The sequence below is a fragment of the Oncorhynchus keta genome, chromosome 25 (assembly GCF_023373465.1).
Source record: "Oncorhynchus keta strain PuntledgeMale-10-30-2019 chromosome 25, Oket_V2, whole genome shotgun sequence".
Lineage (NCBI taxonomy): Eukaryota > Metazoa > Chordata > Actinopteri > Salmoniformes > Salmonidae > Oncorhynchus > Oncorhynchus keta.
The window spans coordinates 44,652,789-44,724,877 of record NC_068445.1 but is presented as its reverse complement, the minus strand read 5'-3'; the positions used below and the strand labels follow the sequence as shown (position 1 = coordinate 44,724,877).

General features: G+C 42.8%; 1 protein-coding gene and 1 long non-coding RNA gene across 4 annotated transcripts; both read left to right on the top strand.

Moving 5' to 3' along the window:
* The first annotated feature begins 12,492 nt into the window (after nt 1-12,492).
* On the top strand, nt 12,493-48,839 carry LOC127911844 (uncharacterized). Its single transcript, XM_052479728.1, has 9 exons — nt 12,493-12,865; nt 25,054-25,099; nt 26,110-26,259; nt 26,763-26,883; nt 28,198-28,410; nt 28,629-28,712; nt 33,495-33,636; nt 44,201-44,363; nt 45,866-48,839. Coding segments are annotated over exons 2-9 (1,119 nt in total). The 5' UTR covers nt 12,493-12,865; nt 25,054-25,097; the 3' UTR covers nt 46,110-48,839.
* Nucleotides 48,840-67,913: 19,074 nt separating this feature from the next.
* On the top strand, nt 67,914-70,854 carry LOC127911944 (uncharacterized). 3 transcript variants are annotated; one of them, XR_008079848.1, is made up of 5 exons: nt 67,914-68,016; nt 68,155-68,263; nt 69,324-69,624; nt 69,734-69,788; nt 70,640-70,854. It is a non-coding gene; the product is annotated as an uncharacterized LOC127911944 (long non-coding RNA). The 3 variants fall into 3 exon arrangements; XR_008079849.1 differs by lacking the exons at nt 67,914-68,016; nt 68,155-68,263 and adding an exon at nt 68,870-69,104 and having other exon boundaries at nt 69,351-69,624; XR_008079847.1 differs by lacking the exons at nt 67,914-68,016; nt 68,155-68,263 and adding an exon at nt 68,870-69,104.
* Nucleotides 70,855-72,089: the final 1,235 nt, after the last annotated feature.

Below are 72,089 nucleotides of genomic sequence, written 5' to 3'. Positions count from 1 at the left end.
ATGATTTCCATTCCATTTACTAAATCAATTACACACAGCATAGTAAATGTTTGCTTTAATACATTTTACATAGTAGAATATTAGGGTATGCGTAATCATATGAAATTAATGATGTCACTAAATTACTTTTCGGGTCCTCAATTCCAATTGGACCAGGGTGTGTGTAATCATAGGTCCTCAATTCCAATTGGACCAGGGTGTGTGTAATCATAGGTCCTCAATTCCAATTGGACCAGGGTGTGTGTAATCATAGGTCCTCAATTCCAATTGGACCAGGGTGTGTGTAATCATAGGTCCTCAATTCCAATTGGACCAGGGTGTGTGTAATCATAGGTCCTCAATTCCAATTGGACCAGGGTGTATGTCCCTAAGGGTAGCACACCCTCACGCACACCCACATGCATACCCACACACATATCCACACGCATACCCACACACATATCCGCACGCATACCCACACACATACCCACACGCATACCCACACACATATCCACACGCATACCCACACACATATCCACACGCATACCCACACACATATCCACACGCATACCCACACGCATATCCACATGCATACCCACACACATACCCACACGCATACCCACACACATATCCACACGCATACCCACACACATATCCACACGCATACCCACACGCATCTTGCCCAATTCTACACATTTCGACATAGGGTGAAGAGAAATGTTTTCAGTTTTAAATATGACATCTGGGTGCGACTGACTCACAAAATTAATGTGTACCCCCGGCTGGTAAATTCGACCATGATTACTACGTTTAGATAGCTGGCCACTAGAGTCACGTACCAAATGTTAGGTGACAATGGGCTAATTTAGTGACTGACTATCAATGACTAACGTATCAATATAAAAACCAGGGGCACAACTTTCACTGGGGACCCCCCACATTCTGAAATTACATTTTGACCCAATCCCCCCCAGATCTATCATTGCATTGTTATACCAAAAATGTCAACGGCGTGCTTTAGGACCATGCGGACGCCTTCGAGTGGTCGGGTTGGCTATTTGGAGGTCTCAGACGGCTGGATTTAAGGCAGTGAGGACACCACAGAGCGGGGCGGACAGGCTGTGTGAAGGCAAAGCTTCTGAAAGGATAGCTGGACCAGCAGGGAGAGTTGAACAGAGGCAGCTGCTGTCAGTTGTATATGTGTTCTGCTCATTCTCTGAGTTATAAAAGCAAGCACAGCAGAAACTGGCTACTCTTTAGTTGACTGATGTAGCTGGTAAGGTATCTGCTGTTAACATAACAGAAACCAATTCTAAACTAGCTTTTATTCCCAAGTGCTGAGCTAGTAGTGACACTGACATGTAACATTAGCTAATGTTCCATCCCCTCTCGACTAAGGTGAATGAATAAGCTAGACTAGCTATTAGCTACCACAGTCAGTTCAGCTCTAGCCTCTAGTTATCTGTCAGAAAATGATATGAGGTGGCTAGTATTACAATCTAACAGCTCGATGTATGGAAATGTTATGTAGCTTTTTTGTCCCATTTCAACAGAAGTAAATTAATTAGCTAGCTTTTGCCAGTTGATGTGCCGTTAGAGAGAGAGCTTGCCGAAAGTAGGTATTCTTTATAAGTCAGTATAACAACGTAATGTCAAGTGCTTTTTAATCCTTGTCGTATGAAGAGAAATAATGAGGAGAAATTACAGATAAAATGTATATCGGTGTTCATCGTCCACTGGACATAAATATTACACAACAAGTTGGGAATAGCAAATTTAACAATGAGTCGGTTGGAAGGAATCAGTGGCTAACTGCAAGCATTGCAAAGCAATCACTAACTTTAGCCTGCTATTCAATGGAGTGGATGTGTGTGTGTGTCCCCCAGAGTTCCCACCATAAATTCCAGACTTTGATGACAAAGTTTGATGACAAAATTTTCTCACAAAGGACCGCCATGCCACCTTCACAAGGTGAGTCCAAAAATGTATTGTATGCTGCTGCCTAAATTATGTAATATGCCAGGGAGATATGTATACTGTAGCTAAGAAGGTAATACTAAATGTGTGTTGTGTAGTAAGCTGTTAGTAGCCCATGTGCCTCCACCTAATAATTTGGTCTATTGTCACCAACGCGGTATAGTAAACACATTGTTCGTGGCCCGGTGTGTGCTTGTTTCGCCAACTTTTTGTTGTACAGCCTTTGACAGTGCTACTGATAGTAGTGGTGGCGCTACGCTTGCGCGTGCAAATTCAGCACACACAACGTTCTATAATAGAATTGTGTCATTTGATGTGCATCTTTTGTGACACGCAAAGACCCAAACAGGGTTCAATGTGCCTCACCCTAACGACTTCTATTTTCACCTCTTAATTTCACCTACTGTTCTGACTTGGTGGTGCACATGTAGCCTATAACCTGTTTTAGAGAAATGTAATAATCAAATATTGTAAGAGCTTTCATTGACTGTTATGCCCCCTTTATTTATCCTACAGTTCTGACTTGTTGTACAGGGAGAACCCTAAGAACTGCCCATGTTCTGAATTCTGTCGCTGTACATTTCAAAAGTGCTGAACAAATAGTTATTGACTACATCCGTCGTCTCTCTACATCTCAATTGTCAGTTGAAACCACATTTGTTTAAGCAAGTTAGCCAGCTGGGGCAGTAGGTAGCCTATTGGTTAGAGCATTGGACTTGTAACCAATAGGTTGCAAGAGAATATCCCCAAGCTGACAAGGTAAAAAAAATAATAATAATCTGTCGTTCTGCCCCTGAACAGGCAATTAACCCCACTGTTCCTAGACCAGTTAACCCACTGTTCCTAGACCAGTTAACCCACTGTTCCTAGACCAGTTAACCCACTGTGCCCCTGAACAGGCAATTAACCCACTGTTCCTAGACCAGTTAACCCACTGTTCCTAGACCAGTTAACCCACTGTTCCCCTGAACATGGCAATTAACCCACTGTTCCTAGACCAGTTAAACCACCCTGAACATGCAATTAACCCACTGTTCCTAGACCAGACCCACTGTTCCCCTGAACATGGCAATTAACCCACTGTTCCTAGACCAGTTAACCCACCCCACTGTTCCTAGACCAGTTAACCACTGTTCCTAGACCAGTTAACCCACTGTTCCTAGACCAGTTAACCCACTGTTCCTAGACCAGTTAACCCACTGTTCCTAGACCAGTTAACCCACTGTTCCTAGACCAGTTAACCCACTGTTCCTAGACCAGTTAACCCACTGTTCCTAGACCATTTAACCCACTGTTCCTAGACCAGTTAACCCACTGTTCCTAGACCAGTTAACCCACTTTTCCTACACCCGTTAACCCACTATTCCTCGACCAGTTAACCCACAGTTCCTAGACAAGTTAACCCACTCTTCCTAAACCGGTTAACCCACAGTTCCTAGACCAGTTAACCCCACTGTTCCTAGACCAGACCAGTTAACCCCACTGTTCCTAGACCAGTTAACCCACTGTTCCTAGACCAGTTAACCCCACTGTTCCTAGACCAGTTAACCCACTGTTCCTAGACCAGTTAACCCACTGTTCCTAGACCAGTTAACCCACTGTTCCTAGACCAGTTAACCCACTGTTCCTAGACCAGTTAACCCACTGTTCCTAGACCAGTTAACCCACTGTTCCTAGACCAGTTAACCCACTGTTCCTAGACCAGTTAACCCACTGTTCCTAGACCAGTTAACCCACTGTTCCTAGACCAGTTAACCCACTGTTCCTAGACCAGTTAACCCACTGTTCCTAGACCAGTTAACCCACTGTTCCCCTGAACATGGCAGTTAACCCACTGTTCCTAGACCAGTTAAGACCAGTTAACCCACTGTTCCCCTGAACATGGCAATTAACCCACTGTTCCTAGACCAGTTAACCCACTGTTCCTAGACCAGTTAACCCACCCTAGACCAGTTAACCCACTGTTCCTAGACCAGTTAACCCACTGTTCCTAGACCAGTTAACCCACTGTTCCTAGACCAGTTAACCCACTGTTCCTAGACCAGTTAACCCACTGTTCCTAGACCAGTTAACCCACTGTTCCCCTGAACATGGCAATTAACCCACTGTTCCTAGACCAGTTAACCCACTGTTCCTAGACCAGTTAACCCACTGTTCCCCTGAACATGGCAATTAACCCACTGTTCCTAGACCAGTTAACCCACTGTTCCCCTGAACATGGCAATTAACCCACTGTTCCTAGACCAGTTAACCCACTGTTTCCCTGAACACGGCAATTAACCCACTGTTCCTAGACCAGTTAACCCACTGTTCCTAGGCCGTCATTGAAAATAAGAATATGTTCTTAACTGACTTGCCTAGTTAAATAAAGATAAAATATCAGCTATGTGTTTTTTAAAGGCAGGAAATGAGGCTGAATGAACTGTTTTGCTACCAGACGAGGCTCCGCTGAAAACCAGGTGTAGCAGTGTCGGGACTCTGCTGTTGGGACAGCTTTAGGCCCTAACAGTTTGTGGGCACTGTTTGTCACCGTTATAGTGAAATTCATGTATTGTTTAGTGTTGTGTTGTTGCTTTGCAAAATGTTCTGTCTGTTTGTTTGTTTGTCCCACCAAGATTTACATGCTAAAATCGCCACTGGATACTGATATGTTTGAATGCCCAGTCATGTTCATATCATCTCAGACATAAATGACTGCAGTTTGAGACCATCCATAGTGTCACGGCCGTCCTCCTCTTCATCTGAAGAGGAGAGGCGAGAAGGATCAGAGGACCAAAATGCGACGTGGTTTGTGTTCATCATGAATATTTAATAAAGAAAACGCTGAACACTGAAACACACTATATAAAAACAATAAACGAAATAACGACCGTGACGCTAAATGAGAACAGTGCTGACGCAAGCAATCAACATAGACAATCACCCACAAACAAACAGTGAAGCCCAGGCTACCTAAGTATGATTCTCAATCAGAGACAACCAGGCTACCTAAGTATGATTCTCAATCAGAGACAACCAGGCTACCTAAGTATGATTCTCAATCAGAGACAACCAGGCTACCTAAGTATGATTCTCAATCAGAGACAACCAGGCTACCTAAGTATGATTCTCAATCAGAGACAACCAGGCTACCTAAGTATGATTCTCAATCAGAGACAACCAGGCTACCTAAGTATGATTCTCAATCAGAGACAACCAGGCTACCTAAGTATGATTCTCAATCAGAGACAACCAGGCTACCTAAGTATGATTCTCAATCAGAGACAACCAGGCTACCTAAGTATGATTCTCAATCAGAGACAACCAGGCTACCTAAGTATGATTCTCAATCAGAGACAACCAGGCTACCTAAATGATTCTCAATCAGAGACAACCAGGCTACCTAAGTATGATTCTCAATCAAGACAACCAGGCTACTAAGTATGATTCTCAATCAGAGACAACCAGGCTACCTAAGTATGATTCTCAATCAGAGACAACCAGGCTACCTAAGTATGATTCTCAATCAGAGACAACCAGGCTACCTAAGTATGATTCTCAATCAGAGACAACCAGGCTACCTAAGTATGATTCTCAATCAGAGACAACCAGGCTACCTAAGTATGATTCTCAATCAGAGACAACTAACGACACCTGCCTCTGATTGAGAACCATACTAGGCCGAACACATACAAATCCCCAAATCATAGAAAAACAAACATAGACTGCCCACCCCAACTCACGCCCTGACCATACTAAATAATGACAAAACAAAGGAAATAAAGGTCAGAACGTGACACACGTGAACGTTCTATATGCCAGAGAAACAGATTATCATGCCCTCAGAAATGTCAATCCTCTGCTTGGAGGTGTAAAACACAAAGGGACATATTTACATGTACTACAGTTGTTTTGCGAAGGCTGACGGAATTTGTGTGTTCTTTAATCTCAACATGAATTCAACAGATACTCCTTTCTTCCTGTTGTTGTTTGTTGTGTTTGCTTGTACTGTAAATGTTGATGCTGGAGACTGTTATCGAAACGAAGAAACTGTGTAACCAAGTATCGAAGAAATGCATTTCCATTCATTGGAAGGTTTGTGATCCTCCCACAATGTCACAATGGATAGCACAAATGTCAAGTTGTGTATCACTAGATGTGATTTATTACCAGATTAAGGGTTTACTGGGCAACTTTCATAAGGTCTGGAAGCCTTATATGGAATACTGTACGACAAAAGGAGTCTGTATTGAAAACAGGCTGGCTGGGGGTCTGGCTGGGGGGTCTGGCGGGGGGCCTGGCTGGGGGGTCTGGCTGGGGGGGGGGTCTGGCTGGGGGGTCTGGCTGGGGGGGTCTGGCTGGGGGGTCTGGCTGGGGTGGGGTCTGGCTGGGGGGGTCTGGCTGGGGGGGGGTCTGGCTGGGGGTGGGGTCTGGCTGGGGGGGTCTGGCTGGGGTTCTGGCTGGGGGGTCTGGCTGGGGGGTCTGGCTGGGGGGTCTGGCTGGGGGGGTCTGGCTGACATTTGATATAGAGGATGTCTTAATAAAGCCAATCAAAAGTCAGATTTTTGTTGTTAGAATTGTTAGGTTATTGGTTAAAGGTGGAGCACAATATTGATTATTGAATTACCTTTGATCTAGTTGAGTCTTATCAATCACTGGAATTTTTTTAGAAATAATTTGCCAAGTTAAATAAATACAAATATATATATATTTTTTTTTACCTAACTTGAGGATTAGGGACATTTTTGCTTATTTTTTGTTGTTCTGAATAGATACGGCTATGGGTCATATTGTATTGTGTAGATTATGCAGGAAATTAGCTTGTACTAACATTGTATAGGCTAAGCAGCGAAGGCAGTGATTTCCCCGATACACCGGGAGAAACTGGTGTGCATAATAACGTTTGCCAAAACCCAAATGAATGAATTACAGTATCAATAGCATAGACACACACAAAAACACACACATACAACAGGCTACAGAATAAATAGCGAACAATCTCGCCCGCGAGATGTCCCAACTTTCAGAGATATCTTACCTCCCAGTGTTAGTTGGCTAACAAGTGACCACAACAGCGCGTAAAAACACCGCTTCTTGCTGTTTCTTATAGGGAATTCCATGTTTTCCATTCAATAATATTCTTCAAGGTGTAGTCCGGTCCGTTTACATATTTACAGATTGGTTGGTCTTGAGATTTTGGTCACGTACTTCATTCAATCATTCGTTAACCACTTCCATTCGAATCATTCAGAAGCTCTAACTCTAGCGTTATATAGCTCTCAGTCCACTTGTGTCACTCTGAGCGTGAGTCAGAGCGTTATATAGCTCTGCCCGCAGTCACTCTGAGCGTTATATAGCTCTGCCCGCAGTCACTCCGGGCATTATGTGGCTCCGCCAGCAGTCACTCCGGGCATTATGTGGCTCCGCCTTGTGTGCGAGTGGACCCTCCTTATACCATCCTGCAAGATGTCTTAGCAGTGAACACAGGGCTACTTTGAAAATAAATACAAATATATATATTTTAGATTAGCTAGCCCATGAAAGATTGTTCCATCCTATCTGGTATCCTTGGGAAGTCTCTACCCCATTGAAGTTGAAATGGTCAAGGTACGATAAAATATTAGTTATGAGTTATGGTTATTAGGGTAAGGGGAGGGACATCCCAACGTCGCTGGATTGCACTGACAATAAAATATTAGGGCTTACTCATCTGAACCTATTCTATTCATATGTAGCAGATGCTCTTATCCAGAACAATTTACAGGAGCAATTAGGGTTAAGTGCCTTGCTCAAGGACACAGACAGATTTTTCACCTAATCGGCTCAGGGATTTGAACCACGGGGATTTGAAACAGCGACCTTTTGGTTACTGGCCCAAAGCTCTTAACTGCTAGGCTTCCTGCCACACTACACATCTATAACCACCACTCCATCAAACTACACCTCTGTAACCATGACTCCATCACCCTACACCTCTATAACCATGACTCCTGCCACACTACACCTCTATAACCATGACTCCATCACCCTACACCTCTATAACCATGACTCCTGCCACACTACACATCTATAACCATGACTCCATCACCCTACACCTCTATAACCATGACTCCATCACCCTACACCTCTATAACCACGACTCCATCAACCTACACCTCTATAACCATGACTCCTGCCACACTACACATCTATAACCATGACTCCTGCCACACTACACCTCTATAACCATGAATCCTGCCACACTACACATCTATAACCATGACTCCATCACCCTACACCTCTATAACCATGACTCCATCACCCTACACCTCTATAACCATGACTCCATCACCCTACACCTCTATAACCACGACTCCATCACATTACACCTCTATAACCATGACTCCATCACACTACACCTCTATAACCACGACTCCATCACATTACACCTCTATAACCATGACTCCATCACCCTACACCTCTATAACCACGACTCCATCACATTACACATCTATAACCATGACTCCATCACCCTACACCTCTATAACCACGACTCCATCACATTACACCTCTATAACCATGACTCCATGACACTACACCTCTATAACCACGACTCCATCACATTACACCTCTATAACCATGACTCCATCACCCTACACCTCTATAACCACGACTCCATCACATTACACCTCTATAACCATGACTCCATCACCCTACACCTCTATAACCACGACTCCATCACATTACACCTCTATAACCATGACTCCATCACACTACACCTCTATAACCACGACTCCATCACATTACACCTCTATAACCATGACTCCATCACCCTACACCTCTATAACCACGACTCCATCACATTACACATCTATAACCATGACTCCATGACACTACACCTCTATAACCACGACTCCATCACATTTACATTTTTACATTTCTATTTAGACGCTCTTATGACTTACAAATTGGTGCATACACCTTATGACAACCAGTGGAACAGCCACTTGCATCTAAATCCATGAGAAGGATTACACCCTCTATATCCAGGACTCCATCAGGTGTCCCTGATTGACCTCTGTCCCGTCGTGACTTGTTCACATTTAGCACATCTATAACCATGACTCCGTTCCTCACAGCTCCGTGCACCATGGTCTTGTAGCTCACCCTACACCTCTATAACCTGATCAGAGCCTCCAGGTCACCCTACACCACTATAGCACCATGTCTCGGATCACCCTACTGGAAGCCAGTGGATAAGCGGAGGACTCCATCACATTACACCTCTATAACCATGACTCCATCACCCTATACCTCTATAACCACGACTCCATCACATTACACATCTATAACCATGACTCCATCACCCTACACCTCTATAACCATGACTCCATCACACTACACCACTATAACCATGACTCCATCACCCTACACCTCTATAACCATGACTCCATCACCCTACACCTCTATAACCATGACTCCATCACCCTACACCTCTATAACCATGACTCCATCACCCTACACCTCTATAACCATGACTCCATCACCCTACACCTCTATAACCATGACTCCATCACACTACACCTCTATAACCATGACTCCATCACACTACACCTCTATAACCATGACTCCATCAAACTACACCTCTATAACCACGACTCCATCACACTACACCTCTATAACCACGACTCCATCACCCTACACCTCTATAACCACGACTCCATCACATTACACCTCTATAACCACGACTCCATCACCCTACACCTCTATAACCACGACTCCATCACACTACACCTCTATAACCATGATCCATCACTCCATCACCCATCACACCTCTATAACCATAACTCCATCACCCTACACCTCTATAACCATGACTCCATCACCCTACACCTCTATAACCATGACTCCATCACACTACACCTCTATAACCATGACTCCATCACCCTACACCTCTATAACCACGACTCCATCACCCTACACCTCTATAACCACGACTCCATCACACTACACCTCTATAACCACGACTCCATCACACTACACCTCTATAACCATGACTCCATCACACTACACCTCTATAACCATGACTCCATCACACTACACATCTATAACCATGACTCCATCACCCTACACCTCTATAACCACGACTCCATCACATTACACCTCTATAACCACGACTCCATCACATTACACATCTATAACCACGACTCCATCACCCTACACCACTATAACCATGACTCCATCACCCTACACCTCTATAAGCATGACTCCATCACCCTACACCTCTATAACCACGACTCCATCACATTACACCTCTATAACCATGACTCCATCACCCTACACCTCTATAACCACGACTCCATCACACTACACCTCTATAACCATAACTCCATCACCCTACACCTCTATAACCATGACTCCATCACCCTACACCTCTATAACCATTACTCCATCACATTACACCTCTATAACATGACTCCATCACACTACACCTCTATAACCACGACTCCATCACCATACACATCTATAACCACGACTCCATCACACTACACCTCTATAACCACGACTCCATCACCCTACACCACTATAACCATGACTCCATCACACTACACCTCTATAACCATGACTCCATCACACTACACCTCTATAACCACGACTCCATCACCCTACACCTCTATAACCACGACTCCATCACCCTACACCTCTATAACCACGACTCCATCACACTACACCTCTATAACCACGACTCCATCACCCTACACCACTATAACCATGACTCCATCACACTACACCTCTATAACCATGACTCCATCACACTACACCTCTATAACCATGACTCCATCACACTACACATCTATATGCACCAATTTGTAAGTCGCTCTGGATAAGAGCGTCTGCTAAATGACTTAAATGTAATGTAAATGTATAAGAATGACTCCATCACCCTACACCTCTATAACCACGACTCCATCACATTACACCTCTATAACCACGACTCCATCACATTACACATCTATAACCACGACTCCATCACCCTACACCACTATAACCATGACTCCATCACCCTACACCTCTATAACCATGACTCCATCACCCTACACCTCTATAACCACGACTCCATCACATTACACCTCTATAACCATGACTCCATCACACTACACCTCTATCACCATGACTTCATCACACTACACCACTATAACCATGACTCCATCACACTACACCTCTATAACCATTACTCCATCACCCTACACCTCTATAACCATGACTCCATCACCCTACACCTCTATAACCACGACTCCATCACCCTACACCTCTATAACCATGACTCCATCACCCTACACCTCTATAACCACAACTCCATCACCCTACACCTCTATAACCATGACTCCATCACCCTACACCTGTATAACATGACTCCATCACACCACACCTCTATAACCATTATTCAATCACACTACACCTCTATAACATGACTCCATCACCCTACACCTCTATAACCATGACTCCATCACACTACACCTCTATAACATGACTCCATCACCCTACACCTCTATGACCATTACTCCATCACCCTACACCTCTATAACCATGACTTCATCACACTACACCTATATAACATGACTCCATCACACTACACCACTATAACCATGACTCCATCACCCTACACCTCTATAACCATGACTCCATCACAGTACATATATATATATATAACCATGACTCCATCACCCTACACCTCTATAACCATTACTCCATCACCCTACACTTCTATAACCATGACTCCATCACCCTACACCTCTATAACATGACTCCATCACCCTACACCTCTATAACATGACTCCATCACCCTACACCTCTATAACCATGACTCCATCACCCTACACCTCTATAGCCATGACTCCATCACACTACAAATCTATAACCATGACTCCATCACCCTACACCTCTATAACATGACTCCATCACACTACACCACTATAACCATGACTCCATCACACTACACCACTATAACCATGACTCCATCACCCTACACCTCTATAACATGACTCCATCAACCTACATATATATATATAACCATGACTCCATCACCCTACACCTCTATAACCATGACTCCATCACCCTACACCTCTATAACCATGACTCCATCACCCTACACCTCTATAACCATGACTCCATCACACTACATATATATATATATAACCATGACTTCATCACACTACACCACTATAACTATGACTCCATCACCCTACACCTCTATAACATGACTCCATCAACCTACACCTCTATAACCATGACTCCATCACACTACATATATATATATATATAACCATGACTCCATCACACTACACCTGTATAACATGACTCCATCACACAATACTACAGGTAACTGCCAAAATAATTAATCTACTTTACAAATATTCCGATCCTAACGCCAATTCTCATAAATCCATGACGTATTGCAGACGCGAATATTGAATAAAACAGTGTGCAGAATGACAACTAACCCAGCCAATCAAACCTCAAAGTACACCAACTAGTAGTCCTGCCTTCTAAGAATAATAACCAATGGGAACGAATCATGTGGCGTACGGCGGACATCGAATACCCTAACACCCGGCTCCTGTTGTTATAAAATCTGCAATTATGATGATGGAGAAGAAAAAAAACCTGTTTCTTTTCCGAAACCTGTAATGACAAGATAATACTTCGGATAGTGAAATAATTAGGACAAATACGAGTTAAATTGTGACGTATTTGGGAACATTTTTCGTTCTGTTTTGAGACGCTTTCCTGCCTTGATAGATGATCAATGAAGTCGGTCATTTGGGGATTCAATACGAAACTATTTTCTTACCTTAGTTTGACATTTTACAAACACCACCCCCCTTTCTATTCCTACATCAATAGGCCGAAGAAGACACATTGTAGCCTAGTACAATAACCCGTCTAAACGGTAAGTTGTTTCTAGAATTTAAAAAAAATGCTGATATATCTAACGGTGCACAACACAGACTTACATGTTGTCTGGTAGGTTACTGTATTCATTAATATGTGCCACTATTCGGTCAGTTAGTTGTGTAGCAACATAAGGGAGAGAATAGCTGATATCTTCTGAATAAAACATTGTCGTTAGCTGCAGTATTGTGTTAAACTGCATATCCATCGCGGATTAGTAAGATCATGCAGTTACGTCGACTTTACAGTAGAGGTCGCAGTAAATAGCAGCTGCGAACGAAGCTTATTTCCGCATGTTTGGTCTACAGTCAGTACTGCGTGCTACGATGTGGTGTTCATCGGACACAGACACTGTTTTATAACACTACGTTTTTGACCTGAAGGATTTAACATGTTACTATTGCAATGATAACAAGACCATTGAAATTATTGTGATTTAAAAAAATAATGTATTCTTGTTGCCAAATACTTTATACACAAACAAAAATTCCAGAATTCTATACCAAAAATGTCTAAATAATTTTGATTGAATTTAATCATCTTGTTAAGACATTATCCATAGTGAATAACATCTTCGTTAATCATTATAATGATAATTTCTTGAATACAGTGAATACAGTTGCACTTGAATTTGTATGTATTCAATATTTTCTAGTTTTACCTGTTTTGTTTTGTTAGACATGAATGATGTAAGGATGTAAATTGTTGATAATTTTGTATAATATATATATATATATATTTAATCTAAAATGAATACAAATTAAACAAAAATAATTCTAAAATCATCAGACACAGACTGAATTTACCATCTTTTGTTGGCTGTCAATCCAACAAAAAGACTCCCAGACTGCCCACGGGTCCATTTCATTCTATTTCATGCACTATAATGCATTTAGCTGCTATGACAATCACAAGATAACCTACAGATAGTAGGGACGTTCAGCCTACAGCACAGACACTATGGAGGCTCTAGCCTAGAGCGCCAGGTTAAATTGTGTTTGAGAGGATTTTTAAACTCTAAATTGTTAAATGATAAAAAAACATTTTTTTAAATAACCTTTATTTTACTAGGCAAGTCAGTTAAGAAAAAAAATCTTATTTTCAATGACAGCCTAGTGGGTTAACTGCCTGTTCAGGGGCAGAACGACAGATTTGTACCTTGTCAGCTCGGGTATTCGAACTTGCAACCTTTCGGTTACTAGTCCAACACTCTAAACACTAGGCTACCCTGCCGCCCCACTGAGAAGTAGATGTGATTGTTGCAATAGTTTGTGAGTGGGCAACGTACACCTGAGTGGAAAAAACATTAAGAACACCTGCTGTTTCCATGACATAGACTGACCAGGTGAATCCCGGGTGAAAGCTACGATCCCTTACTGATGTCACTTGTTAAATCCACTTCAATCAGTGTAGATGAAGGGGAGGAGTCGGGTTAAATGATTTTTAAGCCTTGAGACAATTGAGAATATGTGCCATTCAGAGGGTGAATGGGCAAGACAAAATATTTAAGTGCCTTTGAACAGGGTATGGTAGTAGGATCCAGGCGCACCGGTTTGTGTGAAGAACTGCAACGCTGCTGAGTTTTTCACGCTCAACAGTTTCCCGTGTGGATCAAGAAAGGTCCACCACCCAAAGGACATCCAGCCAACTTGACACAACTGTCGGAAGCATTGGAGTCAACATGGGCCAGTATCCCTGTGGAACACTTTCCACACAGTGTAGAGTCCATGTTTGAGGATGTTCTGTTCTGGTTGCAACTCAATATTAGGAAGGTGTTCCTAGTGTTTTGTACACTCGGTATATACTATCGTGTTGAATTATTTTGGCTCCGCCTCATCCTGCTTCGGCGTCCATTATTTCAAATCAAATCAAATCAAATGTATTTCTCACATACAGATGGTTAGCAGATGTTAATGCGAGTGTAGCGAAATGCTTGTGCTTCTAGTTCCGACAATGCAGTAATAACCAACGTAGTGAATCTTTGGATTGGTGGCGTTGGTGGCGTAAAGTGACACCCTTTTTAGATTATGGCGTTAGTGGCGTATATACGTTGGTGACATCGTATTTTGAATTGGTGGCGTTGTAAACACCCTTTTTGTATTAAGAAGCATTGTTTATTGGCGTTAGTGATATGGCGTTTTACATCAATTTGATATTAAAGTGGCTGGATTGGTGATGTTGGTGGCGTTTGGCAGCTTTTGGAGCCACGTTGGTGATGTTAGTGATGGCTGTTTAACAGTCTTTTGGATGGCGTTGGTGGCGTTGATGGCGTTGGTGACATCCTTTTCAGTGGCGTTGGTCGTTGGTGAGTCCTTTGATTGGCACGTTGGTGATGTCCTTTTGGATTCTGCGTTGGTGGCGTTGGGCGTTGGTGATGTCCTTTTGGATTGGTGGCGTTGGTGGCGTTGGTGCGTTGGTGATGTCCTTTTGATTGGTGATGTTGGTGATGTTGGTGGCGTCCTTTTGGATTGGTGGCGTTGGTGATGTCCTGGATTGGTGATGTTGATGGCGTTTGACATCCTTTTGGATTGGTGGCGTTGGTGACATCCTTTTGGATTGGTGGCGTTGGTGACGTCCTTTTGGATTGGTGGCGTTGGTGGCGTTGGTGGCGTTGGTGGCGTTGGTGACATCCTTTGGATTGGTGGCGTTGGTGGCGTTGGTGATGTTGGTGACATCCTTTTGGATTGGTGGCGTTGGTGGCGTTGTGGCGTTGGTGATGTTGGTGATGTTGGTGGCGTTGGTGACATCCTTTTGGATTGGTGGCGTTGGTGATGTTGGTGACGTTGGTGATGTTGGTGGCGTTGGTGATGTTGGTGCGTTGGTGGCGTTGTGACATCCTTTTGGATTTGGCGTTGGTGCGTTGGTGGCGTTGGTGATGTTGGTGACATCCTTTTGGATTGGTGGCGTTGGTGGCGATGGCGTTGGTGATGTTGGTGGCGTTGGTGATGCGTTGGTGACATCCTTTTGGATTGGTGGCGTTGGTGATGTTGGTTTGGATTGGTGGCGTTGGTGATGTTGGTGATGTTGGTGACATCCTTTTGGATTGGTGATGTTGTGGCGTCCTTTTGGATTGGTGGCGTCCTTTTGGTTGGTGACGTTGGTGGCGTTTTTGGCGTTGGTGACGTTGGTGATGTTGGTGACGTCCTTTTGGATTGGTGGCGTTGGTGACGTTGGATTGGTGACGTTGGTGACGTTGGTGACGTTGGTGGCGTTGGTGATGTCCTTTTGGATTGGTGGCGTTGGTGAGTGGCGTTGGTGACGTTGGTGATGTCCTTTTGGATTGGTGGCGTTGGTGATGTTGGTGACGTTGGTGGCGTCCTTTTGGATTGGTGGCGTTGGTGATGTTGGTGACGTCCTTTTTTTGGCGTTGGTGATGTTGTGGCGTCCTTTTGGATTGGTGACGTCCTTTTGGATTGGTGGCGTTGGTGACGTTGGTGACATTGGTGATGTCCTTTTGGATTGGTGGCGTCCTTTTGGATTGATGGCGTTGGTGGCGTCCTTTTGATTGGTGACGTTTGGATTGGTGGCGTTGGTGGCGTTGGTGATGTCCTTTGGATTGGTGGCGTTGGTGATGTTGGTGGCGTTGGTGATGTCCTTTTGGATTGGTGGCGTTGGTGATGTTGGTGGCGTTAGTGGCGTCCTTTTGGATTGGTGGCGTTGGTGATGTTGGTGGCGTCCTTTTTTGTGGCGTTGGTGCGTTGGTGGCGTCCTTTTGGATTGGTGACGTTGGTGGCGTTGGTGATGTTGGTGACGTCCTTTTGGATTGGTGCGTTGGTGGCGTTGGTGACATCCTTTTGGATTGGTGGCGTTGGTGATGTTGGTGGCGTTGGTGACGTCCTTTTGGATTGGTGACGTTGGTGATGTTGGTGATGTTGGTGGCGTTGGTGGCGTCTTTTGGATTGGTGGCGTTGGTGACGTCCTTTTGGATTGGTGGCGTTGGTGACGTGGTGACGTCCTTTTGGATTGGTTGACGTTGGTGACATCCTTTTGGATTGGTGACGTTGGTGACGTCCTTTTGGATTGGTGGCGTTGGTGATGTCCTTTTGGATTGGTGATGTTGGTGCGTCCTTTTGGATTTGCGTTGGTGCGTTGGTGGCGTTGGTGACATCCTTTTTTGGATTGGTGGCGTTGGTGGCGTTGGTGATGTCCTTTTGGATTGGTGACGTTGGTGACGTCCTTTTGGATTGTGACGTTGGTGGCGTTGGTGATGTTGGTGACGTCCTTTTGGATTGGTGGCGTTGGTGACGTTGGTGATGTCCTTTTGGATTGGTGATGTTGGTGGCGTTGGTGGCGTCCTTTTGGATTGGTGGCGTTGGTGATGTCCTTTTGGATTGGTGATGTTGGTGGCGTTGGTGACATCCTTTTGGATTGGTGGCGTTGGTGACATCCTTTTGGATTGGTGGCGTTGGTGATGTTGGTGGCGTCCTTTTGATTGGTGACGTTGGTGACATCCTTTGGATTGGTGGCGTTGGTGGCGTTGGTGATGTTGGTGACATCCTTTTGGATTGGTGGCGTTGGTGGCGTTGGTGGCGTTTTTGCGTTGGTGATGTTGGTGACGACATCCTTTTGGATTGGTGGCGTTGGTGATGCGTCCTTTTGGATTGGTGGCGTTGGTGGCGCATCCTTTTGGATTGGTGGCGTTGGTGATGTTGGTGACATCCTTTTGGATTGGTGGCGTTGGTGGCGTTGGTGATGTTGGTGGCGTTTGATTGGTGGCGTTGGTGGCGTTGGTGACATCCTTTTGGATTGGTGGCGTTGGTGATGTTGGTGGCGTTGGTGATGTTGGTGGCGTTGGTGATGTTGGTGCGTTGGTGATGTTGGTGACATCCTTTTGGATTGGTGACGTTGGTGGCGTTGGTGATGTTGTGGCGTCCTTTTGGATTGGTGATGTTGTGACGTCCTTTTGGATTGGTGACGTCCTTTTGGATTGGTGACGTTGGTGACGTCCTTTTGGATTGGTGACATTGGTGGTTTTGTTGTGGCGTCCTTTTGGATTGGTGGCGTTGGTGGCGTCCTTTTGGATTGGTGGCGTTGGTGATTGGCGTTGGTGGCGTTGGTGATGTCCTTTTGGATTGGTGGCGTTGGTGGCGTTAGTGGCGTGACGTTGGTGATGTCCTTTTGGATTGGTGACGTTGGTGATGTTGGTGACGTTGGTGGCGTCCTTTTGGATTGGTGCGTTGGTGATGTTGACGTCCTTTTGGATTGGTGGCGCGTTGGTGACGTTGGTGGCGTCCTTTTGGATTGGTGGCGTTGGTAGCGTTGGTGATGTTGGTGACGTCCTTTTGGATTGGTGGCGTTGGTGGCGTTGGTGACATCCTTTTGGATTGGTGGCGTTGGTGATGTTGGTGGCGTTGGTGGCGTCCTTTTGGATTTGACGTTGGTGCGTTGGTGATGTTGGTGACGTTGGTGGACGTCCTTTTGGATTGGTGACGTTGGTGATGTTGGTGACGTCCTTTTGGATTGGTGACGTTGGTGACGTTGGTGACGTCCTTTTGGATTGGTGACGTTGGTGATGTTGGTGACGTCCTTTTGGATTGGTGGCGTTGGTGCGTTGGTGGCGTCCTTTTGGATTGGTGACGTTGGTGGCGTTGGTGACATCCTTTTGGATTGGTGACGTTGGTGACATCCTTTTGGATTGGTGGCGTTGGTGGCGTTGGTGACATCCTTTTGGATTGGTGGCGTTGGTGGCGTCCTTTTGATGGCGTTGGTGGCGTCCTTTTGGATTGGTGGCGTTGGTGATGTTGGTGGCGTCCTTTTTTGGACGTTGGTGACGTCCTTTTGGATTGGTGACGTTGGTGGCGTTGGTGCGTCCTTTTGGACGTTGGTGCGTTGGTGACATCCTTTTTGTTGGTGCGTTGGTCCTTTTGACGTTGGTGGCGTTGGTGCGTTGGTGATGTTGGTGACGTCCTTTTGGATTGGTGACGTTGGTGATGTTGTGCGTCCTTTTGGATTGGTGGCGTTGGTGATGTTGGTGATGTTGGTGACGTCCTTTTGGATTGGTGACGCGTTGGTGGCGTTGTGGCGTCCTTTTGGATTGGTGGCGTTGGTGCGTTGGTGGCGTTGTGGCGTCCTTTTGGATTGGTGACGTTGGTGATGTTGGTGACGCCTTTTTTTGTGATGTTGGTGACGTTGGTGGCGTCCTTTTGGATTGGTGGCGTTGGTGATGTTGGTGACGTCCTTTTGGATTGGTGGCGTTGGTGGCGTTGGTGACGTTGGTGACATCCTTTTGGATTGGTGATGTCCTTTTGGCGTTGGTGATGTTGGTGACGTCCTTTTGGATTGGTGACGTTGGTGATGTTGTGGCGTCCTTTTGGATTGGTGACGTTGGTGCGTCCTTTTGATTGGTGCGTCCTTTTGGATTGGTGGCGTTGGTGATGTTGGTGGCGTCCTTTTGGATTGGTGGCGCGTTGGTGGCGTTTGGCGTTGGTGATGTCCGATTTGGTGATGACGTTGGTGACGTCCTTTTGGATTGGTGGCGTTGGTGACGTCCTTTTGGATTGGTGACGTTGGTGGTGCGTTGGTGGCGTCCTTTTGGATTGGTGGCGTTGGTGATGTCCTTTTGGATTGGTGGCGTTGGTGGCGTTGGTGGCGTTGTGACGTCCTTTTGGATTGGTGACGTTGGTGGCGTTGGTGGCGTTGTGACGCCTTTTGAATTGGTGCGTTGGTGACGTTGGTGACGTCCTTTTGGATTGGTGATGTTGGTGACGTCCTTTTGGTGGCGTCCTTTTGGATTGGTGGCGTTGGTGATGTTGGTGACATCCTTTTGGATTGGTGACGTCCTTTTGGATTGGTGACGTTGGTGATGTTGGTGACATCCTTTTGGATTGGTGGCGTCCTTTTGGATTGGTGGCGTCCTTTTGGATTGGTGACGTTGGTGATGTTGGTGGCGTCCTTTTGTTGGTGACGTCCTTTTGGATTGGTGACGTTGGTGATGTTGGTGACGTCCTTTTGGATTGGTGACGTTGGTGATGTTGGTGATGTTGGTGACGTCCTTTTGGATTGGTGACGTCCTTTTGGATTGGTGACGTTGGTGATGTTGGTGACGTCCTTTTGGATTGGTGACGTTGGTGATGTTGGTGATGTTGGTGGCGTCCTTTTGGATTGGTGACGTTGGTGACGTTGGTGACGTCCTTTTGGATTGGTGACGTTGGTGACGTCCTTTTGGATTGGTGACGTTGGTGACGTTGGTGACGTCCTTTTGGATTGGTGACGTTGGTGACGTCCTTTTGGATTGGTGACGTTGGTGATGTTGGTGACGTCCTTTTGGATTGGTGACGTCCTTTTGGATTGGTGACGTTGGTGATGTTGTGACGTCCTTTTGGATTGGTGACGTTGGTGACGTCCTTTTGGATTGGTGACGTTGGTGACATCCTTTTGGTTGGTGGCGTCCCGTTGGTGACGTCCTTTTGGATTGGTGACGTTGGTGATGTTGGTGACGTCCTTTTGGATTGGTGACGTTGGTGACGTCCTTTTGGATTGGTGACGTTGGTGACGTCCTTTTGGATTGGTGACGTTGGTGATGTTGGTGACGTCCTTTTGGATTGGTGACGTTGGTGACGTCCTTTTGGATTGGTGACGTTGGTGACGTTGGTGACGTCCTTTTGGATTGGTGACGTTGGTGATGTTGTGACGTCCTTTTGGATTGGTGACGTTGGTGATGTTGGTGACGTCCTTTTGGATTGGTGACGTTGGTGATGTCCTTTTGGATTGGTGACGTTGGTGATGTTGGTGACGTCCTTTTGGATTGGTGACGACATCCTTTTGGATTGGTGACGTTGGTGATGTTGGTGACGTCCTTTTGGATTGGTGACGTTGGTGATGTTGGTGATGTCCTTTTGGATTGGTGACGTTGGTGATGTCCTTTTGGATTGGTGACGTTGGTGATGTTGTGACGTCCTTTTGGATTGGTGACGTTGGTGATGTTGGTGACGTTGGTGACGTCCTTTTGGATTGGTGACGTTGGTGATGTTGGTGACGTCCTTTTGGATTGGTGACGTTGGTGATGTCCTTTTGGATTGGTGACGTTGGTGATGTTGTGACGTCCTTTTGGATTTGGCGTTTGTGATGTTGGTGACGTTGGTGATGTCCTTTTGGCTTGGTGACGTTGGTGATGTTGGTGACGTTGGTGACGTCCTTTTGGATTGGTGACGTTGGTGACGTTGGTGACGTTGGTGACGTCCTTTTGGATTGGTGACGTTGGTGATGTTGTGACGTCCTTTTGGATTGGTGACGTTGGTGACGTCCTTTTGGATTGGTGACGTCCTTTTGGATTGGTGACGTTGGTGATGTCCTTTTGGATTGGTGACGTTGGTGACGTCCTTTTGTTGGTGACGTCCTTTTGGATTGGTGACGTTGGTGATGTTGGTGACATCCTTTTGGATTGGTGACGTCCTTTTGGATTGGTGATGTTGGTGACGTTGGTGACGTCCTTTTGGATTGGTGACGTTGGTGATGTTGGTGACGTCCTTTTGGATTGGTGACGTTGGTGATGTTGTGACGTCCTTTTGGATTGGTGACGTTGGTGACGTCCTTTTGGATTGGTGACGTCCTTTTGGATTGGTGACGTTGGTGACGTCCTTTTGGATTGGTGACGTTGGTGATGTCCTTTTGGATTGGTGACGTTGGTGATGTTGGTGATGTTGGTGATGTTGGTGATGTCCTTTTGGATTGGTGACGTTGGTGATGTTGGTGACGTTGGTGACGTCCTTTTGGATTGGTGACGTCCTTTTGGATTGGTGATGTTGGTGACGTTGGTGACGTCCTTTTGGATTGGTGACGTTGGTGATGTTGGTGACGTCCTTTTGGATTGGTGACGTTGGTGATGTTGTGACGTCCTTTTGGATTGGTGACGTTGGTGACGTCCTTTTGATTGGTGACGTTGGTGACGTTGGTGATGTTGGTGATGTTGGTGATGTCCTTTTGGATTGGTGACGTTGGTGATGTTGTGGCGTCCTTTTGGATTGGTGGCGTTAGTGGCGTCCTTTTGATTGGTGACGCCGTTGGTGGCGTTGGTGATTGGTGACGTCCTTTTGGATTGGTGGCGTTGTGACGTCCTTTTGGATTGGGATTGGTGCGTTGGTGATGTTGTGACGTCCTTTTGGATTGGTGACGTAGGTGATGTTGTGACGTCCTTTTGGATTGGTGACGTTGGTGATGTTGTGACGTCCTTTTGGATTGGTGACGTTAGTGTAAAAGCGTATAGTCATCACGATGACATAATATTAATTGGTTGCGTACCGTTCATTTTATCACATGCTTGGAGAGCCCAGAATTTAGAATCACTTAGAATGGGGGGTCTCCCTATAAAAGGCGCTTGCCACACACAAATACATTGATTTGACACTCAAACTATCACTTAAATAGCAGCCAACCGTTGTCACTGTTGATATTCTATGTTACACGGTGATTCGTTTGAGTAATAGATCAAGTGGTTTATGGCAGCAGGCCTGGCTCTAGCCCCACCCCCCGGTCGCTAGGGAACAGTCCCTTGACACAACTTACTGTGTTAGTAAAATACACATGGTGCAAAGTTCCAACAAAATGTGGTTGTGACTCAGCAGTTTTTCTCTTGTTGTTTTTGTTGTCGTTGTCCGTCACTGACAGTCACTCAATTAGCACATGTCAGCTAACATGTCTTAGAATGCTAAGTTAGTCTAGCCAGTTATTTAAATGTGTAGTAATCAGGGCTGAATACCGACCGGGCACTCAGTGTACGTTCCCAGTGGCTCTGACCTCCAGGGGTTGTTGATTTTGTTAGTCACTCTCAGATATCATTAACATGGCATAGGTTCATGGGAAAATGTGTAGAATTGGAGGACATTTTACCTACGCCCAATGGCAAAATGTGTAGATGCCAAACAGTGTCCCCCTGCCTAATATTGTCCCCCTGCCTAATAGTGTCCCCCTGCCAAATAGTGTCCCCCTGCCAAATAGTGTCCCCCTGCCAAATAGTGCCCCCCGTGTCACAATGGGATTCGATGAGTTCTAGCTTCCGTTGCTAAGGCTGTTGCTAGAAAGTGTTTGTGCTCTATCATACTGGGCACGTAATACTGTATGTGAGATCCACAGATGAACTAAAAACACTAGCACTGCAAACACTCAGAACAAAGAGAATAGCGGTGCCGGGACATTGCAGTCTCCCTCCTTAAGTCCCCCTTTCTGAGACTGACTGTCTGTTGAGAACAAGTGACAGCCAGGACCTCCCACCCACACACACACACATCACCCACCTCCTCTCTATTCCACACGCCAAAATTCACTATTTCAGTCTGACTTACAAAAACAAGTGACAATAAATTAATGACACAACCCCACCTCTTTAAGGAATACCTAGGATAGGATAAGTAATCCTTCTCACCCCCCTAAAAGATTTAGATGCACTATTGTAAAGTGGCTGTTCCACTGGATGTCATAAGGTGAATGCACCAATTTGTAAGTCGCTCTGGATAAGAGCGTCTGCTAAATGACTTAAATGTTAAATGTAAATGTAAACAACTATACCAAGAAAAGATCAAACGTTATATATTTAAGTCTTAAATATTGTCCGGTTGGTTTTCACAGCTGTTTCACAAGGTGTTCATTGTTGTAAATTGTAACATATCCTTTGATGGGGTTTGTTAGTTCAACAGTAGTCATTGTTTTATCCTGGGACCTACAGTAGATACATATATATATATATTCAACCACAAGGGGGTGCTAATGAGCTATAAGAGATAGAACAAAACAATGAATCATAATAGAGGATTTACTAAAAATGATTTAATTTCAGTGAAGATGAGGGAAGGGCAGGTTAAAATATAAACATGACAGTGTATGAATCAAATTGATTTATACTTTATGGCAGGGGGACATTAATTGGCATGACAGGCCCCCAGCCAAATCTCGCCGAGGGCCCCAAAAATGCTAGAGCAGGCCCTGCATGGCAGCCTTCCGGAATCAACATCCGCCATTCCAAAATATAGATATAAGCCTCCTGTTGTCATCTAACCAACCATGTATAGGTTGTTCCTGGTTTCCCTGTGGCCTTTGAATAGTGTTATTTTAAACAGCGCGACAACGTTCTCTTTATTTCAGCGTAATATCTAAAATAACAAACAGAAACGTGTTGCCTTTTACACTTTTACAGCGTTTGGTGGCCCAGCGAGCTGCCTTCTACAAACTGTCCTCTGACCAGTGATGTACACATTATTCACATTATCGCTGGATTCCGTGTGTTTGTTTGAGGAGCTGTGTTAGTTTCAACAGGACGTGCAGCCTCGTCTCCCCCTCTCGTGTAATTGATTTCAGCGTGATATATCGATATGAGTTATTATTGACTAAATAAGTGTTGCGTTTCTATTTCCGATTTTGCCGATCAAAATTGCATCACTGTAAAACTGTATCTCAGTGTCTTCTGCTGGTTGTTCTCCAACTATATGTTTTTTCAACAGCACGTACAACCTTATCCCCCCCCCCCCTAATCGATATCAGTTATTTATTGCCAATTGTCAAAACAATAGGATTTTTGGTATGTGTGCAGGTCATAAGGTGCTCGTTTAAAAAATAAATAATAATAATAATAAGTATCATATAATTTAATATAATTGTTAAATATAATTTTTTATATGTTTTCAATATATCACAAATGGGTTCTACATATTGGTTATTGATTGGGTCACCTTAAAACTGTGTTTTGACATTTATCAAAATAGCTTGTCAACATGAAGCAGGACAGTATCATTTTCAACTTAAAGTTTTAGTAATATAAATTTCCAATGGTATTGTACTTAAATCAGGGGAAAAAAACTGCTGAATGAGGCCTAAAACGTGCTGCGATTTATTTATTTTGATCATATACCAGAAATCACCAAAAACGGGGTTTGCCCTGCCTTCAGTTTGGTTGGCTCTGGTTCAGGGCAACTTGACCCAGAGCTAGTCCACAGATAACCTATCATAGTGGAATGGAATTTGGAATTTTGCAACTTCAGAACTCATTGCATAGTAGAACCTCGGAACAGTATTTGTTCCAGTCTCCCTCTGCTTACTGTGGAGCAGCCAGCTTTTTGTTCCACCCTAGCACTAAGACACCTGCTCCAAAGAATGAACTAATCATGGTCTTAGGTCTGAACCTTGGTGATCTGACTCATCTATGGATCAGTTGGTGTAATAGTCTAACGTTGTCTGTCCTGCTTGGCCTTCCTCTAACAGGAAACACTCCTGCAGATACAGCGTCTCAACTTGGATCACTAAATATGTGAGTACAAGCACACTCAAAATAACACTTCTATACCAGTGCCATTCAATACTGTACATGACTATTTTCAGCAGTTTGCTAACTCTTCATTAACATGTGAGGAAGGATATTCAGCATGTTTTACTTACCAGTGCCATTCAATAGCTTATCTTGATTCTTTTTTATTAGTTTAACCTTTATTTAACTAGGCAAGTCGGTTAAGAACAAATTCTTATTTTACAATGACGGCCTACCCCCCCTGGGCCAAACCCGGACGACGCTGGGCCAATTGTGCGCCACCCTACGGGACTCCCTATCGCGGCCAGATGTGATACAGCCTGGATTCGAACCAGCGACTGTAGTGGCGCCTCTTGCATGGAGATGCAGTGCCTTAGACCACTGCGCCACTCAGGAGCTACGAACTGGCATATTATTATGCAACAGTGATTACTAACCCCCCCCTCTGTCTCTCTCTCTCCTTCTCTGTCTCTCTCTCCTCTCTCCTCCCTCTTTCTCTCATCTCTCCTCCCTCTGTCCCTCTCTCTCTCCTTCTCTGTCTCTCTCTCTCTCCTCCCTCTGTCTCTCTCTCTCATTCTCTGTCTCCCTCTCTCATCTCTCCTCCCTCTGTCCCTCTCTCTCTCCTTTTAAGTCCCTCTCTCCTCTCTCCTCCCTCTCTCTCTCTCTCCTTATCTGTCTCTCTCTCCTCTCTCCTCCCTCTGTCCCTCTCTCTCCTCTCTCCTCCCTCTGTCCCTCTCTCTCCTCTCTCCTCCCTCTGTTCCTCTCTCTCTCCTTCTCTGTCTCTCTCTCTCCTCCCTCTGTCTCTCGCTATGTGTCTCTCTCTCCTTCTCTCTGTTTCTCGCTCTCTCTCTCTCCCCCTCTCTCCTCTCTGTGGCTCTCTCCCTCATCTCTCTCCTTCATCTCTCTCCTCTCTGTCTCTCGCTCTGTGTCTCTGTCTCTCTCTGTCTCTCTCTCTCTCTCCCTCTCTCTCCCTCCTCTCTCTCCCTCCTCTCTCTCCGTGTGTTGTTCTCTAGGATTGGACTGAAGTACAACATGTCTCTACCCATGGCTGCAGGGGCATTGTTAGTGGGCATCCCCTACTCCATCTCTCTCGTAGCTCAGTGGATGTATGGCTGGCCTAACAAGCCAGGCTATAAAAAGTACATTGAGGCTCTGAAGCCAAGGTAATTTAACAATCCAGCGCTACTATAATCTTCACTGATATATTGTGTGTGTCCCCTGAATGCCACCCTATTCTCTACATAGAGCACCAGAACCCTATGGGCCCTGGTCAAAAGTAGTGCACTATATAGAGGATAGGGTACCATAGGGCCCTGGTCAAAAGTAGTGCACTATATAGGGAATAGGGTACCATAGGGCCCTGGTCAAAAGTAGTGCACTATATAGGGAATAGGGTACCATAGGGCCCTGGTCAAAAGTAGTGCACTATATAGGGAATAGGGACATAAACATTGTTATGAGGTTCTGATTTTTATAGTCTCTTCCCACGCCATGAGTCTGGCAAGCAGGGCTCATATTTATTTAGCGGTTCTGAGATGTACTTGCTTGTGTGTGTGTGTGTGTGTGTGTGTGTGTGTGTGTGTGTGTGTGTGTGTGTGTGTGTGTGTGTGTGTGTGTGTGTGTGTGTGTGTGTGTGTGTGTGTGTGTGTGTCCTTCCTCTCCCCAGGAGGATATACTGTCTGACTAGAGCTGTGCTGGAGATGCTGAAATACTTCCAGTACGGCAAACTCTACTTCCAGTGGAAGTCCTGGTACAAGAATGTAGAAAACCACAAGCATTATGAAAAGGTAATGTAGAAAACCACAAGCATTATGAAAAGGTAATGTAGAAAACCACACGCATTATGAAAAGGTAATGTAGAAAAACCCCAATCACTATGAAAAGGTCATGTAGAAACCCCCAATCATCACGAAAGGTCATGTAGAAAACCCCAATCATTATGAAAAGGTAATGTAGAACCCCCAACCAGAATGAAAAGGTAATGTAGTAACCCCCAATCACCATGAAAAGGTAATGTAGAACCCCCCCCAATCATTATGAAACGGTAATGTAGAACCCCCCAATCATTACGAAAAGGTAATGTAGTAATAATAATAAAAATCATCATGAAAGGTCATAGGTAGAACGCCCCCAATCATTATGAAAAGGTAATGTAGAACCCCCAACCATTCCGAAAAAGGTAATGTAGTAATAATAATAAAAATCATCATGAAAAAAGGTAACCCCCCAACCACGATGAAAAGGTAATGTAGTAACCCCCCAATCATCACAGGTAATGTAGAACCCCCTCCCTAACCACTATGAAAAGGTAATGTCGTAACCCCCTCCCCCCTCCCCCAATCATCATGAAAAGGTCATTATGTCCCAGTTTTCCAACATTGCTGGTCTTGCGCTGCTGTCTTCTCCACAGACGTGGGAAATAGGGTGCTGAAGCACCAACTGATAAATGGAAAATATATATGTATGTATACAGTATCAGACAAATGTTTGGACACACCTACTCATTCCAGGGTCTTTCTTTATTTTTACTGTTTTCTACATTGTAGAATAATAGTGAAGACATCAAAACTATGAAATAACACAGATGGAATCATGTAGTAACCAAAAAAATGTTAATCACAAAATCAAAATATATGTTATATTTGAGATTCTTCAAAGTAGCCATCCTTTGCCTTGACGACAGCTTTGCTCACTATTGGCATTCTCTCTACATGATTCCATCTGTCTTATTTCATAGTTTTGATTTCTTCACTATTATTCTACAATGTAGAAAACAGTAAAAAAATATAAAGAAAAACCCTGGAATGAGAAGGTGTGTCCAAATGTTTGACTGGTACTGTATATTATATTTGACTGGTACTGTATACTGTATAAAAAATGTATATATATATAATATTAGTGAACTAGGCCTTTATTGGTCTTGTATGAGTGGAGAAAAATACTCATCGCCCTGACTGTGTATAGCTGATTATTAGTGCCTTTCTTTGAAATATTTTACAAAACCGTTTGGTACTGTACCTCATTATAAATTAATGTGAAACCTCACTGCACGGCACTCTTCTTCTCCTCCCTCTCTCCTCCTCCTCCTCCTCCTCCTAAAGGGAATCACGTTTGGGCGTCGTAGTAACAAGCTGGATTTGTATTATTCTCCCACGGTGGGCCAGCCAGGCAGTGGACCGGTGCCTGTGGTAGTGTTTATATACGGGGGAGCCTGGGGTTCAGGGGAGAGGTCCATATACTGTCTACTGGCCATGCAGATGGCTAAGGAGCTCAGCGCAACGGTGATCTGTCCAGACTATTGCACCTACCCAAAGGTAAGACTCCCTCCGCGATCATAAAATAAAACAGCTGCAGCAAGCACACAAATATTCCTTAGAAAATGTACCGTTTCTAGTTTCAAATTTATATATATATATATATATATTTTTTTTTTTGCATAGGGACAGACAGAATAGACCAAAACACCATGCAGTCCCTGTTGTATTCAGTGAGCCAGCGTTCACATTGCATTTGACCCTAATCTTCTTTCCAGGGTAATGTTTTGTGTATGGTTCAAGATATTGCGGACTGTCTCATTTGGGCGAGGGACAGCGGCCATAGATTCAATTTCGACAAAGTAAGTCTGCACATCTATCACTCCAGTGTTAATTTGCTACATTCTAATTACTTTGCTACTATTGGCCTATTTATGGCCTTTACCTCCTTACTCCATTTACACACACTGTATACGGATTCTTCTACTGTGTTATTGACTGTATGTTTGTTTATTCCATGTGTAACTCTATGTTGCTCTTTGTGTCACAATGCTTTGCTTTATCTTGGTCAGGGTCACAGTTGTAAATGAGAACATGTTCTCAACTGGCCTCCCTGGTTAAATTAAGGGTTATATATATAAATACCTGGTTAAATAAAGGGTTAGGGTTATATATATTAATACCTGGTTAAATAAAGGGTTAGGGTTATATATATTAATACCTGGTTAAATAAAGGGTTATATATATAAATACCTGGTTAAATAAAGGGTTAGGGTTATATATATAAATACCTGGTTAAATAAAGGGTTAGGGTTATATATATAAATACCTGGTTAAATAAAGGGTTAGGGTTATATATATTAATACCTGGTTAAATAAAGGGTTAGGGTTATATATATAAATACCTGGTTAAATAAAGGGTTAGGGTTATATATATTAATACCTGGTTAAATAAAGGGTTAGGGTTATATATATTAATACCTGGTTAAATAAAGGGTTATATATATTAATACCTGGTTAAATAAAGGGTTATATATATAAATACCTGGTTAAATAAAGGGTTATATATATTAATACCTGGTTAAATAAAGGGTTATATATATTAATACCTGGTTAAATAAAGGGTTATATATATTAATACCTGGTTAAATAAAGGGTTAGGGTTATATATATTAATACCTGGTTAAATAAAGGGTTAGGGTTATATATATTAATACCTGGTTAAATAAAGGGTTATATATATTAATACCTGGTTAAATAAAGGGTTAGGGTTATATATATAAATACCTGGTTATATAAAGGGTTAGGGTTATATATATTAATACCTGGTTAAATAAAGGGTTAGGGTTATATATATTAATACCTGGTTAAATAAAGGGTTAGGGTTATATATATTAATACCTGGTTAAATAAAGGGTTAGGGTTATATATATAAATACCTGGTTAAATAAAGGATTAGGGTTATATATATAAATACCTGGTTAAATAAAGGGTTAGGGTTATATATATAAATACCTGGTTAAATAAAGGGTTATATATATTAATACCTGGTTAAATAAAGGGTTAGGGTTATATATATAAATACCTGGTTAAATAAAGGGTTAGGGTTATATATATAAATACCTGGTTAAATAAAGGGTTATATATATTAATACCTGGTTAAATAAAGGTTTAGGGTTATATATATAAATACCTGGTTAAATAAAGGGTTAGGGTTATATATATAAATACCTGGTTAAATAAAGGGTTAGGGTTATATATATTAATACCTGGTTAAATAAAGGGTTAGGGTTATATATATAATACCTGGTTAAATAAAGGGTTAGGGTTATATTATAATACCTGGTTAAATAAAGGGTTAGGGTTATATATATAAATACCTGGTTAAATAAAGGGTTAGGGTTATATATATTAATACCTGGTTAAATAAAGGGTTAGGGTTATATATATATAAATACCTGGTTAAATAAAGGGTTAGGGTTATATAATAATAATAATAATATAATAATAATATATGCCATTTATCAGGCGCTTTTATCAGCGACTTACAGTCATGTGTGCATACATTCTACGTATGGGTGGTCCCGGGATCGAACCCATTACCCTGGCGTTACAAGCGCCATGCTCTACCAACTGAGCTACAGAAGGACCACATATTATAATACCTGGTTAAATAAAGGGTTAGGGTTATATATATAAATACCTGGTTAAATAAAGGGTTAGGGTTATATATATTAATACCTGCTTAAATAAAGGGTTAGGGTTATATATATAAATACCTGGTTAAATAAAGGGTTAGGGTTATATATATTAATACCTGGTTAAATAAATGGTTAGGGATATATATATTAATACCTGGTTAAATAAAGGGTTAGGGTTATATATATAAATACCTGGTTAAATAAAGGGTTAGGGTTATATATATTAATACCTGGTTAAATAAAGGGTTAGGGTTATATATATTAATACCTGGTTAAATAAAGGGTTAGGGTTATATATATAAATACCTGGTTAAATAAAGGGTTAGGTTATATAATTAATACCTGGTTAAATAAATGGTTAGGGTTATATATATAAATACCTGGTTAAATAAAGGGTTAGGGTTATATATATTAATACCTGGTTAAATAAAGGGTTAGGGTTATATATATAAATACCTGGTTAAATAAATGGTTAGGGTTATATATATTAATACCTGGTTAAATAAATGGTTAGGTTATATATATAAATACCTGGTTAAATAAAGGGTTAGGGTTATATATATAATACCTGGTTAAATAAAGGGTTAGGGTTATATATATAAATACCTGGTTAAATAAATGGTTAGGGTTATATATATTAATACCTGGTTAAATAAAGGGTTAGGGTTATATATATTAATACCTGGTTAAATAAAGGGTTAGGGTTATATATATTAATAACTGGTTAAATAAAGGGTTAGGGTTATATATATTAATACCTGGTTAAATAAAGGGTTAGGGTTATATATATTAATACCTGGTTAAATAAAGGTGAAATAAATCAAACTTAAAAAGTGATGCCTACAGTGGTTGAAGTCCAGGTCTACAGTTATAACACATTGGTTGATATCATAGGGGCCAATCCTTACTTCTTGTAGATTATACTCCTTACTTCTTCTAGATTATAATCCTCACCTCTTCTAGATTATAATCCTCACTTCTTCTAGATTATAATCCTTACTTCTTCTAGATTATTCTTCTAGATTATAATCCTCACTTCTAGATTATAATCCTCACTTCTTCTAGATTATAATTGTCACTTCTAGATTATAATCCTCACTTCTTCTAGATTATAATCCTCACTTCTAGATTATAATCCTCACTTCTTCTAGATTATAATTGTCACTTCTAGATTATAATCCTCACTTCTTCTAGATTATAATCCTCACTTCTAGATTATAATCCTCACTTCTTCTAGATTATAATCCTCACTTCTAGATTATAATCCTCACTTCTAGATTATAATCCTCACTTCTAGATTATAATCCTCACTTCTTTAGATTATAATCCTCACTTCTTCTAGATTATAATCCTCACTTCTAGATTATAATCCTCACTTCTAGATTATAATCCTCACTTCTAGATTATAATCCTCACTTCTAGATTATAATCCTCACTTCTTCTAGATTATAATCCTCACTTCTAGATTATAATCCTCACTTCTTCTAGATTATAATTCTCACTTCTAGATTATAATCCTCACTTCTTCTAGATTATAATCCTCACTTCTTCTAGATTATAATCCTCACTTCTAGATTATAATCCTTACTTCTTCTAGATTATAATCCTCACTTCAGGATTATAATCCTTACTTCTTCTAGATTATAATTGTCACTTCTAGATTATAATCCTCACTTCTTCTAGATTATAATTCTCACCTCTAGATTATAATCCTCACTTCTTCTAGATTATAATCCTCATTTATTCTTATTCTTATTTATTTATTTATTTTACCCCAATTTCGTGGTATCCAATTGTTTAGTAGCTACTATCTTGTCTCATCGCTACAACTCTCGTACGGGAGAGACGAAGGTTGAAAGTCATGCGTCCTCCGATACACAACCCAACCAAGCCGCACTGCTTCTTAACACAGCGCCATCCAACCCGGAAGCCAGCCGCACCAATGTGTCGGAGGAAACGCCGTGCACCTGGCAACCTTGGTTAGCGCGCACTGCGCCTGCCACAGGGGTCGCTGGTGCGCGATGAGACAAGGATTTCCCTACCGGCCAAACCCTCCCTAACCCGGACGACGCTAGGCCAATTGTGCGTCGCCCCACGGACCTCCCGGTCGCGGCCGGTTACGACAGAGCCTGGGCGCGAACCCTGAGTCTCTGGTGGCACAGCTGGCGCTGCACTACAGCTCCCTTAACCACTGCGCCTAATCCTCACTTCTTCTAGATAATTCTCACTTCTAGATTATAATCCTCACTTCTTCTTGGTTATGAACCTCACATCTTCTAGATTATAATCCTCACTTCTTCTTGGTTATAATCCTCACTTCTTCTAGATTATAATCCTCACTTCTTCTAGATTATAATCCTCACTTCTTCTAGATTATAATCCTCACTTCTTCTAGATTATAATCCTCACTTCTTCTAGATTATAATCCTCACTTCTTCTAGATTATAATCCTCACTTCTTCTTGATTACAATCCTCACTTCTTCTAGATTATAATCCTCACTTCTTCTAGATTATAATCCTCACTTCTTCCAGATTATAATTGTCACTTAGTCTTGCATTGATATTAGAAAAATTAGACTTTAGTGGAAGTTTTTGTATTCGCCCCTTTACTGAAGACTGTTCATAAATGCAATGTTGATACTAACGTTCCTGTGCTTGTTCTCTCTTTGTGCAAGGATAACATTCTGTTAATAGTCCCTATATATGATTTATCAAAGGCTTATTATAGATATAGATCATAAATACTACATTATTAGTTCATATATATGAATGTGTAGTAAGCACTTATAACACACTGGATGATATTCACGCCCCTGTGCCTACCTGTTGTCTACGTGCAGGATAACATTGTGTTAGTCTTTCATAAACTGTTAATTTTTTGTTTGTAAAGTGGGTAATAAAACAGTTAACAGGTATTGATATCCACTATGTTGTCTTTTCAGGATAACATTGTGTTAGTCGGCCACTCCGCTGGGGCTCACCTAGCAGCTCTAACCGTGTTGTTCATGGTCGAGGGACGAGACGAGCTCTTTATAGAAGCCAAGAAGCAGACAGAGATCACCATGGCAATCAGAGGAGTTACAGGTCAATATGTGGTTTATAGTTACAGGTCAATATGTGGTTTATAGATACAGGTCAATATGTGGTTTATAGATACAGGTCAATATGTGGTTTATAGATACAGGTCAATATGTGGTTTATAGATACAGGTCAATATGTGGTTTATAGATACAGGTCAATATGTGGTTTATAGATACAGGTCAATATGTGGTTTATAGATACAGGTCAATATGTGGTTTATAGATACAGGTCAATATGTGGTTTATAGTTACAGGTCAATATGTGGTTTATAGATACAGGTCAATATGTGGTTTATAGATACAGGTCAATATGTGGTTTATAGATACAGGTCAATATGTGGTTTATAGATACAGGTCAATATGTGGTTTATAGTTACAGGTCAATATGTGGTTTATAGTTACAGGTCAATATGTGGTTTATAGTTACAGGTCAATATGTGGTTTATAGTCACAGGTCAATATGTGGTTTATAGTTACAGGTCAATATGTGGTTTATAGTTACAGGTCAATATGTGGTTTATAGATACAGGTCAATATGTGGTTTATAGTTACAGGTCAATATGTGGTTTATAGATACAGGTCAATATGTGGTTTATAGATACAGGTCAATATGTGGTTTATAGATACAGGTCAATATGTGGTTTATAGATACAGGTCAATATGTGGTTTATAGTTACAGGTCAATATGTGGTTTATAGTTACAGGTCAATATGTGGTTTATAGTTACAGGTCAATATGTGGTTTATAGATACAGGTCAATATGTGGTTTATAGTTACAGGTCAATATGTGGTTTATAGATACAGGTCAATATGTGGTTTATAGTTACAGGTCAATATGTGGTTTATAGATACAGGTCAATATGTGGTTTATAGATACAGGTCAATATGTGGTTTATAGATACAGGTCAATATGTGGTTTATAGTTACAGGTCAATATGTGGTTTATAGATACAGGTCAATATGTGGTTTATAGATACAGGTCAATATGTGGTTTATAGATACAGGTCAATATGTGGTTTATAGATACAGGTCAATATGTGGTTTATAGATACAGGTCAATATGTGGTTTATAGATACAGGTCAATATGTGGTTTATAGATACAGGTCAATATGTGGTTTATAGATACAGGTCAATATGTGGTTTATAGATACAGGTCAATATGTGGTTTATAGTTACAGGTCAATATGTGGTTTATAGATACAGGTCAATATGTGGTTTATAGATACAGGTCAATATGTGGTTTATAGATACAGGTCAATATGTGGTTTATAGATACAGGTCAATATGTGGTTTATAGATACAGGTCAATATGTGGTTTATAGTTACAGGTCAATATGTGGTTTATAGATACAGGTCAATATGTGGTTTATAGATACAGGTCAATATGTGGTTTATAGATACAGGTCAATATGTGGTTTATAGATACAGGTCAATATGTGGTTTATAGATACAGGTCAATATGTGATTTATAGATACAGGTCAATATGTGATTTATAGATACAGGTCAATATGTGGTTTATAGTTACAGGTCAATATGTGGTTTATAGATACAGGTCAATATGTGGTTTATAGATACAGGTCAATATGTGGTTTATAGATACAGGTCAATATGTGGTTTATAGATACAGGTCAATATGTGGTTTATAGTTACAGGTCAATATGTGGTTTATAGATACAGGTCAATATGTGGTTTATAGATACAGGTCAATATGTGGTTTATAGATACAGGTCAATATGTGGTTTGTAGATAGAGGTCAATATGTGGTTTATTTTCGTTACAGGTCAATATGTGGTTTATAGATACAGATCAATATGTGGTTTATAGTTACAGGTCAATATGTGGTTTATAGATACAGATCAATATGTGGTTTATAGTTACAGATCAATATGTGGTTTATAGTTACAGGTCAATATGTGGTTTATAGATACAGGTCAATATGTGGTTTATAGATACAGGTCAATATGTGGTTTATAGATACAGGTCAATATGTGGTTTATAGATACAGGTCAATATGTGGTTTATAGATACAGGTCAATATGTGGTTTGTAGATAGAGGTCAATATGTGGTTTATTTTCGTTACAGGTCAATATGTGGTTTATAGATACAGATCAATATGTGGTTTATAGTTACAGGTCAATATGTGGTTTATAGATACAGGTCAATACGTGGTTTATAGATACAGGTCAATATGTGGTTTATAGATACAGGTCAATATGTGGTTTATAGATACAGGTCAATATGTGGTTTATAGTTACAGGTCAATATGTGGTTTATAGATACAGGTCAATATGTGGTTTATAGATACAGGTCAATATGTGGTTTATAGATACAGGTCAATATGTGGTTTGTAGATAGAGGTCAATATGTGGTTTATTTTCGTTACAGGTCAATATGTGGTTTATAGATACAGATCAATATGTGGTTTATAGATACAGGTCAATATGTGGTTTATAGATACAGGTCAATATGTGGTTTATAGATACAGGTCAATATGTGGTTTATAGATACAGGTCAATATGTGGTTTGTAGATAGAGGTCAATATGTGGTTTATTTTCGTTACAGGTCAATATGTGGTTTATAGATACAGATCAATATGTGGTTTATAGTTACAGGTCAATATGTGGTTTATAGTTACAGGTCAATATGTGGTTTATAGTTACAGGTCAATATGTGGTTTATAGTTACAGGTCAATATGTGGTTTATAGTTACAGGTTAATATGTGGTTTATAGTTACAGGTTAATATGTGGTTTATAGTTACAGGTCAATATGTGGTTTATAGTTATAGGTCAATATGTGGTTTATAGATACAGGTCAATATGTGGTTTATAGATACGGGTCAATATGTGGTTTATAGATACAGGTCAATATGTGGTTTATAGTTACAGGTCAATATGTGGTTTATAGTTACAGGTCAATATGTGGTTTATAGATACAGGTCAATATGTGGTAACAGGTCAATATGTGGTTTATAGATACAGGTCAATATGTGGTTTATAGATACAGGTCAATATGTGGTTTATAGATACAGGTCAATATGTGGTTTATAGTTACAGGTCAATATGTGGTTACAGGTCAATATGTGGTTTATAGTTACAGGTCAATATGTGGTTACAGGTCAATATGTGGTTTATAGTTACAGGTCAATATGTGGTAACAGGTCAATATGTGGTTTATAGTTACAGGTCAATATGTGGTTTATAGTTACAGGTCAATATGTGGTTTATAGTTACAGGTCAATATGTGGTTTATAGTTACAGGTCAATATGTGGTTTATAGTTACAGGTCAATATGTGGTTTATAGTTTACAGGTCAATATGTGGTTTATAGTTTACAGGTCAATATGTGGTTTATAGTTACAGGTCAATATGTGGTTTATAGTTACAGGTCAATATGTGGTTTATAGTTACAGGTCAATATGTGGTTTATAGTTACAGGTCAATATGTGGTTTATAGTTCCAGGTCAATATGTGGTTACAGGTCAATATGTGGTTTATAGTTACAGGTCAATATGTGGTTTATAGTTACAGGTCAATATGTGGTTACAGGTCAATATGTGGTTTATAGATACAGGTCAATATGTGGTTTATAGATACAGGTCAATATGTGGTTTATAGATACAGGTCAATATGTGGTTTATAGATACAGGTCAATATGTGGTTTATAGTTACAGGTCAATATGTGGTTTATAGTTACAGGTCAATATGTGGTTTATAGTTACAGGTCAATATGTGGTTTATTTTCGTTACAGGTCAATATGTGGTTTATAGATACAGATCAATATGTGGTTTATAGTTACAGGTCAATATGTGGTTTATAGTTACAGGTCAATATGTGGTTTATAGATACAGGTCAATATGTGGTTTATAGATAAAGGTCAATATGTGGTTTATAGTTACAGGTCAATATGTGGTTTATAGTTACAGGTCAATATGTAGTTTATAGATACAGGTCAATATGTGGTAACAGGTCAATATGTGGTTTATAGTTACAGGTCAATATGTGGTTTATAGTTACAGGTCAATATGTGGTGTATAGATACAGGTCAATATGTGGTTTATAGTTACAGGTCAATATGTGGTTTATAGATACAGGTCAATATGTGGTTTATAGTTACAGGTCAATATGTGGTTTATAGATACAGGTCAATATGTGGTTTATAGATGCAGGTCAATATGTGGTTTATAGTTACAGGTTAATATGTGGTTTATAGTTACAGGTCAATATGTGGTTTATAGTTATAGGTCAATATGTGGTTTATAGATACAGGTCAATATGTGGTTTATAGATACGGGTCAATATGTGGTTTATAGATACAGGTCAATATGTGGTTTATAGTTACAGGTCAATATGTGGTTTATAGTTACAGGTCAATATGTGGTTTATAGATACAGGTCAATATGTGGTAACAGGTCAATATGTGGTTTATAGATACAGGTCAATATGTGGTTTATAGATACAGGTCAATATGTGGTTTATAGTTACAGGTCAATATGTGGTTACAGGTCAATATGTGGTTTATAGTTACAGGTCAATATGTGGTTTATAGTTACAGGTCAATATGTGGTAACAGGTCAATATGTGGTTTATAGTTACAGGTCAATATGTGGTTTATAGTTACAGGTCAATATGTGGTTTATAGTTACAGGTCAATATGTGGTTTATAGTTACAGGTCAATATGTGGTTTATAGTTACAGGTCAATATGTGGTTTATAGTTTACAGGTCAATATGTGGTTTATAGTTTACAGGTCAATATGTGGTTTATAGTTACAGGTCAATATGTGGTTTATAGTTACAGGTCAATATGTGGTTTATAGTTACAGGTCAATATGTGGTTTATAGTTACAGGTCAATATGTGGTTTATAGTTACAGGTCAATATGTGGTTACAGGTCAATATGTGGTTTATAGTTACAGGTCAATATGTGGTTTATAGTTACAGGTCAATATGTGGTTTATAGTTACAGGTCAATATGTGGTTACAGGTCAATATGTGGTTTATAGATACAGGTCAATATGTGGTTTATAGATACAGGTCAATATGTGGTTTATAGATACAGGTCAATATGTGGTTTATAGTTACAGGTCAATATGTGGTTTATAGATACAGGTCAATATGTGGTTTATAGTTACAGGTCAATATGTGGTTTATAGATACAGGTCAATATGTGGTTTATAGTTACAGGTCAATATGTGGTTTATAGATACAGGTCAATATGTGGTTTATAGTTACAGGTCAATATGTGGTTTATAGATACAGGTCAATATGTGGTTACTGTAATGAACTTCGTCTGTTGTTTGTAGAGAGTCAGACCGAAATGCAGCGTGTAGGTTACTCATGACTTTTAATGAAGATAATGCGGTACATGAAATAACTGAAAATACAAAAACAACAAACGAGTGAAACTAATACAGCCTATCTGGTGACTAACACTAAGACAGGTACAATCACCCACGAAATACAACGCGCACTCAGGCTGCCTAAATACGGTTCCCAATCCGAGACAACGAGAATCAGCTGACTCCAATTAGGAATCGCCTCAGGCAGCCAAGCCTAACTAGACACACCCCTAATAATACACACTCCCAATTAATACAAACCCCAATACGAAATACAACATATAAACCCATGTCACACCCTGGCCTACCCAAACATATAACAAAAACACAAGATACAATGACCAAGGCGTGACAGAACCCCCCTAAGGTTCGGACTCCGGGATGCACCTCAAGAGCATAGGGAGGGTCCGGGTGGGCGTCTGTCCATGGTGGCGGTTCTGGCTCGGGACGTGGACCCCACTCCATAAATGTCCTAGTTCCTCCCCTACGCGTCCTAGGATAATCCACCTTCTCCGCCGACCATGGCCTAATAGTCCTCACCCTGATCCCCACATAACTGAGGGGCAGCTCGGGACCGAGGGGCAGCTCGGGACCGAGGGGCAGCTCGGGACCGAGGGGCAGCTCGGGACAGAGGGGCAGCTCGGGACAGAGGGGCAGCTCGGGACAGAGGGGCAGCTCGGGACAGAGGGGCAGCTCGGGACAGAGGGGCAGCTCGGGACAGAGGGGCAGCTCGGGACAGAGGGGCAGCTCGGGACAGAGGGGCAACTCGGGATAGAGGGGCAACTCAGGATAGAGGGGCAGCTCAGGACAGCAGGGCAGCTCAGGACAGAGGGGCAGCTCAGGACAGAGGGGCAGCTCGGGACAGAGGGGCAGCCCGGGACAGAGGGGCAGCCCGGGACCGAAGCAGCCCAGTACTGAGGGGAAGCCCGGTACTGAGAGGGAGCCCAGTACAGAGAGGAAGCCTAGTACTGAAAGGAAGCTCAGTACTGAGAGGAAGCTCAGGCAAGTAGTAGGCTCCGGTAAATCCTGGCTGGCTGGTGGACCTGGATGATTCAGGTTGTCTGGCCGATCTAGAAGATCTAGGTTGACGGGCAGATCTGGAAGAGACTGGTTGTCGGGCAGATCTGGAAGAGACTGGTTGTCGGGCAGATCTGGAAGAGACTGGTTGTCGGGCAGATCTGGAAGAGACTGGTTGTCTGGCAGATCTGGAAGAGACTGGTTGTCTGGCAGATCTGGAAGAGACTGGTTGTCTGGCAGATCTGGAAGAGACTGGTTGTCTGGCAGATCTGGAAGAGACTGGTTGTCTGGCGGCGCTGGGAGGACTGGCGGCACTGGCGGCGCTGGGCAGACTGGCGGTACTGGCGGCGCTGGGCAGACTGGGAGCACTGGCGGCGCTGGGCAGACTGGGAGCACTGGCGGCGCTGGGCAGACTGGGAGCACTGGCGGCGCTGGGCAGACTGGGAGCACTGGCGGCGCTGGGCAGACTGGCGGCACTGGCGGCGCTGGGCAGACTGGGAGCTCTGGCGGCGCTGGGCAGACTGGCACTTCTGGCGGATCCTGGCAGACTGGCACTTCTGGTGGATCCTGGCAGACTGGTGACGCTGGGCCGACTGGGAGCACTGGCGGCGCTGGACAGACAGGAGACTCCGGCAGCGCAGGAGAGGAGAAAGGCTCTGGCTGCGCTGAACAGGCTGGAGACTCCGATAGCACAGGAGGGGAGAAAAGCACTGGCTGTGCTGAACAGGCGAGGCGCACTGGAGGCCTGGTGCGTGGTGCTGGAACTGGTGGTACTGGCGCGAGGACACGCACAGGAAGCCTGGTGCGGGGAGCTGCTACCGGAGGACTGGTGTGTAGAGGTGGCTCTGGATAGACCGGGCTCTAGAGCACCGAGCCTGCCCAAGCTTACCTGGCTCGATGCCCACTCTAGCCCGGCCAATAGGAAGGGCTGGTATGTGTCGCAGCTGGCTCTGCACCCGCACTGGAAACACCGTGCGCTCCATAGCATAACACGGTGCCTGCCCGGTCTCTCTAGCCCAACGGTGAGCACAGGGAGTATGCGCAGGTTTCCTACCTGACATAACTATTCTCACTTTTAGCCCCCCCCCCCAATATTTTTTTGGGGGTGACTTTCCGGTTTCCAACTCCCAGGGTCCTTGACCGTCTAATTCCTCCTCCCATGTCCAAATCTCCAAATGATGCATTCTCTCCCATTGCAACTGCTCTTCACGATTAACAGGGAGAGTAGGCTCAGGTCTGTTTCCTGACTCAGCCACTCTCTCTCTGCGCTTTCCCCTGTTACCTTCAGTTTTCGCTCTGTATAGCAATGCTTTCCTTCTCGATTCCATACGTGTATAGCCCTCTTCGCATTGCTGTAGGGAATCCCAGGCGGGCTCCTGCACTCGCTCTGGGTCGGCCGCCCACCTGTCGATTTCTTCCCACGTCGTATAATCCCTGTTTCTGCCGTCCATAGCGTCCTCCTTTAGATCCTGCCAGTTCACACGCTGCTCGGTCTGTGAATGGTGGTGGGTGATTCTGTAATGAACTTCGTCTGTTGTTTGAAGAGAGTCAGACCGAAATGCAGCGTGTAGGTTACTCATGACTTTTAATGAAGAATAATGCGGTACATGAAATAACTGAAAATACAAAAACAACAAACGAGTGAAACTAATACAGCCTATCTGGTGACTAACACTAAGACAGGTACAATCACCCACGAAATACAACGCGCACTCAGGCTGCCTAAATACGGTTCCCAATCCGAGACAACGAGAATCAGCTGACTCCAATTAGGAATCGCCTCAGGCAGCCAAGCCTAACTAGACACACCCCTAATAATACACACTCCCAATTAATACAAACCCCAATACGAAATACAACATATAAACCCATGTCACACCCTGGCCTACCCAAACATATAACAAAAACACAAGATACAATGACCAAGGCGTGACAGTTACAGGTCAATATGTGGTTTATAGTTACAGGTCAATATGTGGTTTATAGATACAGGTCAATATGTGGTTTATAGATACAGGTCAATATGTGGTTTATAGATACAGGTCAATATGTGGTTTATAGATACAGGTCAATATGTGGTTTATAGATACAGGTCAATATGTGGTTTATAGATACAGGTCAATATGTGGTTTATAGATACAGGTCAATATGTGGTTTATAGTTACAGGTCAATATGTGGTTTATAGTTACAGGTCAATATGTGGTTACAGGTCAATATGTGGTTACAGGTCAATATGTGGTTTATAGATACAGGTCAATATGTGGTTTATAGATACAGGTCAATATGTGGTTTTTTATAGATACAGGTCAATATGTGGTTTATAGATACAGGTCAATATGTGGTTTATAGATACAGGTCAATATGTGGTTTATAGATACAGGTCAATATGTGGTTTATAGATACAGGTCAATATGTGGTTACAGGTCAATATGTGGTTACAGGTCAATATGTGGTTTATAGATACAGGTCAATATGTGGTTTATAGATACAGGTCAATATGTGGTTTATAGATACAGGTCAATATGTGGTTTATAGATACGGGTCAATATGTGGTTTATAGATACGGGTCAATATGTGGTTTATAGATGGCGGGTCAATACGTGGTTTATAGATACAGGTCAATATGTGGTTTATAGTTACAGGTCAATATGTGGTTTATAGTTACAGGTCAATATGTGGTTTATAGATACAGGTCAATATGTGGTTTATAGTTACAGGTCAATATGTGGTTTTATAGATACGGGTCAATATGTGGTTTATAGATACAGGTCAATATGTGGTTTATAGTTACAGGTCAATATGTGGTTTATAGATACAGGTCAATATGTGGTTTATAGTTACAGGTCAATATGTGGTTTATAGATACAGGTCAATATGTGGTTTATAGTTACAGGTCAATATGTGGTTTATAGTTACAGGTCAATATGTGGTTACAGGTCAATATATGGTTACAGGTCAATATGTGGTTTATAGATACAGGTCAATATGTGGTTTATAGATACAGGTCAATATGTGGTTTATAGATACAGGTCAATATGTGGTTTTTATAGATACAGGTCAATATGTGGTTTATAGATACAGGTCAATATGTGGTTTATAGATACAGGTCAATATGTGGTTTATAGTTACAGGTCAATATGTGGTTTATAGATACGGGTCAATATGTGGTTTATAGTTACAGGTCAATATGTGGTTTATAGATACGGGTCAATATGTGGTTTATAGATACAGGTCAATATGTGGTTTATAGTTACAGGTCAATATGTGGTTTATAGATACAGGTCAATATGTGGTTTATAGTTACAGGTCAATATGTGGTTTATAGTTACAGGTCAATATGTGGTTACAGGTCAATATGTGGTTACAGGTCAATATGTGGTTTATAGATACAGGTCAATATGTGGTTTATAGATACAGGTCAATATGTGGTTTATAGATACAGGTCAATATGTGGTTTATAGATACAGGTCAATATGTGGTTTATAGATACAGGTCAATATGTGGTTTATAGATACAGGTCAATATGTGGTTTATAGATACAGGTCAATATGTGGTTTATAGATACAGGTCAATATGTGGTTTATAGATACAGGTCAATATGTGGTTACAGGTCAATATGTGGTTACAGGTCAATATGTGGTTTATAGATACAGGTCAATATGTGGTTTATAGATACAGGTCAATATGTGGTTTATAGATACAGGTCAATATGTGGTTTATAGATACAGGTCAATATGTGGTTTATAGATACAGGTCAATATGTGGTTTATAGTTACAGGTCAATATGTGGTTTATAGATACGGGTCAATATGTGGTTTATAGATACAGGTCAATACGTGGTTTATAGATACAGGTCAATATGTGGTTTATAGTTACAGGTCAATATGTGGTTTATAGTTACAGGTCAATATGTGGTTTATAGATACAGGTCAATATGTGGTTTATAGATACAGGTCAATATGTGGTTTATAGATACAGGTCAATACGTGGTTTATAGATATTGTCTTAGACAATCAGACAGCTCAACATTTATCTCCACATTGATGAGATTTTCTTGTTCTTAAGCTCAGGCTTTATTTCCATGATCAAATGAAAAGTTAGGAAGTTGTGTTGTATTACATTGAATTTAGATTTAAGAAAAATTAAAGTTCCTTAAAAATATCTTGTCCCCCCTCCTCTACGACATGGTGTCTGTTCTCTGTTCAGGTTTGAGTGGAGTGTACAACATCGTGGACCACTATGAACATGAACAGATGAGAGCTGTGGAGTATGTCTCTACGATGCACAAAGCCATGAACGGACTAGAGAACTTCCCTTATTACTCACCAACACACCTACTGAAGAAATTCAGCGAGGCACAACTGAAAAGGTAGGATGAACATGCTGCAAATACTATTTTTATTTTATTTTTATTTATTTTTTATTTCACCTTTATTTAACCAGGTATGCTAGTTGAGAACAAGTTCTCGTTTGCAACTGCGACCTGGCCAAGATAAAGCATAGCAGTGTGAACAGACAACAACACAGAGTTACACATGGAGTAAACAATAAACAAGTCAATATCACAGTAGAAAAAAAGAGTCTATATACATTGTGTGCAAAAGGCATGAGGAGGTTGGCGAATAATTACAATTTTGCAGATTAACACTGGAGTGATAAATGATCAGATGGTCATGTGCAGGTAGAGATACTGGTGTGCAAAAGAGCAGACAAGTAAATAAATAAAAACAGTATGGGGATGAGGTAGGTAAATTGGGTGGGCTATTTACCGATGGACTATGTACAGCTGTAGTGATCGGTTAGCTGCTCAGATAGCAGATGTTTAAAGTTGGTGAGGGAGATAAAAGTCTCCAACTTCAGCGATTTTTGCAATTCGTTCCAGTCACAAGCAGCAGAGAACTGGAAGGAAAGGTGGCCAAATGAGGTGTTGGCTTTAGGGATGATCAGTGAGATACACCTGCTAGAGCACGTGCTATGGGTGGGTGTTGCCATCGTGACCAGTGAACTGAGATAAGGCGGAGCTTTACCTAGCATGGACTTGTAGATGACCTGGAGCCAGTGGGTCTGGCGACGAATATGTAGCGAGGGCCAGCCGACTACAGCATACAAGTCGCAGTGGTGGGTGGTATAAGGTCCTTTAGTAACAAAACGGATGGCACTGTGATAAACTGCATCCAGTTTGCTGAGTAGGTTATTGGAAGCTATTTTGTAAATTACATCGCCGAAGTCGAGGATCGGTAGGATAGTCAGTTTTACTAGGGTAAGTTTTGCGGCGTGAGTGAAGGAGGCTTTGTTGCGGAATAGAAAGCCGACTCTAGATTTGATTTTAGATTGGAGATGTTTGATATGAGTCAGGAAGGAGAGTTTACAGTCTAGCCAGACACCTAGGTACTTATAGATGTCCACATATTCTAGGTCGGAACCATCCAGGGTGGTGATTATTTTCGGGCGTGCGGTGCAGGCATCGAACGGTTGAAAAGCATGCATTTGGTTTTGCTAGAGTTTAAGAGCAGTTGGAGGCCACGGAAGGAGTGTTGTATGGCACTGAATCTCGTTTGGAGGTTAGTTAACACAGTGTCCAAGGAAGGGCCAGAAGTATACAGAATGGTGTCGTCTGCCGACATTGACGAGAAAACTGATACGATCTCAGCGGTTTCCGACGATCTTAGCCCAATAAATGCACAGGGCAAGAATAAATAGGTGAACACCAGCCCAGGAAATAAGATTTCTCATTCAGATTTTTTTGTTGGTTGTCTTTCCGGTTGTCTCTCCTTCCTGTTCAGTTCTACGGGGCTAGTCTGTTAGTCAGCACCTCTATTAGAATTTTGTGTGTGCGTCAACTACCAACTCATCATTTGTTCAATTCTACAGAGTTCCACCTTTCTGCTTACTCCACGGGACCAACGACATCATAGTTCCGGTGGAATCTTCCCAGAGGTTCTCTGAGCTGCTCACGGCCCTGTCAATCAAGGTGTCCCTGTACCTCATGCCTAAAATGGACCACACCGAGATAGTCACCGATCTCATGGCGACAGACAGGCACTTCTACAAAACAGTGTACAGCTGCATCAAACAGGAGTACAGCAAGTTCATAGGCCAGGTCTGTGACTGCTGAACGAAACAACTAACACAATACATTATTCATTCATGATGTGCCGTAATTCTTCTTGTTTACATATATATTTTTTCAGTTAATTATTATGATGATACCTCGAATTTACAAGATTTAGACTTTTCGACAAAAATAAAAAATAGTTTTAGCTCTCTGTTTTAAATCTCAATGATGCTTTCTGTGGTGTGTGTTTCATAATGGTTCCATGATTGTAAACAAGACTGAATTATATTTTAATACAATAATTCCTGATCTTTACACATCAGATTATTTTTCAGAGCTGATATGATTGGTCAAAAGATTAGCCGGTAGAAAGATCAGAATTGGACTTTCAATTCAATTCAATTCAATTCAATTCAATTCAAGGGGCTTTATTGGCATGGGAAACATGTGTTAACATTGCCAAAGCAAGTGAGGTAGATAATATATAAAGTTAATCTCTCTCTGTCTAAACAAATCCCATGTGTGTCAGACTTCAAATGCACATGCCAAATAATCGTGCCAGATTTTTCGCCTTTAGTTCCATTGTACCAGGCCAACTAAATCAACTAAATCAAGTATTGGATATGTATTTGACCAAATCTGGTGCGTATAGAACACTGTATGAAATATCCCAAGGTCCAATATATTCACTGTGCTTCTGCCTCTGCATTGTTTGTTCATTGAGGGTTATAGGCTGGGTATCTGTAAAGCTATTGAGGGTTATAGGCTGGGTATCTGTAAAGCTATTGAGGGTTATAGGCTGGGTATCTGTAAAGCTATTGAGGGTTATAGGCTGGGTATCTGTAAAGCTATTGAGGGTTATAGGCTGGGTATCTGTAAAGCTATTGAGGGTTATAGGCTGGGTATCTGTAAAGCTATTGAGGGTTATAGGCTGGGTATCTGTAAAGCTATTGAGGGTTATAGGCTGGGTATCTGTAAAGCTATTGAGAGTTATAGGCTGGGTATCTGTAAAGCTAATGAGGGTTATAGGCTGGGTATCTGTAAAGCTATTGAGAGTTATAGGCTGGGTATCTGTAAAGCTATTGAGAGTTATAGGCTGGGTATCTGTAAAGCTATTGGGAGTTATAGGCTGGGTATCTGTTAACCACTTTGTGACAACTGCTGATGTAAAAAAAAGAAAGAAAGAAAGAAAGAAGGGCTTTATAAAAACACATTTGATTGATTTATTGATCCAGCAGGAACCTTTTATATAGTGTTAGTGTAAACTCCTACTCCGACAGAGTAATATGGGCTAGTATTCAGCAAAGCATTGACAACATTCCCGTGTGGATTAAGACGCCACATCCTAAATTGCACCCTATTCCCTACATAGTGCACTACTTTTGACCAGAGCCCTATGGCACCCTATTCCCTACATAGTGCACTAATTTTGACCAGAGCCCTATGGCACCATATTCCCAACATAGAGCTCTAGTCAAAAGTAGTGCACTATGGCACCCTATTCCCTATATAGTGCACTACTTTTGACCAGAGCCCTATGGACAGTGCACTATATAGGGAAAAGGGTACCATTTGGGATAGAACCAAAACAGTTGAGCAGCTCTATTGTATATGTTCTACTGATAATCTGTTGCATTAATATGGTCAACCAGGGCCCATTAGATTTTCAGTTATATGGTCAACCAAGGCCCATTAGATGTTCTGTTATACGGTCAACCAAGGCCCATAAGATGTTCAGTTATATGGTCAACCAAGGCACATTAGATTTTCAGTTATACGGTCAACCAGGGCACATTAGATTTTCAGTTATACAGTCAACCAGGGCACATTAGATTTTCAGTTATACGGTCAACCAGGGCCCATTAGATTTTCAGTTATATGGTCAACCAAGGCCCATTAGATGTTCAGTTATATGGTCAACCAAGGCCCATTAGATGTTCAGTTATATGGTCAACCAGGGCCCATTAGATTTTCAGTTATACGGTCAACCAAGGCCCATTAGATGTTCAGTTATATGGTCAACCAGGGCACATTAGATTTTCAGTTATACGGTCAACCAAGGCCCATTAGATTTTCAGTTATATGGTCAACCAAGGCCCATTAGATTTTCAGTTATATGGTCAACCAAGGCCCATTAGATGTTCAGTTATATGGTCAACCAGGGCCCATTAGATTTTCAGTTATACGGTCAACCAAGGCCCATTAGATGTTCAGTTATATGGTCAACCAGGGCACATTAGATTTTCAGTTATACGGTCAACCAAGGCCCATTAGATTTTCAGTTATATGGTCAACCAAGGCCCATTAGATTTTCAGTTATATGGTCAACCAAGGCACATTAGATTTTCAGTTATATGGTCAACCAAGGCCCATTAGATGTTCAGTTATATGGTCAACCAAGGCCCATTAGATTTTCAGTTATACGGTCAACCAGGGCACATTAGATTTTCAGTTATACAGTCAACCAGGGCACATTAGATTTTCAGTTATACGGTCAACCAGGGCCCATTAGATTTTCAGTTATATGGTCAACCAAGGCCCATTAGATTTTCAGTTATACGGTCAACCAAGGCCCATAAGATGTTCAGTTATATGGTCAACCAGGGCACATTAGATTTTCAGTTATATGGTCAACCAAGGCCCATTAGATGTTCTGTTTATTAAATGTTTGAACAACTACATACTTCATCTGATGAAATGTATTCATTACATTACTCTATTTTGCATTTTGAATATCTACTGCTCTTAAAAGTTATGTATTGATTTATTTAATAAACGTCTTAAATTGTGTCTTTTCTTTTTTTAATGAAATGTCCAGATTCACAAAACCTTGTCCGACCTTGTTGAGTATGAAGTTTCTGAACCAAATGAACCTAAGCATGAACCACAAGACCCTTTGGTATCTTAAAAGCAAATCAAAGTGTATTGGTTGCGTACAGAGATTTGCAGATGATATTGCAGGTGCTGTGAAATCCTTGTGTTTCTAGCTCCAACAGTGTAGTGATACCTAGCTAAATCCTTGTGTTTCTAGCTCCAACAGTGCAGTGATACCTAGCTAAATCCTTGTGTTTCTAGCTCCAACAGTGCAGTGATACCTAGCTAAATCCTTGTGTTTCTAGCTCCAACAGTGCAGCGATACCTAGCTAAATGCTTGTGTTTCTAGCTCCAACAGTAATACCTAGCTAAATGCTTGTGTTTCTAGCTCCAACAGTAATACCTAGCTAAATGCTTGTGTTTCTAGCTCCAACAGTGCAGTGGCCAAACACGACTCCAACACCATCATTAAGTTTTCTGACGACACAGCAGTGGTAGACCTGAATCACCGACAACGATGAGACGGACAATTGGGAGGAGGTCAGAGAACTGGCAGTGTGGTGCCAGGACAACAACCTCTCCCTCAATGTGAGCAAGACAAAGGATCTGATCGTGGACTACAGGAAAAGGAGAGCCGAACAGGCCCCCATTAACGTTGACGGGTCTGTAGTGGAGCGGGTCGAGAGTTTCAAGTTCTTTGGTGTCCATATCACCAACAAACTGTCATGGTCCAAACACACCAAGACAGTTGTGAAGAGGGCACGAAAAAACCTTTTCCCCCTCAGGCGACTGAAAAGATTTGGCATGGGTCCCCAGATCCTAAAAAGGTTCTACAGCTGCACCATCAAGAACATCCTGACCGGTTGCATCACCGCCTGGTATGGCAACCACTCAGCATTTGACCGTAAGGCGCTACAGAGGGTAGTGCGAAATGCCCAGTACATCACTGGGGCCTAGCTTCCTGCCGTCCAGGACATCTATAATAGGCGGTGTCAGAGGAAAGCCCATAAAATTGTCAGAGACTCCAGAGACACTGCTGTTTGTTTGTTACCTATGCATAGTCACTTCACCCCCACCTACATAAAACCACCAAAAACCCTGAAATCTCCATCGCTAACTGTAACATTTTCCGCCAAGATAGAACTGCCAAAGGGGGCGGTGTTGCAATCTACTGCAAAGATAGTAATACAGAACTCTGCAGGCTATCCAAGTCTGTACCGAAACAATTCGAGCTTCTACTTCTCTCACTGTTGCCTCTTGCTATAGACCTCCCTCTGCCCCCAGCTGTGCCATCGATACCATATGTGAATTGATTGCCCCCCTATCTATCTTCTGAGCTCGTGCTACTTGGTGACCTAAACTGGGACATGCTTAACACCCCGGCCATCCTACAATCTAAGCTTGATGCCCTCAATCTCACACAAATGATCAATGAACCTACCAGGTACAACCCCAAATCCGTTAACACGGGTACCCTCATAGATGTCATCCTAACTAACTCGCCCTCCAAATGCACCTCTGCTGTTTTCAATCAAGATCTCAGAGATCACTGCCTCATTGCCTGCATCCGTAATGGGTCTGCGACCAAACGACCACACCTCATCACTGTCAAATGCTCCCTAAAACACTTCTGCAAGCAGGCCTTTCTAAATGACCTGGCCGGGGTATCTTGAAATGACATTGACCTCATCCCGTCAGTAGATGATGCCTGGCTATTCTTTAAAAGTGCCTTACTCACCATCTTAAATAAGCATGCCCCTCTCAAAAATTTTAGAACTAGGAATAGATATAGTCCTTGGTTCACTCCAGACCTGTCTGCCCTTGACCAGCACAAAAACATCCTGTGGCGTTCTGCATTAGCATCGAATAGCCCCCGTGATATGCAACTTTTCAGGGAAGTTAGGAACAAATATACACAGTCAGTTAGAAAAGCTAAGGCAAGCTTTTTCAAACAGAAATGTGCATCCTGTAGTACTAACTCAAAAAGTTCTGGGACACTGTAAAGTCCATGGAGAATAAGAGCACCTCCTCCCAGCTGCCCACTGCTCTGAGGCTAAATCCACTATAAATTGAGAATTTCAATAAGCATTTCTCTATGGCTGGCCATGCTTTCCACCTGGCTACCCCTACTCCGGTCAACTGCCCGGCACCCTCCACAGCAACCCGCCAAAGCACCCACCATTTCTCCTTCACCCAAATCCAGATAGCCGATGTTCTGAAAGAGCTGCAAAATCTGGATCCATACAAATCAGCCTGGCTAGACAATCGGGACCCTCTCTTTCTAAAATGATCTGCTGAAATTGTTGCAACCCCTATTACTAGCCTGTTCAACCTCTCTTTCGTATCGTCTGAGATTCCCAAAGATTGGAAAGCTGCCGCGGTCATCCCCCTCTTCAAAGGGGGTGACACTCTAGACCCAGACTGCTACAGACCTATATCTATCCTACCCTGTCTTTCTAAGGTCTTCGAAAGCCAAGTTAACAAACAGATTACCGACCGTTTTGAATCGCACCGTACCTTCTCCGCTATGCAATCTGGTTTCAGAGCTGGTCATGGGTGCACTTCAGCCACGCTCAAGGTCCTAAACGACATCATAACCGCAATCGATAAGAGACATTACTGTGCAGCTGTATTCATCGACCTGGCCAAGGCTTTCGACTCTGTCAATCACCACATTCTTATCGGCAGAATCAACAGCCTTGGTTTCTCAAATCACTGCCTCGCCTGGTTTACCAACTACTTCTCTGATAGAGTTCAGTGTGTCAAATCGGAGGGCCTGTTGTCCGGACCTCTGGCAGTCTCTATGGTTGTGCCACAGGGTTCAATTCCTGGGCCGACTCTCTTTTCTGTATACATCAATGATGTCGCTCTTGCTGCTAGTGATTCTCTGATCCACCTCTACGCAGACGACACCATTCTGTATACTTCTGGCCCCTCTTTGGACACTGTGTTAACTAACCTCTAGACGAGCTTCAATGCCATACAACTCTCCTTCTGTGGCCTACAAGTGCTCTTAAATGCAAGTAAAACTAAATGCTTGCTATTCAATCGATCACTACCCGCACCTGCTTGCCTGTCCAGCATCACTACTCTGGACGGTTCTGACTTAGAATATGTGGACAACTACAAATACCTAGCTGTCTGGTTAGACTGTAAACTCTCCTTCCAGACTCACATTAAGCATCTCCAATCCAAAATTAAATCTAGAATCGGCTTCCTATATCGCAACAAAGCATCCTTCACTCATGCTGCCAAACATACCCTCGTAAAACTGACCATCCTACCGATCCTCGACTTTGGTGATGTCATCTATAAAGTAGCCTCCAACACTCTACTCAACAAACTGGATGCAGTCTATCACAGTGCCATCCGTTTTGTCACCAAAGCCCCAAATACTACCCACCATTGCGACCTGTACGTTCTCGTTGGTTCGCCGTCACTTCATACTCGTCGCCAAACCCACTGGCTACAGGTTATCTACAAGTCTCTGCTAGGTAAAGCCCCGCCTTATCTCAGCTCACTGGTCACCATAGCAGCACCCGATCGTAGCATGCGCTCCAGCAGGTATATCTCACTGGTCACCCCCAAAGCAAATTCATCATTTGGTAGTCTTTCCTTCCAGTTCTCTGCTGCCAATGACTGGAACGAACTGCAAAAATCTCACAAAGCTGGAGACTCATATCTCCCTCACTAGCTTTAAGCACCAGCTGTCAGAGCAGCTCACAGATCACTGCAACTGTACAATGCCCATCTGTAAACAGCCCATCTATCTACGTACCTCATCCCCATACTGTATTTATTTATTTATTTATTTATCTTGCTCCTTTGCACCCCAGTATCCCTACTTGCACATTCATCTTCTGCACATCTACCAATCCAGTGTTTACTTGCTATATTGTAATTACTTCGCCACCATGGCCTATTTATTGCTTCAACTCCCTTATTTGACCTCATTTGCACTTACTGGATATAGACTTTTTTGATTTTTCTTTTTCTACTGTATTATTGACTGTATGTTTTTTTTATTCCATGTGTAACTCTGTGAAATAAATCAAATAAAATAAATAAACAAGGGCTTGTAAGTAAGCATTTCACGGTCAAGTCTACACTTGTTGTATTTCAGCACGTGACAAATAAAGTTTGATTTGATCTGATACTGAGCTAAATGCTTGGTTCCTCACTCCAACAGTGATACCGAGCTAAATGCTTGGTTCCTCACTCCAACAGTGATACCTAGCTAAATGCTTGGTTCCTCACTCCAACAGTAATACCTAGCTAAATGCTTGGTTCCTCACTCCAACAGTGCAGTAATACCTGGTTAATTGCTTCTGTTTCTAGCTCCAACAGTAATACCTAGCTAAATGCTTGGTTCCTCGCTCCAACAGTGCAGTAATACCTAGCTAAATGCTTGTTCCTCACCCAACAGTAATACCTAGCTAAATGCTTGGTTCCTCACTCCAACAGTAATACCTAGCTAAATGCTTGGTTCCTCACTCCAACAGTGCAGTAATACCTGGTTAATTGCTTCTGTTTCTAGCTCCAACAGTAATACCTAGCTAAATGCTTGTGTTTCTAGCTCCAACAGTAATACCTAGCTAAATGCTTGTGTTTCTAGCGCCAACAGTAATACTGAGCTAAATGCTTGTGTTTCTAGCTCTAACAGTAAGAACGAGCTAAATGCTTGTGTTTCTAGCTCCAACAGTGCAGTAATACCTAGCTAAATGCTTGTGTTTCTAGCTCCAACAGTGCAGTAATACCTAGCTAAATGCTTGTGTTTCTAGCTCCAACAGTAATACCTAGCTAAATGCTTGGTTCCTCAATCCAACAGTGCAGTAATACCTAGCTAAATGCTTGTGTTTCTAGCTCTAACAGTAATACCTAGCTAAATGCTTGTGTTTCTAGCTCCAACAGTAATACTGAGCTAAATGCTTCTGTTTCTAGCTCCAACAATAATACTTAGCTAAATGCTTGTGTTTCTAGCTCCAACAGTATTACTGAGCTAAATGCTTGTGTTTCTAGCTCCAACAGTGCAGTAATACCTAGCTAAATGCTTGTGTTTCTAGCTCCAACAGTGCAGTAATACCTAGCTAAATGCTTGTGTTTTTAGCTCAAACAGTGCAGTAATACCTAGCTAAATGCTTGTGTTTTTAGCTCAAACAGTGCAGTAATACCTAGCTAAATGCTTGTGTTTTTAGCTCAAACAGTGCAGTAATACCTAGCTAAATGCTTGTGTTTTTAGCTCAAACAGTGCAGTAATACCTGGCTAAATGTTTGTGTTTTTAGCTCCAAAAGTGCAGTGATGCCTAGCAATAATACAAATGTAAAAAAACAATACACGCATAAACCCCCAGCAAAAAAATAAATATGAGAACGAGCAACTTCAGAGAATGGATTATATAGATTTATAAATTCAGAAAAATTCAATCCTCTCACTGTCAACTGCATTTATTTTCAGCAATCTTAACATGTAAATATTTGTATGAACATAACAAGATTCAACAACTGAGACATAAACTGAACAAGTTTCATAGACATGTGACTAACGGAAATGGAATAATGTGTCCCTGAACAAATGGGGGGGGGGGGTCAAAATCAAAAGTAACAGTCAGTATCTGGTGTGGCCACCAGCTGCATTAGGTACTGCAGTGCATCTCCTCCTCGTGGACTGCACCAGATTTGACAGTTCTTGCTGCGAGATGTTACCCCACTCTTCCACCAAGGCACCTGCAAGTTCCCGGACATTTCTGGGCCCTAGCCCTCAAAAGGAAATTCACCAGAGAGCTGACTTTAAAAAAAAACTTTATTTAACTAGGCCAGTCAGTTAAAGGTTTAGGTTAATACAGTATATCTCCTCTTAAGGTGTGGTTAATACAGTATATCTCCTCTCCTCTTAAGAACAAATTCATATTTTACAATGACAGCCTACCGGGGAAAAGTGGGGTTACCTGCCTGTTCAGGGGCAGAACAACATTTTTTTTTTTTACCTTGTCAGTTCGGGGATTCGATCCAGCAACCTTTCAGTTACTAGTCCAACCCTGTAACCACTACGCTACCCTGTCACCCCTTAAATAAAAGAGAAATAAAAACAAATAAATTAAAGTTGTCAGGCTATGTGCTTTATCCCTGACTATATCCTTGGAAATAGAGGATCCTTTGTAGATACAATGACATAGCTAAGGAAAGTTCTAGCAATGATTCAGTGGTCTTTTTCTGTTGTCACATCTGGATGTTACACAACTGATGTACGTGATGATGACAAATACTGGTGTAATCTGATCTAACCCATTTCCTACTGGGGCTTTTTTTTGTATTTTCATTTGATTTAGCCAATGATGCTGCTATTTATAGGGCTGGTCACTATTATGGTCAAAGTAGGGGTGGCAGGTAGCCTAGTGGGTAGAGCGTTGGACTAGTAACCGAAATGTTGCAAGATCGATATTCTGTATATAATCTACTAATCCACTCAATGTGGATGACATGTTTTTAAAACAAACATTAATGTCCAACCCCCCCCAAAAAAAAACTATTATATTCTATGCTGCTATGCTGCCTGGGAAAGCCAACAATCACAACTACAAGTGACTTACATCTCCATTGTATGTCTTCTCAAATTCAACCACCAGGTGGGAGTATTAGCCTTCGGATTTGACCAGGATAGCTGTGATTTTGCCAGGCAGGAAGAAATAGGTCAAATTGGTTGCAGGAGGACATGGGACAAAGGAATGTGTAGTATTGGTGAAAGAAGCAGTACCCCCGTTATGTGTCTGGTGCGAGAGAGGCAGGTTGAGGTTGCCACGGTCAGAGTTGTACAGTAGGTGTTATATGCTGAGGCAATGAAGAAAAAGTGGAGGAAGATGGGTGAAGGACTTTTACCAGTACAGTGTTCATTGCAATGGCGGTCACTACTATTTAAGATGAGGGAGGATTATTGTTTTTTTCCATGAGCATGGCCTTATTTCTATTACAGCATATTGGATGACTGTCATTCATATTCCATTCGCCCAGTTCAACGTAACATCGATAAGTTTAGGGTACTACATGATACTCAAATGATCCCTATACCCATCAGGAGGTTGCTAGAACCTAGCCTATGAGTGAGAGTTTACAACGTAGGTGCACACAGGTCGAGAGAAAATGTTAAGGTAACAGACAGTGAGTGACACATTCAATACCGCCTTGCACACTCTTGTCTGCACCTAGCCGATCTAGGGTGTAATACTTAGTCCAACAGTTGCAAACGAGAGTTTCTATTGGACAAATTCAGGTATGTTTATCCCCATTTCGTTCTGTTTGCTTCCGTTTAAGAAACGTTTCTCAACAGAATCTGCGAAATGAATACACCCCTGATCACGCGAAAACACAGTTCACTTTCACAGCAGCCAAGTTGTATTCCTTCTCACATCTCTGCACTCTCCTCCTCTCACCTTTTCAATGAACAATACATCAGCTGTATGTGACCAGGAGAAAAAAACCTTTCCAAGACAAACCGTTACACACAGCCAACATCGTTGTCACCATATTAGATAAAGTATAGTCATAGTCAACATAGCTAATAGAACTAACACATTAGTAAACCCACTACAGTCATGCAGTAAGCAGGTTAGCGGTTACACCGGTGGGCCCCGGTGGCAATAAATTGGTAAAACCAAAAGCTTACATTGACTTGGAAGAGTTCCAGTGTTAGCCAGCTAGCTAACATAGCATTCCTCTGTTTGAGCAGGGTGTTTTGAGAAGGCTAAACTAGCTAGCTAAGTTAATGAAACTGAGAAAAAAAATGACAATATCACTTGTCCTTTATTTTTTAAGAAATGTATATGTTTAAAACGGTTCAACTATTGTCTTTCTCTCTCTTTGAGTCGGCTACTCACCAAATGTTATGCACTGCAGTGCTAGCTAGCTGAGGCTTAAGCTTTCAGTACGAGCTTCATTCTCTGATACTTTGAATTGGGTGGACAACATGTCAGTTAATGCTGCAAGAGCTCTGATAAGTTGGAGGAGGACGTCCTCTGGAAGCTGTCACAATTACTGTGTACGTCTATGGAAGGGGCTGAGAACCACGAGCCTCCTAAGGTTTTGAATTGAAGTCAATGTACCCAGAGGAGGACGGAAACTGTCCTCCGTTTACACCATGGTGCTACCCTACAAAGTGCGGTTGGGTCTGCTGTAGACCTTCATTGCAAAACAGTTTGTTTTAATAAATTATTTGGTGAAGTGTTAATATATTTAGTATAGTTTTACCTAAAAAGGAAACTTTTTAAATGTTTTAACATTTTTTATGAAATTCACTGAGGAGGATGGTCCTCCCCTTCCTCCTCTGAGGAGCCTCCACTGGTTCATTGTCATGTTATCAGCTGTACCGCAGGAATGGAACGTAAATTAACAGAAAATAGGTATTGCGGTGGCAGCTGCAGAGAAGTACTTCAAAATTGTGGAATGTGGTGGTGGTGGTGGTGGGTTTTGTAGGGTAATATTTTCCTTTTCCCATTTTTGTACCACAAAGTATAATGGATTTATACTCCAGTCCAGTTGGTGGCCGTAATGCACCATCATTAACATTGGATGCCAAATGTGTTAAACCCCACTGAAGAAGAATTAACTTTGGAACCAATGATATATATATATATATATGAAATAAACCCCTTGTTCGCTGATGCTATGTATTGGCCATTATGAGACTTTGAAGCTACCAGGCGGCCATATTGTCTCTCCCCATTAGGAGCAGTCCTCCATAGGAATGAATAGAATTCAGTTAAATATTTCAAGAACACAATTACGTGTACTTAAGTATTTTGTTACTGTAGTGTGGACATTAACATTAGTACTCTACTTTATATATATATATATATATATATATATTTTTTTTATATATTTTTTTTAAACATTTAACTCACATAATATAATTTATTAGTATGAATTATTAAGGTGTCTGTGATATAATAAACGTGTCAAAAAACGAATGTAGAAAATAAATTGCATCCAAAATATTGTATACCAGTGAGGAGTGCCAAGATGGCTGAGCGGTGGCGTCAAATACAGCGCCCCCTGTCAGTCATCCAGTGTTTTATACACAGCGTTTGGTTGGGAAGAGTCGAGACGGAGGAGGTTGTGTTGTTTGGATGTGGAAGCAGGATTAAAGATGGCGACCAGCAGAAGAAGCAGGATCTATAGCCACTTTGGGATTATGGCATCATTGGTTCTATTTGGATAAAATATATATATATATATATAATATATTAATACTATTACATATTTATTCTCTATATTTTGCCTGGAGTTATTCCAATATCGTTTACTGGTAAGTTCGACGACCGATATTCAATTACATTTTCTACGTTATAGCTCATAAAAGCCTAACCTCTAGCTAGCTTAAATGCTAGGTCGGAATCATCAAATCAAATGCTGGTTTGTGGGTTTGCTCTGGCTAACCCGCTAGACACATTTTTGTTGTACACTTTTTTTTGTTGTTGTTGTAACTATCCGCAATTCATTCTTATTTCTTTTATGAAAAGATTGGGGGAGGGAGGAAAATAGAAGAACACAACATTTCTCCACACTTTTCAATTTTTTTTTTTTTTTTTAAAGATTTGAATTACAACCATTTTGGCTTTTTTTGTTTTTGTTAATACAACCACTTGCTTTCCCGACGACTGCATTGTGGTTGTGAATAAATACTACGTTCGTAAAATAGACCTAGCTAGCTAGTTAACTAGAGGTTTAACAAGCTAACTAACTAAGCTAATGTTGTGTTGACAATCAGCTAACCATTTTTTATTTATTTTTTACATTAGACAAGACGGAAGAAGAATAAGCATTGCACTGACAGTCTGAATTATGGAAAACTTGACAATTGCAACCCATACGTACGTGTGTGTGTGTGATTTATAGGTAGCTACCAACCATGACATAGGATGGCCCAATAGACTAAAGGAGTCTAACGTTACTCCTTTTGTAGTCCAAGGACCTGTTCTGTTTAGAGGCGAATTGGCCCTGGCAGCCAAGTACTCCCATCTAATCGTACATCGATTATTATGTATATATTTTTAAGTGGTTCTAATCTAATCAAATGTATTTATAAAGCCTCTTCTTACATTAGCTGATGTCTCAAAGTGCTTATACAGAAACCCAGCCGAACCCCCCACAAAAAAAACAGCAAGCAATGCAGGTGTAGAAGCACGTTCTAGAAACATAAAGCCATGTTATACATTCATATCACTGGCTAGTGATGTTAGTTTGATACCGGACCTCCGGAGGCATTGCGTCGAAATCAGGAAGCAGTGAGCTGCTGATGCCTGTATGGATTTATCTGATCTACGTCATCGGTGACGTCAGATGCGTCGTCGTGGTTTCAGGTGCTTTCACCTGAACAGATCTCTACTGAACATCTTACTTACAAATATAGTTAGAATTTTGTACAGGAAGTTTAACCTGATCGGTAGTTTTTGCAGGTAGAGTATGGAATTATTGGAACAAGTCAAATTCGTGAGGGTATGAGGTCGATTCCAGTTTGAAGACATACTATTTAGTGCCCAAAGTGTGGTTTATTTTCTGTTTTAAATACTTTTGTTTTATTTGGTATAGTATACGCTTCCGTCTTAAGCAGCCTAAATAATGCCATAGATTTTGTTTTTGAAAAAATAGTAGCCTAAAATAAGAAGGTATAAAGGGGAAGCATCATGCAAACCTGGTATTTCAACTGATTTATATAGGCTACTAAAGCCAATGACTTATCACTGCGCCACGGAGTTTTGAAGAAAACACCGGGGTAAAAAATAATAATATTTATTGCTGACCAGCAGATGTCACTAATGTGCATTTATAAACAGATAATGAAGTTTCGAGTAAATTAACATGTTTTTCGTGAAAGAGCCGAAGCTTTCAGAAAGCCTTGGTTTCCAGTCACTACATATCACATAAAAATATATATTTTCACAGATGCAAAATATACACGTACTGAAAGCTGTTTTAAAGCAGTTGCCGCCAACAGTATTTTTCAGTGACGACATGTTTGTGGCGTCCGTCTTCCGTTTACACACAAGTATTAGGAGACGCAGATGGATAATTTAGCACAGGTAGTCGATTTGTCTTCTGTCTTTTTTCTTTAAACAAGGGCTGTTACATGGAAATATGGCCGTGTGGGAACCCTAACCTTACTTAGCTTCTATGAATGAGGCAGTGTGTAGCTAGCTGGCTATATGCCGGTCAGATAGCTCGCTGGTTATGGGTAGCTAGCTAGCCATATGCCGGTCAGATAGCTCGCTGGTTATGGGTAGCTAGCTAGCTAGCTATATGCCGGTCAGATAGCTCGCTGGTTATGGGTAGCTAGCTAGCTAGCTATATGCCGGTCAGATAGCTCGCTGGTTATGGGTAGCTAGCTAGCTATATGCCGGTCAGATAGCTCGCTGGTTATGGGTAGCTAGCTAGCTATATGCCGGTCAGATAGCTCGCTGGTTATGGGTAGCTAGCTAGCTATATGCCGGTCAGATAGCTCGCTGGTTATGGGTAGCTAGCTAGCTTTATGCCGGTCAGATGGCTCGCTGGTTATGGGTAGCTAGCTAGCTATATGCCGGTCAGATGGCTCGCTGGTTATGGGTAGCTAGCTAGCTATATGCCGGTCAGATGGCTCGCTGGTTATGGGTAGCTAGCTAGCTATATGCCGGTCAGATAGCTCGCTGGTTATGGGTAGCTAGCTAGCTATATGCCGGTCAGATAGCTCGCTGGTTATGGGTAGCTAGCTAGCTATATGCCGGTCAGATAGCTCGCTGGTTATGGGTAGCTAGCTAGCTATATGCCGGTCAGATAGCTCGCTGGTTATGGGTAGCTAGCTAGCTATATGCCGGTCAGATAGCTCGCTGGTTATGGGTAGCTAGCTAGCCATATGCCGGTCAGATAGCTCGCTGGTTATGGGTAGCTAGCTAGCCATATGGCGGGCAGATAGCTCGCTGGTTATGGGTAGCTAGCTAGCCATATGCCGGGCAGATGGCTCGCTGGTTATGGGTAGCTAGCTAGCCATATGCCGGTCAGATGGCTCGCTGGTTATGGGTAGCTAGCTAGCCATATGCCGGTCAGATGGCTCGCTGGTTATGGGTAGCTAGCTAGCCATATGCCGGTCAGATGGCTCGCTGGTTATGGGTAGCTAGCTAGCCATATGCCGGTCAGATGGCTCGCTGGTTATGGGTAGCTAGCTAGCCATATGCCGGTCAGATGGCTCGCTGGTTATGGGTAGCTAGCTAGCCATATGCCGGGCAGATGGCTCGCTGGTTATGGGTAGCTAGCTAGCCATATGGCGGGCAGATGGCTCGCTGGTTATGGGTAGCTAGCTAGCCATATGGCGGGCAGATGGCTCGCTGGTTATGGGTAGCTAGCTAGCCATATGGCGGGCAGATGGCTCGCTGGTTATGGGTAGCTAGCTAGCCATATGGCGGGCAGATGGCTCGCTGGTTATGGGTAGCTAGCTAGCCATATGGCGGGCAGATGGCTCGCTGGTTATGGGTAGCTAGCTAGCCATATGGCGGGCAGATGGCTCGCTGGTTATGGGTAGCTAGCTAGCCATATGCGGGCAGATGGCCCGCTGGTTATGGGTAGCTAGCTAGCCATATGGCGGGCAGATGGCCCGCTGGTTATGGGTAGCTAGCTAGCCATATGCCGGGCAGATGGCCCGCTGGTTATGGGTAGCTAGCTAGCCATATGGCGGGCAGATGGCTCGCTGGTTATGGGTAGCTAGCTAGCCATATGCCGGGCAGATGGCTCGCTGGTTATGGGTAGCTAGCTAGCCATATGCCGGTCAGATAGCTCGCTGGTTATGGGTAGCTAGCTAGCCATATGCCGGTCAGATAGCTCGCTGGTTATGGGTAGCTAGCTAGCCATATGCCGGTCAGATAGCTAGCTAGCCATATGCCGGTCAGATAGCTCGCTGGTTATGGGTAGCTAGCTAGCCATATGCCGGTCAGATAGCTCGCTGGTTATGGGTAGCTAGCTAGCCATATGCCGGGCAGATAGCTCGCTGGTTATGGGTAGCTAGCTAGCCATATGCCGGGCAGATAGCTCGCTGGTTATGGGTAGCTAGCTAGCCATATGCCGGGCAGATAGCTCGCTGGTTATGGGTAGCTAGCTAGCCATATGCCGGGCAGATAGCTCGCTGGTTATGGGTAGCTAGCTAGCCATATGCCGGGCAGATAGCTCGCTGGTTATGGGTAGCTAGCTAGCCATATGCCGGGCAGATAGCTCGCTGGTTATGGGTAGCTAGCTCGCCATATGCCGGGCAGATAGCTCGCTGGTTATGGGTAGCTAGCTCGCCATATGCCGGGCAGATAGCTCGCTGGTTATGGGTAGCTAGCTAGCCATATGCCGGGCAGATAGCTCGCTGGTTATGGGTAGCTAGCTAGCCATAGGCCGGGCAGATAGCTCGCTGGTTATGGGTAGCTAGCTAGCCATAGGCCGGGCAGATAGCTCGCTGGTTATGGGTAGCTAGCTAGCCATAGGCCGGGCAGATAGCTCGCTGGTTATGGGTAGCTAGCTAGCCATAGGCCGGGCAGATAGCTCGCTGGTTATGGGTAGCTAGCTAGCTTACTAGCTTGTAGTTGTTTTGATTTAATGCATTACTTGCATTATTTGTCTAAACTCTGATTTGCTATGTTACTTCAACTCATGTACACTGTCCCCTGAACTGCAAACCCCCAAAGGTGAATCTGAGTTTAGCCAAGGTGATGCATGCCATTGTTCATGGTGACACACCTGGCAAGCTTCTGCAGTGCTCTATATGTAGGAAAATGTTCCAAAATGCAATTAGCGGGAAAACACTGTTCTCAAAAGTGCACCGCCAGGCAGTTTCGTATGACATAGATTAAAATATCTATTTGAAATTAAGAAGGGACGGATTTCCCGAGTGGTGCAGTGGTCTACTGCAGTGCTTGAGGCGTCACTACAGATCTGGGTTCGATCCCAGGCTGTTTCACAACCGGCCGTGACCAGGAGTCCCATAGGGTGGCGCACAATTGGCCCAGCGTCGTCTAGGTTAGGGGAAGGTGTGGCCAGGAGACTAGGCCAGGAGACCAGGATTATGCATTTGGCTGCTGGACAATAAATTAACATTGATTTGAAAACCAATAGAACAATAGGCAACATGGTTTCAATGGCAAGTGTTTATAAAATAATTCCCTCAACATTTCTATTGTTGTATTTTAGCTAGGGTTGGCTAGGGTTGGCTATGCTAGGCTAGGGTTGGCTATGCTAGGCTAGGGTTGGCTATGCTAGGCTAGGGTTGGCTATGCTAGGGTTGGCTATGCTATGCTAGGGTTGGCTATGCTAGGGTTGGCTATGCTAGGCTAGGGTTGGCTATGCTAGGCTAGGGTTGGCTAGGCTAGGGTTGGCTATGCTAGGGTTGCTATGGTTGGCTAGGCTAGGCTAGGGTTGGCTATGGTTGGCTAGGCTAGGGTTGGCTATGGTTGGCTAGGCTAGGGTTGGCTATGGTTGGTTGGCTAGGGTTGGCTAGGCTAGGGTTGGCTTGGCTGGTTGGCTAGGGTAGGCTTGGCTATGGTTGGCTAGGCTAGGGTTGGCTATGGTTGGTTTGGCTATGGTTGGCTTGGCTAGGGTTGGCTAGGCTATGGTTGGCTATGGTTGGCTTGGCTAGGGTTGGCTATGGCTTGGCTAGGGTTGGCTAGGGTTGGCTATGGTTGGCTTGGCTAGGGTTGGCTAGGCTTGGCTATGGTTTGGCTAGGGTTGGTTGGCGGGTTGGCTAGGGTTGGCTAGGGTTGGCTATGGTTGGCTAGGCTAGGGTTGGCTATGGTTGGTTGGCTAGGGTTGGCTATGGTTGGCTTGGCTATGGTTGGCTATGGTTGGCTAGGGTTGGCTTGGCTAGGGTTGGTTAGGGTTGGCTATGGTTGGCTATGGTTGGCTTGGCTAGGGTTGGCTAGGGTTGGCTTGGCTAGGGTTGGCTATGATTGGCTTGGCTAGGGTTGGCTAGGCTTGGCTAGGGTTGGCTTGGCTCGGGTTGGCTATAGTTGGCTAGGGTAGGTTACTTTGAATCAAGGCAAGACATGCTTTAAAACAAATGACAAAATGACCAAGTTTGAAACAATTATGTGTATGGTTAAATAGTTTTAAAAATGCTGATAGCCTCCTCTCTGATTGAAGGTGGGTGGGGTGTACAACAGGCAGTGTCCGTCACATTCTGAACGAATCGAGCCTTTAGACGTGAAACGTTAATTACCCTTCATTATATTTGTCAAAACATGACTGGCGTTTAGCCTATATTGACGTAGTTCAGTTGAATTCAAGTTTGGCTCCATTTTATGGCGCCTCCCTCATGTCAACATCGGTTTGGACATGAAGCTGTAGCCAAAATACACGTCAGCTTTTTTATTTTATGTACATGAAAAAAGTTGTAAAAATGTATACAAAAATTGGCCTGTCTGATCCAATTGTGATTGGAGTAATTATTTTATATTTTGATTTATTATTTAAAAAAAAAAAAGTGTTTACTTGTCCCGGACAAGAGAACAATCTGAGTTAATGTCGAGCCCTGCATCATCATCATAGCTAACATACATCGTCGATAACAGACAGGGCCTTCAGAAAGTATTCATACCCCTTGACTTATTCCACATTTTGTTGTTACAGCCTGAATAAAATAAAAAATAAAAAACACACTTCACACCCACCTACACACAATACCCCACAATGACAGTGATGTTATTTATTGAAAGGGGAATACAGAACTACCTCATTTACATAAGTAGTCCCCCCCATTACAATGACACTCCAAATTAAACACAGGTGTATCCAATTTCCTTTGATCATCCTTGAGATGTCCCTACAACTTGAGTTTCACCTGTGACCCAATTCAATTGTTTGGACATGATTTAAAAAGAAACACACTCGTCTATTTGGACATGATTTAAAAAGAATGTCAGAGCAGAAACTATAGCATGAAGTCCAAGGAACTGTCTGTAGAGTTCTTAGAATTGTTAATGAGGCAGGTAACTGGGGACGGGTAATAAAGCTAGTTCTAGAATGTTGAATGAGTTCTAGAATGTTGAATGAGTTCTAGAATGTTGAAAGAGTACACTGGCCTCCAACATTATGAAATTAAAGATATATGGAACTACCCAGACTGCCTAGAGCTGGTTGTCCCGACCAGACTTAGCAACCGAGAAAGAAGGACCTTGGTCAGAACTACCACTGACCACTCTGACAGAACTACAGAGTTCCTTGGCTAAGATGGGACAACCTGCCAGAAGGACAACAGTCTCTCAGGCACTTCAGTGTTCTGGGATTTATGGGAGGGTGGCCCAGACGGAAGCCACTCCTGAGAAAAAGGCACATGGCCGCACGCCCTAGAGAAGGCAAAAAAGGCACGTGAAATACATCAGGCAAAAGATTCTGAGGAGACAAAAATGAACTCTTTGGCCTGACTGCAAAGTGCTACTATCCCTACCGTAAAGCATGGTGTCAGCATCATGCTATGGGGATGCTTTTCAGCGGCAGGAGACTGGGAGACTGGTAAAGATAGAGGGGGAACAATGAATGGAGCCAAATACAGGCAAATCCTTGATCAGAACCTGCTTCAGAGAGCAAACGACCTTACACTTCCGACGGTACAATGACACCAAGCATACAGCCAAAGCAATGCCGGAATGTCTTCAGAACAAGAATGTGAAAGTCCTTGAGTGGCCCAGCCAAAGCTCAGACTTATATCCCGTTGAAAATCTGTGGAAAGACTTTGAAGGTTGAGGTTCATCACCGCTCCCCATCTAACTTAACAGAGCTGGAGATAAATATGCCTGGAAGAATGGATCCGAAATTCCCAAATCCAGCTGTGCAAAGCTGATACAGACGTGTTTTACTCTTTTTATTTAACTAGACAAGTCAATTAAGGACAAATTATTATTTACAATGACAGCCTACCGGGGGAACAGTGGGGTTAACTGCCTTTGTTCAGGGGCAGAACAACAGATTTTTACATTTGTAAGCTCAGGGGATTCGATCCAGCAACCTTTCGGTTACTGGCCCAACGCTCTAATCACTAGGCTTACCCGCCGCCCCAGACATAATACCCAAGATGACTCAAAGCTGTTATTGCCACCAAAGGTGCTTCTACAAAGTATTGACAAAGGGGTGTGAGAGATTTCTGTATTTCATTATCAATAAATGTTTTAACTTGGTCACTATGGGGTATTGTGTGTGTATATGGGTGAGACATTAAGGCTGTAATACATACATGTGGAATAAATTAAGGGGGGTATGAATACTTTCTGAATGCACCGTGCATCATCGTCAGATAAACATATCATCGTAGATAAATCAGGAATGTCTGCTTCCAGCTTAGCTACCGATTGTTACGTTAAGTTAGGTCCAAGAGACAGATTTTCACCCAATTCAGGTTAATGATGTTCAAGGTTTCATGATGCTTGTATCTATACCAAAGTAGATTCGCGTCAATACGAGGTCCTAAACCTAGGATGAAAGAGCGTCCATGTGTCTTTTTGGTTAATATAGTGAAAATGTTTGCCTTGGGGTAAGTTGAGCCAATGACAATGGGGTAAGTTGAGCCAATGGCAATGGGGTAAGTTGAGCTAATGGCAGTGGGGTAAGTTGAGCTAATGGCAGTGGGGTAAGTTGAGCTAATGGCAGTGGGGTAAGTTGAGCTAATGGCAGTGGGGTAAGTTGAGCTAATGGCAGTGGGGTAAGTTGAGCTAATGGCAGTGGGGTAAGTTGAGCTAATGGCAGTGGGGTAAGTTGAGCCAATGGCAGTGGGGTAAGTTGAGCCAATGGCAGTGGGGTAAGTTGAGCTAATGGCAGTGGGGTAAGTTGAGCCAATGGCAGTGGGGTAAGTTGAGCCAATGGCAGTGGGGTAAGTTGAGCTAATGGCAGTGGGGTAAGTTGAGCCAATGGCAGTGGGGTAAGTTGAGCTAATGGCAGTGGGGTAAGTTGAGCCAATGGCAGTGGGGTAAGTTGAACCAATTATTAGACTGACAGTTCACCTGACACAAGACTGAACCCAAACAAACATTACAATGTTGATTTTTTTTTTATGTGCATTTTAAATGTACTGTGCTTTTTGCCACATTTTGTTGATGAATTAAATCTGAAAATACTCTGGATACATTCAGCAACATGTTGAGAATATTCCTGGAAAATGTGGGGTAGGTGCAACATAAGACAAACAAATGACAAGGGTTTGAGTGAGAGGACTAACTGGTGTCTCAAGTGGCCACACCTCTCCAGAGTGCACAGTTCCTATGCAATTTCATTGCACTTGTATGACTCAAAGAAGAGGAACTAGAGCAAACACACTTGTAGTTGTTTCGTTTGGAACAAAACCCTGCATTCCCACCATCACACAATTATTATTGTTCAGGGGTTGCAACAAAACCCTGCATTCCCACCATCAACACAATTATTATTGTTCAGGGGTTGCGTTAACGCAGCATTCCCACCATCAACACAATTATTATTGTTCAGGGGTTGCGTTAACGCAGCATTCCCACCATCACACAATTATTATTGTTCAGGGGTTCCGTTAACGCAGCATTCCCACCATCACACAATTATTATTGTTCAGGGGTTGCAACAAAACCCTGCATTCCCACCATCAACACAATTATTATTGTTCAGGGGTTCCGTTAACGCAGCAAATGTAGCTACTTTTCACCAGTACTTTTCTCTGGTGTCGCCTACTTTTCACCAGTAAAATGAAAGATTAACTTCTTGGAGTGCCGCCGTTTCCCAATGTTTCTTTAAGTTGGTATTTCTTTTGAAGTTGTTGCCATATATGGTACAGCACCTGTGTATTAAAGAGAAGGCTCTCTCTTTACCCACCATATATATACAAATAGTAATTTGTTGACTTTATCAGACATTGTGTTTTGTCCTTACGCGTGCCTCTCTTCTTCTCTTTATGCATCGGGTCCACAGTCCGCACACGGCTTCGGGGCTTTGTGTGAGAAAGCCCCACAAACAAATCAGGTTGCACTGCACACAGTTTCCGCGGGCCGTGTTTTGTGTGCACCTGCCACAGGTGTCGCACAATATCTCTGAAGTGGTTGTGTGTCATGGTCTCTCTGAAGTGGTTAGGTGTCATGGTCTCTCTGAAGTGGTTAGGTGTCATGGTCTCTCTGAAGTGGTTGTGTGTCATGGGTCTCTCTGAAGTGGTTAGGTGTCATGGGTCTCTCTGAAGTGGTTAGGTGTCATGGTCTCTCTGAAGTGGTTAGGTGTCATGGTCTCTCTGAAGTGGTTGTGTGTCATGGGTCTCTCTGAAGTGGTTAGGTGTCATGGGTCTCTCTGAAGTGGTTAGGTGTCATGGTCTCTCTGAAGTGGTTAGGTGTCATGGTCTCTCTGAAGTGGTTAGGTGTCATGGGTCTCTCTGAAGTGGTTAGGTGTCATGGTCTCTCTGAAGTGGTTAGGTGTCATGGTCTCTCTGAAGTGGTTAGGGTGTCATGGTCTCTCTGAAGTGGTTAGGTGTCATGGTCTCTCTGAAGTGGTTAGGTGTCATGGTCTCTCTGAAGTGGTTAGGTGTCATGGTCTCTCTGAAGTGGTTAGGTGTCATGGGTCTCTGAAGTGGTTGTGTGTCATGGTGTCTCTGAAGTGGTTGTGTGTCATGGTGTCTCTGAAGTGGTTGCGTGTCATGGTCTCTCTGAAGTGGTTAGGTGTCATGGTCTCTCTGAAGTGGTTAGGTGTCATGGGTCTCTGAAGTGGTTGTGTGTCATGGTGTCTCTGAAGTGGTTGTGTGTCATGGTGTCTCTGAAGTGGTTGCGTGTCATGGTCTCTCTGAAGTGGTTAGGTGTCATGGTCTCTCTGAAGTGGTTAGGTATCATGGTGTCTCTGAAGTGGTTAGGTGTAATGGTCTCTCTGAAGTGGTTGTGTGTCATGGGTCTCTGAAGTGGTTGTGTGTCATGGTGTCTCTGAAGTGGTTAGGTGTCATGGTATCTCTGAAGTGGTTGTGTGTCATGGGTCTCTCTGAAGTGGTTGTGTGTCATGGTGTCTCTGAAGTGGTTGTGTGTCATGGTGTCTCTGAAGTGGTTGTGTGTCATGGTGTCTCTGAAGTGGTTGTGTGTCATGGTGTCTCTGAAGTGGTTGTGTGTCATGGGTCTTTCTGAAGTGGTTGTGTGTCATGGGTCTTTCTGAAGTGGTTGTGTGTCATGGGTCTCTCTGAAGTGGTTGTGTGTCATGGGTCTCTCTGAAGTGGTTGTGTGTCATGGGTCTCTCTGAAGTGGTTAGGTGTCATGGTCTCTCTGAAGTGGTTAGGTGTCATGGTCTCTCTGAAGTGGTTGTGTGTCATGGGTCTCTCTGAAGTGGTTGTGTGTCATGGTCTCTCTGAAGTGGTTGGGTGTCATGGTCTCTCTGAAGTGGTTAGGTGTCATGGTGTCTCTGAAGTGGTTGTGTGTCATGGGTCTCTCTGAAGTGGTTGGGTGTCATGGTCTCTCTGAAGTGGTTAGGTGTCATGGGTCTCTCTGAAGTGGTTAGGTGTCATGGTCTCTCTGAAGTGGTTAGGTGTCATGGGTCTCTCTGAAGTGGTTGCGTGTCATGGGTCTCTCTGAAGTGGTTGGGTGTCATGGTCTCTCTGAAGTGGTTGCGTGTCATGGGTCTCTCTGAAGTGGTTAGGTGTCATGGTCTCTCTGAAGTGGTTAGGTGTCATGGTCTCTCTGAAGTGGTTAGGTGTCATGGTCTCTCTGAAGTGGTTAGGTGTCATGGTCTCTCTGAAGTGGTTAGGTGTCATGGTCTCTCTGAAGTGGTTGCGTGTCATGGGTCTCTCTGAAGTGGTTGCGTGTCATGGTCTCTCTGAAGTGGTTAGGTGTCATGGTCTCTCTGAAGTGGTTGTGTGTCATGGTCTCTCTGAAGTGGTTAGGTGTCATGGGTCTCTCTGAAGTGGTTAGGTGTCATGGTCTCTCTGAAGTGGTTGCGTGTCATGGGTCTCTCTGAAGTGGTTAGGTGTCATGGGTCTCTCTGAAGTGGTTGCGTGTCATGGGTCTCTCTGAAGTGGTTGCGTGTCATGGTCTCTCTGAAGTGGTTGCGTGTCATGGGTCTCTCTGAAGTGGTTGCGTGTCATGGTCTCTCTGAAGTGGTTAGGTGTCATGGTCTCTCTGAAGTGGTTGCGTGTCATGGTCTCTCTGAAGTGGTTGCGTGTCATGGGTCTTTCTGAAGTGGTTGCGTGTCATGGGTCTTTCTGAAGTGGTTGCGTGTTATGGTCTCTCTGAAGTGGTTGCGTGTCATGGGTCTCTCTGAAGTGGTTGTGTGTCATGGTCTCTCTGAAGTGGTTAGGTGTCATGGTCTCTCTGAAGTGGTTGCGTGTCATGGGTCTCTCTGAAGTGGTTGCGTGTTATGGTCTCTGAAGTGGTTAGGTGTCATGGTCTCTCTGAAGTGGTTGTGTGTCATGGGTCTCTCTGAAGTGGTTAGGTGTCATGGGTCTCTCTGAAGTGGTTGCGTGTCATGGGTCTCTCTGAAGTGGTTGCGTGTCATGGGTCTCTCTGAAGTGGTTAGGTGTCATGGGTCTCTCTGAAGTGGTTGCTTGTCATGGGTCTCTCTGAAGTGGTTGCGTGTTATGGTCTCTGAAGTGGTTGTGTGTCATGGGTCTCTCTGAAGTGGTTGCGTGTCATGGGTCTCTCTGAAGTGGTTGCGTGTCATGGGTCTCTCTGAAGTGGTTGTGTGTCATGGGTCTCTCTGAAGTGGTTGCGTGTCATGGGTCTCTCTGAAGTGGTTGCGTGTCATGGGTCTCTCTGAAGTGGTTGCGTGTTATGGTCTCTGAAGTGGTTGCGTGTCATGGGTCTCTCTGAAGTGGTTAGGTGTCATGGGTCTCTCTGAAGTGGTTAGGTGTCATGGGTCTCTCTGAAGTGGTTAGGTGTCATGGGTCTCTCTGAAGTGGTTAGGTGTCATGGGTCTCTCTGAAGTGGTTAGGTGTCATGGGTCTCTCTGAAGTGGTTAGGTGTCATGGGTCTCTCTGAAGTGGTTGCGTGTCATGGTCTCTCTGAAGTGGTTGCGTGTCATGGTCTCTCTGAAGTGGTTAGGTGTCATGGTCTCTCTGAAGTGGTTGCGTGTCATGGTCTCTCTGAAGTGGTTAGGTGTCATGGGTCTCTCTGAAGTGGTTGCGTGTCATGGTCTCTCTGAAGTGGTTGGGTGTCATGGGTCTCTCTGAAGTGGTTGGGTGTCATGGTCTCTCTGAAGTGGTTGCGTGTCATGGTCTCTCTGAAGTGGTTGGGTGTCATGGGTCTCTCTGAAGTGGTTGCGTGTTATGGTCTCTCTGAAGTGGTTAGGTGTCATGGTCTCTCTGAAGTGGTTGCGTGTCATGGTCTCTCTGAAGTGGTTGGGTGTCATGGTCTCTCTGAAGTGGTTGCGTGTCATGGGTCTCTCTGAAGTGGTTAGGTGTCATGGGTCTCTCTGAAGTGGTTAGGTGTCATGGTCTCTCTGAAGTGGTTGCGTGTCATGGTCTCTCTGAAGTGGTTGCGTGTCATGGTCTCTCTGAAGTGGTTGCGTGTCATGGGTCTCTCTGAAGTGGTTGCGTGTCATGGGTCTCTCTGAAGTGGTTGCGTGTCATGGTCTCTCTGAAAAGTCCACCCCATACCTATCAGACCAGAATGACTCCACATTAGGACTGTTACGCTGACTGTATTACCCCCACCCAGGCGGTCACGATTCATGGAGGCAGTCAAATTCCACGTGACCGTTTATTAACGGTAATTAGGCTTCTCCAAGCTCTGATGCTGCTGATGGTAATTAGTAGCCGACCAAACTTGCTAACTGCCTGGTACTCAGCACTCTATTGTCCTTCTAATCATTCTGACATCAATGCAAATGTATTTGAAAAATCGAATTAAACACTTAATGAGAGCCCATGAGCTCATTTTGCGCAACATTTTTATAAGCTATGCAATTGCGAGGGAAAACAGAAAATGGCCTCTAATAAAAAGAGGATGATCCCATCAGCTTTCTATAGGCTAGGCCTCCTATATTAATTTCTGCACTTTCCTAACATTATGCAAATATTAAGCACGTTGCTTATCTTTACAACAGGAGTATAGTCTACCTGGCTGGCATGAAAATGAACCACAGGAAAAGCGTCCTCCATTCGCTATTTAAGTGCAAAGATTACAGGTATTTTTTCCCCCCTGCCCCTGTGTCGAGACAGGTCCATGATAATTATCCGTTATAAATCAAAATGAACTTCACAAATATATTATTTAGTACATGTAAAGACGAGATTAAATCAAGAATCGTCTGATGGGTGACAATATTAGC

Coding starts and splice junctions, on each gene's coding strand:
- LOC127911844 (XM_052479728.1), top strand. Junction 26,884..28,197: donor ACCACAAGCATTATGAAAAG/GTAATGTAGAAA, acceptor CTCCTCCTAAAG/GGAATCACGTTTGGGCGTCG. Junction 28,411..28,628: donor ACTATTGCACCTACCCAAAG/GTAAGACTCCCT, acceptor TCTTCTTTCCAG/GGTAATGTTTTGTGTATGGT.